At 44.4% G+C, this 65,776-nt stretch overlaps 10 non-coding genes across 10 annotated transcripts; 8 read left to right on the forward strand and 2 right to left on the reverse strand.

The window, feature by feature from the left end:
- Positions 1 to 16,634: 16,634 nt before the first annotated feature.
- Positions 16,635 to 16,720, reverse strand: trnak-uuu (transfer RNA lysine (anticodon UUU)). Its single transcript is given in 2 exon segments — positions 16,635 to 16,670; positions 16,684 to 16,720. It is a non-coding gene; the product is annotated as a tRNA-Lys (tRNA).
- Positions 16,721 to 24,291: 7,571 nt separating this feature from the next.
- On the forward strand, positions 24,292 to 24,363 carry trnaw-cca (transfer RNA tryptophan (anticodon CCA)). The gene has a single exon. It is a non-coding gene; the product is annotated as a tRNA-Trp (tRNA).
- Positions 24,364 to 28,239: 3,876 nt separating this feature from the next.
- On the reverse strand, positions 28,240 to 28,332 carry trnar-ucu (transfer RNA arginine (anticodon UCU)). Its single transcript has 2 exons — positions 28,296 to 28,332; positions 28,240 to 28,275 (listed from the first exon to the last, which is right to left on the reverse strand). It is a non-coding gene; the product is annotated as a tRNA-Arg (tRNA).
- A 16,486-nt stretch (positions 28,333 to 44,818) lies between these two features.
- Positions 44,819 to 44,891, forward strand: trnaf-gaa (transfer RNA phenylalanine (anticodon GAA)). The gene has a single exon. It is a non-coding gene; the product is annotated as a tRNA-Phe (tRNA).
- Positions 44,892 to 47,739: 2,848 nt separating this feature from the next.
- Positions 47,740 to 47,812, forward strand: trnak-cuu (transfer RNA lysine (anticodon CUU)). Its single transcript has one exon. It is a non-coding gene; the product is annotated as a tRNA-Lys (tRNA).
- A 1,017-nt stretch (positions 47,813 to 48,829) lies between these two features.
- Positions 48,830 to 48,903, forward strand: trnaf-gaa (transfer RNA phenylalanine (anticodon GAA)). The gene has a single exon. It is a non-coding gene; the product is annotated as a tRNA-Phe (tRNA).
- Positions 48,904 to 51,751: 2,848 nt separating this feature from the next.
- trnaq-cug (transfer RNA glutamine (anticodon CUG)) lies at positions 51,752 to 51,824 on the forward strand. Its single transcript has one exon. It is a non-coding gene; the product is annotated as a tRNA-Gln (tRNA).
- A 4,332-nt stretch (positions 51,825 to 56,156) lies between these two features.
- On the forward strand, positions 56,157 to 56,229 carry trnak-cuu (transfer RNA lysine (anticodon CUU)). Its single transcript has one exon. It is a non-coding gene; the product is annotated as a tRNA-Lys (tRNA).
- A 1,019-nt stretch (positions 56,230 to 57,248) lies between these two features.
- Positions 57,249 to 57,321, forward strand: trnaf-gaa (transfer RNA phenylalanine (anticodon GAA)). Its single transcript has one exon. It is a non-coding gene; the product is annotated as a tRNA-Phe (tRNA).
- Positions 57,322 to 61,818: 4,497 nt separating this feature from the next.
- On the forward strand, positions 61,819 to 61,891 carry trnaf-gaa (transfer RNA phenylalanine (anticodon GAA)). Its single transcript has one exon. It is a non-coding gene; the product is annotated as a tRNA-Phe (tRNA).
- The last annotated feature ends 3,885 nt before the right edge of the window (positions 61,892 to 65,776 follow it).

Here is a 65,776-nt window from a genome sequence, read left to right on the forward strand (position 1 = left end):
GAGAGACTGTTCACCTGCTCCGAGTGTGGGAAGGGATACACGGATTCTTCCCACCTTCTGAGACGGGTTGCACCCAATCAGAACCGGGACCGATATCCTCGCAGAGGGATGGGTACCAAAGGGCAGGTACAGATAGGACAAATTCAGACCACGAAACGGGAAGTTGAAAAGCAGTTATTTATGTCGTTAGCCACTCAGAATAGCAAAAGAAGCAAAGGCTAAATCGTGCTCAGCTCAGGACTTTGATGGGGTTAAAGGGCATATACTTCAATGGAAGGAGTATTACAAACAAAGCGGATGGGGTGATATAAATAGAGTACAAAATTATGTGGGGCCTCAATAGAGTAGACAGGAAGTACCTGTTTCCCCGAGCGGAGAGTTCAAGGACTAGAGGACAGAGATTTAAGCTGATTGGCGGAAGGATTGGAGGGGACATCAGGAAAATCTTTTTTATCCAGAGGGTGGTGGGTGTATGGAATTCGCTACCCGAATTGGTGGAGGCAGGGACCCTCAACTCATTTAAAAAGTACCTGGACCTGCACCTAAAGTGCTGTAAGCTGCAGGGCTATGGACCGGGTACTGGAAGGTGGGATTAGAATGGGCACCTGGTTGTTCTTTGAGCCGGCGTGGAGACAATGTGCCGAATGGCCCCCTTATGTTCTGTATCTTTTCTATGGTTCTATTAGCTAAGGGCACAGATAGACACATGGCAGCATGATATCATTGCTATAACGGAAACCTGGCTTAAAGAGGGGGTTAATTGACAGCTCTGTATTCCTGGATATAGAGTTTTCAGGCAGGATAGAGTGGGTGATAAAATGGAGGGGGGTAGCATTATTGGTTAAAGAATCAATTACAGTTGTGAGGAGGGATGATATGCTTAATGGATCATTAATCGAGGCCATATGGGTTGAGCTAAGAAATAAAAAAAGGGGCAGTCACACTACTAGGAATGTACTATAGACCCCCGAATAGTGAAAGAGAGATAGAAGAACAAATAAGTAGGCAAATTTCTGAGTGCAAAAATAAGAAGGCAATAATAGTAGGGGATTTCAACTACCCTAACATCAACTGGGATTCAAACAGTGTGAGGGGCACAGAGGGCGCAAAATTCTTGATCGGTGTACAGGAGAACTTATTAGCCAGTACGTGACAAGCCCAACAAGAGGGGATGCAATTCTAGATTTACTCGTGGGAAATGAAGTGGGTGAAGTGACAGTGGGTGACTATATCGGGGATAGTGATCAATTCAGTTAGTTTTAGTATTATTATGGAAAAGGACAGAGTTAAATCAGGAGTAAACGTTTTAAATTGGGGGAAGGCAAATTTTACAGCACTAAGAGGTGATTTGGCAGAAGTGGACTGGACACAACTGCTTGAGAAATCAGTGGCAAGCCAGTGGGAGGCATTAAAAAGTGAAATTCTACGGGTACAATGCAGACACGTCCCCTCAAAGAAAAAGGGTGACACTGCCAAATTTAGAGCCCCATAGTTGTCTAGAAGTATATGGGGCAAGATAAAGCAGAAAAGGAAAGCTTATGACTGTCACAGAAAACTAAATACTGCAAAAAGCCGAGGGGAGTATGGAAAGTACAGGGATGATGTAAAAAAGGAAACAAGGAAAGCAAAGGGAGGACATGAAGAAATATTAGCCAGTAAGATTAAAGAAAACCCAAAGATGTTTCATCACGACATTAAGAACAAGAGGATAGCTAAGGAAAAGTTGGGACTTATCAGGGATGATAAGGGTAACTTGTGTGTAGAAGCAGAGGATGTGGGTATGGTTTTAAATGAATATTTTCTCCCCGTATTCACAAAGGAAAGGGATGATCCGGACTTATTAGTTGAAGATGAGAGTTGTGAAATATTGGATAAGGTAAACATAACGAGAGAGGAAGTACTAGAGGGACTGGAATCCTTGGAAGTTGATAAGTCACCAGGGCCGGATGGATTGTTTCCTAGGCTATTGGAGGAAGCCAGGGAGGAAATAACGGATGCTCTGAGGATCATTTTCCAATCCTCACTAAATACAGGGGAGGCACCGGAGGACTGGAAGACTGCAAATGTAGTAACATTGTTTAAAAAGGCTACGAGGGAAAGTCTGAACAATTATAGGCCGGTCAGTCTTATCTCGGTGGTGGGCAAACTATTAGAATCAATACTGAGAGATAGGATAAACTGTCACTTGGAAAGGCATGGTTTAATAAGGGATAGTCAGCATGGATTTGTTCAGGGAAGGTCATGCCTTCCAAATCTGATAGAATTCTTTGCGGAAGTGACAAGGAGGATTGATGAGGGTAGTGCAGTGGATCTTGTCTACGTGGATTTTAGTAAGGCATTTGACAAAATCCCACATGGCAGATTGGTCAGAAAGGTAAAAGCCCATCGGATACAGGGAAATGTGGCGAATTCGATCCAAAATTGGCTCAGTAACAGGAAACAAAGGGTAAAAGTCGATGGATGTTTTTGCGAATGGAAATCCATTTCCAGTGATGTGCCACAGGGCTCAGTGTTGGGTCCCTTGCTGTTTGTGGTCTATCTTAATGATTTTGACTTGAATATAGGGGGCATGATTGGCAAATTGCAGATGACAAAAAAATTGAAAACAATTTTACAACACCAAGTTATAGTCCAGCAATTTTATTTTAAATTCACAAGCTTTCGGAGGCTTCCTCCTTCCTCAGGTGAACGATGTTGGAAAGGAGGAAGGAGGAAGCCTCCGAAAGCTCGTGAATTTAAAAGAAATTGCTGGACTATAACTTGGTGTTGTAAAATTGTTTGCAATTGTCAACCCCAGTCCATCACCAGCATCTCCACATCATGACAAAAAAATTGGCTGTGTAGTTGATAGTGAAGAGGATAGCTGTAGACTCCAAGAAGATGTCAATGGGTTGGTGAAGTGGGCGGAAAAGTAGCAAATGGAGTTCAACCTGGAGGCAATGCACTTCGGGAGGGCAAACAGTAAAAGGGAGTACGCAGTAAACTGGAATATATTGAGAGGGGAGAGGAAGTGAGAGACCATGCAGTGCATGTGCACAGGTCCCTGAAGGTGGCAGTCCAGGTGGATAAGGTTGTGAAGAAGGCATACGGAATGCTCTCCGTTATCAGCCAAGGTATAGAATACATAAGCAGGGATGTAATGATGGAATTGTATAAAACGCTGGTAAGGCCACAGCTGGAGTATTGTGTGCAGTTCTGGTCACCACATTACAGGAAGGATGTAATTGCTCTGGAGAGAGTGCAGGGAAGATTTACCAGAATGTTGCTAGGGCTTGTAAATTGCAGCTATGAGGAGAGATTGGATAGGTTGGGGTTGTTTTTCTTGGAGCAAAGGATGCTGAGAGGAGACTTGATTGAGTTTCACAAAATTATGAGGGGACGAGATTGAGTAGACAGGAAGTATCTGTTTCCCCTGGCGGAGAGGTCAAGAACTAGAGGACATAGATTTAAACTGATTGGCGGAAGGATTAGAGGGGACATGAGGAAAAACCTTTTTACCCAGAGGGTGGTGGGTGTATGGAATTCGCTGCCTGAATTGGTCGTAGAGGCAAGGACCCTGAACTCTTTTAAAAAGTACCTGGACCTGCACCGAAAATGCTGTAAACTGCAGGGCTGTGGACCGGGTGCTGGAAGGTGGGATTAGAATGGGCACCTGGTTGTTCTTCGAGCCGACGTGGACACGATCGGCCGAATGGCCCCCTTCTGTGCTGTATCTTTTCGATGGTTCTCTGGTTACCTTATATCCAGTAATACCATGTTTTGGCTGTTGTCAGAAATAGTCCCTTCGTGGGATTAGAATCTAATTATAATCTAAGAACTGGTTCCTGACAGCAAGATCACCATGGTACTGGTATTATGGTTGAAGGCAAAACAGATTTATTAAGCACATCATAATTAGTACAAAAAAGGTGATACTTAAAAAAGAGAAATAGTCACAGTCTGTTCCTTGAAACCTCGGAAGTATCCCTCCATGTGACTGCGGCACGGTCTCTCTCTCTCTCTCGCTGTGATCTGTTGACTGAAGAGTTCTCTTTTTGCTTGCCAGAATCTTGTGCCCCTTCCTCAGCTTTTGAGGTCTCTTCTTATCCCCTTTTTCAGTCTATGTGGAAGTTCACTATCACATCCACATCTCTCAGCCTCACCATTATTCATGTCTCTCAACCTTCAGAAGTTACATTCCAAGCATAACTCCCGGTACCATCCGTGCCTTGTTGTTATAGACTTAACAGTACCTTATCTTAGAGTTTACATTGCCAGCCTTCACAGAACCATTTGTATAAACAGACTTCTATTCACGAGCTTGTGGAGGCTCGAGATAGAGAGGCCGAAGCCTGCGTGACTCCTTGATTTAATTAACCTTCAGTCCCAGTTATCGACATGTCTTTTGGACATTATGCTATTCCAGCACATCCTCCCTTAGTGCCTGTGATTTCCCCATCGTCTGTTACTTCCCACTTTAATGTTGTCAGCATTCTATTAGTTTTAACTGCAAACTTGACGATAATAACCATCATGCATCCTTTTAGGCCCACCAGCACTTTCTTATTGAATACACGTTACATGGTTCATACTATATTAATACACAGTACAGTTTACATTAAAAGACACACAGATTCATGGTACATTTCATTCTACTTCTCCTATTGATTATAATTTTACTAAATTATATCTGTTAATGGGTTAATCCTTACACATTGTTCTTGTTCTTCCTGACTCTAAACACCATTGTACAGGAGCCTTCTGTTCCGTTCCGAGGAGCTCTGAACCATGGAAGAGAGCAGCTGGGACACATTTCTTACACGCCTCAAGATTAACCCGCATGGTGACTTTGCTGTCAGTGAAGAGAGACAAGAAAGACCAAAGTGCCGTTTGCCCCTCTCAGTGTGGTCCTGAAGGACTGTGTCCAGGCTGAAGTTCTGTTCCCACCGGACGATCCTCCCCCCAGATTGTCCTTTCTGAGTTCCAGCAGGTGATGCGAAACACTCAGGTGGGAAAAACCAAAAGCTACAACAAGGTGTTTGAAACTAAGCTGATTTATTCAACATGTATCCAGAAAATTAAACTCCAGCCCAGTTATAGGGGATATTAACATCTGCAGAACAAACCCCAACTGTCAGAATGAACATGGTTCAGTCCTGGATGGGATTACCAGCAGAATCCAACCCCTGCAGTCATATGTGAACTCGCTGGTGTCTCAGCACGTGTGATGACTGAGTGAATCCCTTCCCACACACGGAGCAGGTGAACAGTCTCTTCACAATTTGCATGTGTTGAGGTGTCAGCAGTTCATTTCTGCTTTTAAAGCTCTTCTCACAGTCAGTGAATTAAATAGTCACTCAATAGTGTGAACAAGTTGATATCTCAGAAGGTGGGATGAATTAGTGAATCCCTTCCCACACACGGAGCAGGTGAACAGTCTCTCCCCAGTGTGAGTGTGTTGGTGTTTCAGGAGATCATTTGTGCTTTTAAAGCCCTTCTCACAGTCAGAACATTTAAAAAGTCTCTCCCCAGGGTGAGTACGTTGGTGTGTCAGCAGATTCCTTTTGCTTTTAAACCTCAGCTCACAGTCAGAACATTTAAAAGGTCTCTTATCAGTGTGAACTCGCTGGTGTTTCAGCAGGGTGTATGACCGAGTAAATCTCTTCTTACACACAGAGCAGGAGAACGGCCTCTCCCCAGTGTGAGTGCGTTAGTGTGTCAGCAGATTAATTTTGCTTTTAAACCTCTTCTCAGACGGAACATTTTAAAGGTGTCTCATCTGAGTGAAGTCGCTGGTGTATCCGCAGGCTGGATGACTGAGTGAATCTCTTCTTACACACGGAGTAGGAGAACGGTCTCTCCCCAGTGTGAACTCGCTGGTGTATCAGCAGGTTGGATGACAGAGTGAATCTCTTCCCACACACAGAGCAAGAGAACAGCCTCTCCCCAGTGTGAACTCGCTGGTGTACCAGCAGGTTGGATGACTGAATGAATCTCTTCCCACAAACAGAGCAAGAGAACGGCCTCTCCCCAGTGTGAACTCGCTGGTGTTTCAGCAGGTGGGATGACAGAGTAAATCTCTTCTTACACACAGAGCAAGAGAACGGCCTCTCCCCAGTGTGAGTGTGTTTGTGCGTCAGCAGATTAATTTTGCTTTTAAATCTCTTCTCACTGTCAGAACAATTAAAAGGTCTCTCGTCGGAGTGAAGTCGCTGGTGCATCATCAGGTTGGGTGACTGAGTGAATCTCTTCCCACACACAGAGCAGGAGAATGGCCTCTCGCCAGTGTGAACTCGCTGGTGTGCCATCAGGTGGGATGACCTATTAAATCTCTTCTTACACAAGGAACAGGAGAACGGCCTCTCCCCAGTGTGAGCGCTTTGATGTCTCAGCAGATGAGCTTTTCTTTTAAAGCTCCTCCCACAGTCAGAACATTTAAAAGGTCTCTCATCAGTGTGAACTCGCTGATGTCTCAGCAGGTGTGATGACTGAGTGAATCTCTTCCCACACACGGAGCAGGTGAACGGCCTCTCCCCAGTGTGACTGTGTCGATGAGTTTGCAGCTGTGAAGGGGAATTGAATCCCTTCCCACAGTCCCCACATTTCCACGCTTTCTCCGTGGTCCGGGTGTCCTTGTGTCTCTCCAGGTTGGACGATCAGTTGAAGCCTCATCCACACAGAGAACACGTGTACGGTTTCTCCCCGCTGTGAATGGTGTGATGTTTTTTCAGGCTGTGTAACTGGTTAAAGCTCTTTCCACAGTCAGTGCACTGGAACACTCTCACTCGGGTGTGTGTGTCTCGGTGCTTTTCCACTCACACTGATGTTTGAAATCTTCTCCCACGGATAGAACAGACAAACATTTCTCCTTCCACATTCAAAGGCCGATGATAGTCATGTCCTGATGAATCGAATGACTCTGTCGGATTTGACGTGATCTTTGGTTTGAGTTTCCCTCTGCAAATCCTCCCGTTCTCATACCCTGTAAAAGGAGGTTATAAAAGTTATCACTGTAAGGAGAGGATAGAAATTCAGAACAGACAATTCGAGTTTCTATGGAACATTCTTTCCTCTCTTGTTCCTCCAAAGATGTAAATCCCCGTCCCGCACACACTCCCTCCTCCCTGTGCTGAAATCCAAACCCATTGCATCACCTTTCAGTGTCCCTAAACCATGAGCAAAAGGGTGAGAGAGCGTGAGCGAGTGAATGTGAAAGAGGGTGAATGTGAAAGAGGGTGAATGTGAAAGAGGGTGAATGTGAGAGAGTGAATGTGAGAGAGTGAATGAGAGCACAGCAGTGGGCTCGGTGTGTAGAATTAAGTGGGGCAGGTGGAGCATGTTTCAGTGGGGCAGCAGTGATCATAATCTCATTAGGTTTAAAATAGCTACGGAAAAGGACAAGGAACAAACAAATGTGAAAATAATTAAATAGAGGAGGGATAATTTCAGTGAGTTGAAAAGGTATCTTGTCCAGGTGGATTGGAATCAAAAATTGGCAGACAGAACAGTAATTGAATAATGGGAGACCTTCAAGGAGGAGTTGCTTTGGGTACAGCATGGACAGATTCCCACGAGGAGGAATCGAACGGCCTCCAAAGCTGGAGCTCCCTGGATGACGAAAGACATCGAGATCACCATTTCCCCTTCATTTACCGACTCCCCCTGACCGATCACCAGTTCTCCTTCATTTACAGACTCTCCCTGACCGATCACCAGTTCTCCTTCATTCACAGACTCTCCCTGACCGATCGCCATTTCTGCTTCATTTACAGACGCTCCCTGACCTATCAGCATTTCTCCTTCATTTACAGACTCTCCCTGACCGATCACCAGTTTTCCTTCATTTACAGACTCTCCCTGACCGATCACCATTTCTGATTCATTTACAGACGCTCCCTGACCTATTTCCCCATCATTAACAGACTCCCCCTGACCGATCACCAGTTCTCCTTCATTTACAGACTCTCCCTGACCGATCACCAGTTCTCCTTCATTTACAGACTCTCCCTGACCGATCAACATTTCTCCTTCATTTACAGACGCTCCCTGACCTATCACCATTTCTCCTTCATTTACAGACGCTCCCTGCCTCCCTGAGAATTCCCAGTTTACACCGCGCATGCGCGGGGCCGCGGCCTTTTGTTGAGAGTTGGTCCGGAGCGAAACGGGAGAAACCGGAAACCGGCGGGTAGTGAGGGGGGATAATGTTCGGGTCTGGGGCCGCACTCGGGGTTTGTAAAGCCTGAGCCTGGGCCTGAGCCCGGACCCGGGCCCCGGGGTTTATTGATCCTCTTGCTCCGATCCTCTCACCTGCACCGAACGCGCTCCTCCCGCAGCCTCGACTGGCCGCGCATGCTCAGAACACACTGCCCGATAATGAGTCAGACTGCACCTGCGCAATGAGATCCACTGATTCAGATAGGACACAATCTGTACCGCGCTGCATGCTGGGCCGTGCAGTCGCCATTGATGATCTTAATATCTGGCCGAAAAGCAAATCGATTGGAAGCAGAGAGAGCGCGTTTGGACCAAGGATTCGAAAATGAACTGAAACCCCAGCCCTTCGTGCCATTCCAACCGGCACAAACACACAGCGTTGACGCGCCCACCCACCCCCCACTTTGGTGAACTCCAGAAATTATTTTTTTCGGTAACTTTTATTAATTTTGTTTTATTAAATGTTGCAACTGACGCGTTCAATTAAGATTTATTTTCCAACTGCACCTCAGTTTGCCAGTCTCACCATTAACCCCGTCCTGGTGATTAAGGAGAGTTCCGGACCAATAGGAGGAGCGTAAATTAAGAGGAATTTCCGAAACTTGTGGGGTGCCGCAGGGATCAGTGCTGGGGCCTCAACTATTTCCAATATATATCAATGACTTGGATGAAGGAACAGAGTGTCTTGTGGCCAAATTTGCTGATGATACAACGATCGGTGGAAAAGCAAGTTGCGATGAGGACACAAAGTGTCTGCGAAGGGATGCTGACAGGTGAAGCGAATGGGCAAAAATTTGGCAGATGGAATATAACGTGGGAAAATGTGAATTCATCCACTTTGGGAGGAAAACATATAAAAAGCAAAATATTATTTGAATGGAGAAATACTACAAAATGCTGCGGTACAGAGGGATCTGGCAGTCCTCTTGCATGAAACACAAAAAATCAACATACAGATGCAGCGGGTAATCCGGAAGGCAAACAGAATATTGGCGTTTATTTCGAGGGGGTTTCATTGTTAAAGCAGGGAAGTCATGCTACAACTGTACAGGGTGCTGCTGAGACAACATCTGGAGTACTGAATACAGTTCTGGTGCCCTAATTTAAGGAAGGGCATACTTGCATTGGAGACTGTTGAGATAAGGTTCACTAGGTTGATTCCGGGAATCAACATAGAGGAAAGATTGAACAGGCTGGGTCTATTCTCATTGGAGTTTAGAAGAATGAGAGGAGATCTTATTGAAACATACAAGATTCTGAGGGGACTCGACAGGGTAGATGCTGAGAGAATGTTACCCCTCATGGGGGAATCAGAAACTAGGGGGCATAGTCTCAGAATAAAGGGTCGCCCTTTAAAGACGGAAATGAGGAGTAATTTCTTCACCCAGAGGGTCGTGAATCTTTGGAATTCTTGACCACAAAAAGCTGTGGACGCTGAGTCATTGAATACATTCAAGGCTGAGTTGCACAAATTTTTTAGCAGCAAGGGAGTTAAAGGATTTTGGGAAAGGGCGGGAAAATGGAGTTGAGGCAAACATCAGATCAGCCATGATCTCGTTAAATGGCAGAGCAGGCTCGAGGGGCCGAATGGCCTACTCCTGCTCCGATCTTGTGTGGACATTTGGTCTTATGGTAAATTGACAGGAGAGATGATCGGACAGTTGGTCCTCCAGCCAATCGGAGTGTTTGAGGGTCGGGAGTTGTGGCACCGAATGGGCGGGTCTAAGCCCAGATGTCCGTCATTGTCTGAAGCATCATTTTTAAAAATTAATTAATCTTAACCTCTCGGAGAAAATCGACCTTTCTGTTGTGTCTTGAAATAGATGAAACCAGATAAGGTGGAGCAAACATTTAATCATTTGTTAGAAAAACACATTAATTAAAAAACAGCCAACATTGATTATTTGAGATAATTCAATGCTACTGATGAAGGGAATGTCATGGATGTTGTGTAGATGGATTGTGAAAGATGTTTGATAACATGCCAGACAGGAGGCTTGTTGATAAAATGAATATTCGCTGTATTTGAATGAGTGGGGCAGTGTGGATAGGAAGTTGTTCAAAGGGCAGAAAACAGAGAGTAGTGTTTAAAGGATGTTCATCAGACTGGAGGGATGTAAACAGTGGTGTCCCCCAGGGTCAGTGTTGGGACCATTGCTCTTCTCAATATAGAGAATGATCTGAGCTTGGGTATGTGGGACACAAGGTGAAAATCTCTAGAAGACGCCAAAATTGGCAGCGTGGGGAACTGTGGAGAGGAGTCAGTGACGTCATTGTGACGTTCACAGGTTCGGAAACAGGCAGGTGAAGTTTAATGGAGAGAAATGTGACGTGATACATTTTGAGAGGAACAAAAATTAGATGAAATGTAAACTAAATGGTCAAAGTTTAAAAGTTGAGGAGCAGGGAGCCTTAGGGGTGGAAGTTTCTAACCAATGCATTGTCTTATTAATTAACAAGTCTGAGAGTCAGCAACTTTAATGCCTTATTAACAAATATATGAGAAAATTCTCTTTCCTCTACCGTACCAGAGTAAACATGCAAGTTCCCCGTGTACATTAGATGATCCCGCTGGATAGAACCTCAGGCACCCTCAGTTTGATTTCCGGTGTTTCCAGTTCCGACTTCCCTTTACATCATGTTCCCCTCACTTTTATACACTGTATTGATCTAAGTCTCTCACTGGAGCTGGAACTTCCTTAGCCTGTGGTTTGCTAGGACACATTGCTTGGTTCCCAGCAGTTATTTTTCTTCAGTAGCGTTCTCATGACCCCTAAACTATATGTGACTCCAGACCCACAGCAATGTGGTTGATTCTTAATTGCCCTCTGAAATGGCCTAGCAAGCCAATCAGTTCTACAATCTCGCTAAAAAAAGTCATAATTAGAATAAAACCGGACGGACGCCCTTGCATCGGACTACTTAGCACTGGACACAACAAAGGCAAACCAAGCCCAGTCTACCCTGCAAAGTTCTCCTCACTAACATCTGGGGACGTGTGCCAAAATTGGGAGAGCTGTCCCACAGACTTGTCAAGCAACAGCCTGACACAGCCATATTCACAGAATCATACCTTTCAGCCAAAGTCCCAGTCTCTTCCACCACCATCCCTGGGTATGTCCAGTCCCACCGGCAGGACAGACCCACCAGAGGTGGCGGTGCAGTGATATTGAGACAAGAGGGAGTGGCCCTGGGTGGTCCTCAACATTGACTCCGCACCCCATGAAATCTCATGGCATCAGGTCAAACATGGGCAAGGAAACCTCCTGCTGATTACCACAGAGAGACTGGGACTTGCACATTCCCCTCAAAGTCACACACCATCCCGACTTGGAAATATATCGCCGTTCCGTCATCGTCGCTGGGTCAAATCCTGGAACTCCCAACCTAACAGCACTGTGGGAGAACCTTCACCACACGCACTGCAGCGGTTCATGAAGGCGGCTCACCCAACACTTCCGCAAGGGCAATTAGGGATGGGCAATAAATGCTGGCCTCGTCAGCGACGCCCACATCCCATGAACGAACATAAAAAACTACGCTGCTTATTGTAAATTAGAATCCTGGAATCAAAGAAATTTACGGCACAGAAAGAGGCCATTCGGCCCATCGTGTCTGTGCTGCTCGACAAACAACTATCCTGCTTAATCCCTCTTTCCAGCTCTTGGTCTGTAGCCTTGTTGATTACGGCACTTCAAGTACATACCCACGTACTCATTAAATGCGATGAAGGTGTCCGCCTCTACCATCCTTTCAGACAGTGAGTTCCAGACCTCACAAACCTTGGGTGAAGGAATTTCTCCTCAGCTCCCCACTAATCCTCCTACCAATCACTTTAAATCTATGCCCCTGGTTACTATCCTCTCTGCTAAGGGAAATGTGTCCTTCCAATCCACACTAGGCCCCTCATAATTTTGTTCACCTCCATTAAATCTGCCCTCAGCCTCCCCTGTTCCAAAGAAAATAACCCCAGCCTATCCAATCGTTTCCCTGAGCTAAACTTTTACAGTCCAGGCAACATCCTTGTAAATCTTTCTTGCCTTGTATAAAATGTCTGCTATTTGAAAGTCGTGATATTGATCAAAGTCTGCGTTAAGTTTTCTTGCCATTTGTGATCTATTACCTGACACTTTAAATGTTGCCGACCTTTAACTGTAGCTCACAGTGTCTGAACAGTCACTGCTATCATTCGCCTTTTATATATCTTCTTGTGCTCCATCTCCTCAACAACACGAGCTGATCACAGCAATGTTTCCTTCAAATGGAATCTCATTGTGAAAAATGCACAATTTCAAAGCGAAGCATCATATGCAAGATTGGTAGGAGATGCGACTGGAGGGAATGGGTCTGGGGCAGTGAGAACTTCTCTTGAGCATTAAGATATTCAGTATCCGAAGAAGCTGGGAGATGAGGTCGTTGTGTCTATTTATCCAGGTATCTGCAAAATCCATCGTCTCTCAATGCGCAGCATCATTCTTCCCCTCTCCTGCTTTCCAGTTAAGGTTTTTTTCTCTTTAAGTCGCAGTATTTGCTTTGAACATCTATTTCACCGGCATCTGGAGGAGCAGAGGAAGCTGGAGATAAAGTAGTGACAGAAACAGAAGGAGATGGCAGGTGATGGCAGAATCTTGTGTGTGTCAGTTGCGACAAGTGAGACATGACAGCCCTGCGTTGCCTTGCACCTTTCCAAGGAGCTGCACTGATTCGGTGCGTGCGTTTTGGAAATGGAAACAGTTCCACCAGCAGCTTGTGGTAATATTTCCCCTCACTGTCCATTTCATGTCCCTGCCGACCCGCACTTGGTGCTGTCGTTGTCTGAATAAGTCTTTCATGTTCTAACAGTAAATTCCATTTTGTGCGAGCAACTTGTCTAGGGCGAAAGTGACGTGAGTTTCAAAGGGACAAGTCGGAAAGGCAGCGTTGGTCTGCTTGCTTGAATGAAAATTGCAGCAGATTCGCTGGTGGTCCAGTGCTGAGGACTCGGTGCTCTCACCGCCGCGCCACCATGTTTGATTCCCGATCAGGGAACTTGACTTTCCTGGTGTTGTGCAGAATAGCACCAACCAAATTCCCCCGACTGAGCGCAAAGCTCGCTCCTGATCAACATTAGCAATTTCACCGCTCCTGCCTGAACAGCCAGCAGCCCATCATTCTTCAATTTTACAACCCATAAGAGCGATACACAATGCACCTTCTTGCCTTCTGTAAAATACCTCCTGTTCGAAAGTCGTGCTGTTGATCAAAGTCTACATGAAATGTTCTTGCCATTTCTGTCATGATTTCGAAAAGATCTGCTGCCTGAGACTTTAAATGTTGAAGAACTTTTAACTGTAGATCACAGTGTCCGAACAGTCACTGTTATCATTAGCCTTTTGTGTATCTTCTTTTACTCCATTTCCTGAACAACACCAGCTGATCACAGCATCGTTTTCTTCAAATTGAATCCCAGTGTGAAAAAATGCATAATTTCAAAGCTAAGCAACGTGTGCAAGATTGGAAGGAGAGTGCCAGTGGAGATAATTGGCTTGGATCAGTGATCTCTTGAGCATTAAGACATTCATTATCTGAAAGAAGCACGGAGATGATATTTTTGTCTCTATTTATCAGTGTGGAAAATAAGCAGGGAGTTGAGATCCTTTTGTCCATTCATCCTGCTATCTACAAAATCCTTCGCCTCTCAATGCCCAGCATCTTTCTTTCCAACTCCTTGCTCTGCAGGGAAGTCTTGGTTTCATTAATTCTCCGTGTTTGCAGCAAACATCTAATTCACCTGGCAGATCTGGCCTTGTCTTCCAGTTATCATACGTGCCATCGTGCTGACATCATGTTAGCAACTCAAGGTAAGCTGACTTATGTTCATGGAATGCATTCGAGCCTGTTTTCTAGATCAATATGTCGAGGAACTAACAAGGGAACAGGCTATTTTAGATCTAGTATTGTGTAATGAGACAGGGTTAATCAGTAATCTTATCGTAAATGATCCCATGGGGAAGAGTGATCATAATATGATAGAATTTCAGATTGAGTTTGAGAATGATGTCGTCAAGTCCGAAACTAGGGTCTTAAATTTAAACAACACCAATAACGGAGTTATGAGGGGTGAGTTGGCTGAGACGGTTTGTGAAATTAGATTAAAAATATGATGGTAGATAATCAATGGCGAACATTTAAATAAATAATTCATAATTTCTCAACAAAATTACATTCGCTTGAGGATTAAAAACACCACCGGAAAAGTGGAGAAATTAATAATGGAATTCGGGTAAAAGAGGCTGATATTTTTCCCCAAAAGAGTCGTAAGCCTGAGGATTAGGAGGGTTTTGGAAATCAGCAAAGGATGACCAAGAAATTGCTAAAATGGGAGAATATAGATAGAGGATAAACCAGCAGGAAATGTAAAAATGAATTGTAAGAGCTTCTACAAGGGAATTAGGGGTTACGGGACCGGGCAGGAAATTGGACATGAATTTAGATTTGAGGTTAGGATCAGATCAGCCATGATCTTATTGAATGGCGGAGCAGGCTCGAGGGGCCGATTGGCCTACTCCTGCTCCTATTTCTTATGTTATTATGTTCTTAAGAATGTTTAAAGGAAGAGATTAGCGTATGTAAACATGGGTCCTTGGAGACAGAGACAGGAGAATTTATATTGGAGAATAAGGAAATGGCAGAGACGTTAAACAAGTATTTTGTATCTGTCGTCATAGTAGAAGACACAAAAATCATACCAGAACTATTGGGGAACCAAAGTTCTAATGAGAGTGAGGAACCTAAAGCAATTAAGATTAGTAATGAAAAAGTACTGGAGGAATTAATGGGACTAAAAGCTGCCAAATTCATTGGCCCTGGTGGCCGACATCCTAGGGTTTTAAAAGAGGTGGCTGCAGAGATAATGGATGCATTGGTTTTATCTTCCAGAGTTCCCATGATTCTCGAAAGGTCCCCATGGATTGGAAGGTACCAAAAGTAACCCCGCTATTCAAGAAAGGAGGGAGAGAGGAAACAGGGAACGACAAGCCATTTAGCCTGACAATAGTAGGAGGGAAAATGTTCGAATCTATTGCTGGGGACTTGATAACAGGACACTTAGATAATCATAACATGATTAGGCACATGCAACACGGTTTTGTGAAAGGGAAATCGTGTTTGACAACTCTGTTAGAGGTTATGAGGGTGCAGATAGCAGGGTAGATAAGGGAGAACCAGTGGATATAGAATATTTGGATTTTCAAAAGGCATTCGATAAGGTGCCACACAAAAGTTTGTGAGACAAGATTAGGGCTCATGGGATAGTGGGTAATATATTAACATGGATTGAGGATTTGTTGATGTACATAAAATAGAAAGTCGGAATAAACAGGTCATTTTCGGGTTGGCAGGTTGTAACTAGTGGGGTGCCGTGAATATCAGTGCTTGGGCCTCAGATATTTACAATCGATATTAATGACTGAGATGAGGGGACCGAGTGTAATGTATCCAAGTTTGCTGACGATACAAAACTAGGTGGGAAAGTAAGCTGTGAGGAGGACGCAAAGAGGATGCAAAGTGATACAGACAGGTTAAGTGAGTGGGCCAGAAGTTGGCAGATGAATTATAATGTGGGGAAATGTGAGGTTATTCACTTTGGTAGGAAGAATATAAAAGCAGAATATCTTTTTAAAGGTGAGAGACTGCGAAATGTTGGTATTCAGAGGGATTTGTGTGCTCTTGCACACGGATCACAGAAAGTTAACATGCAGATGCAGCAAGCAATTAGAAAAGCAAATGGTATGTTGCCCTTTATTACGAGGTGGTTGGAGTACAAAGATAAGGAAGCCTTGCTGTAATTATATAGGGTTTGGTAAGACCACATCTGGAGTACTCTGTACAGTTTTGATCTCCTTACCTGCGGAACGATACACTTGCCTTAGAGTGGATGCAACAAAGGTTCACTCGATTGATTCCTGGGATGAGAGGGTTGTCTTGTGAGGAGAGATTGAGTAGAATGGGTCCATATTCTCTGGAGTTTTCAATGATCATTTGATCTCATTGAAACATATAAAATCCTTCGAGGGCTTGACGGGGTAGATGCTGGGATGCTGTTTCCCCTTGCTGGAGAGTCTAGAGCTAATGGTGATCATCTCAAGATAAGGGCCCGGCCATTCAGTACAGAGATGAGGAATAATTTCTTCACTGAGAAGGTTGTGAACTATTGGAATTCTCTACCCCAGAGGGCTGTGGATGCTGAGCCATTGAATAGATTCAAAACTGAGATAGATAGAATGCTGGACACGAAGGAACTCAAGGGATATGGGGACAGGTCGGGAAAGTGGAGTTGAGGTCGAAAATCAGCGATGACCTGATCAAATTGGCGAAGCAGGCTCGAGGGACTGGATGGCCAACTCTTGCTCCTTTCGCTGATTTTGGTCCGCTGGAAAAGCAGAACTTTTAAAAGTTTTTGCCTGAACAGGGACTTGAACCCTGGGCCCTCAGATCACTACCTGCTCTTAAAAGTCTGATGCTCTCCCGACTGAGCTATCCAGGCTCGCTGTTGGATTGGTTTCCATCATACAGATTCATGGTCGGACTCTGAATTACCCCTGTCGATGTCGAATTCGGGGGAGTATCCCTTTTATCGAATTTTCAGCAACGTATTGAGGAGAATCCTTGTTTCTGTTGAATATGATGTAAGAAACATGGACAGTGAACTCGTGATTTTGCAATTCTTCTTGTTTGTACAAAATGTCTTGTCATTCGTTAGCAGCAATTTAAAAAAATACTTTACCCAATGGCTCCAAAGCTAAACTTGTTCCACACGGGAGCTGGAAAACGCCTCTCGATCTTTCAGCCGATCAACAATTGAAAGCGGAATAATTTCACCCGTTGCACCGTGACACCAGGCAGCAGATTTGCCTCCCGAATTTTCCCTGCACGACACTTCAAACCGATCAATACCTGCTTCACTGAAAGAAGAATTGTGTGTTTGGTTCTTTCGATTTAAAGATGTCGTGCCGGCCGCTTTACCATTTCAGCTGTCGCCAATTGCCCCCTGTCCCTCCTTTTAACAAATAAACTCTCACCTGCTATTGCAAGACGGGAGGCCAGAGGAGCCTCAGTGCCCACATGGGGACATGAACCGGTTGTACCTTGAACTCCATTCAAAATGTTGAGCAGTTTCATCTACTTCAGATCGCGCTGGAGCTCACAACCCCAGCATTTCTCGAGCGTATAATTATTGTAGAAATAACGCGCGCTGACCGATTGCGCCACTGGAACCGCGCACGGTCTGTGTCACCAGTGCTCCCATCAAACAGCTTCATCCTCGGTCTCTCAATTATCGCTTCGTGATCTTTCCCACACAGAAGCCTCCAACCAAGAGGCGCTTCGTTAAACATCCGCAGTGACCGTTAAAAGCCGTGGCATCGGGAAAAAAAACCCAGACCATCAGAACTTTTAATTATATTGTTATTATTATTAACTTAAGGACAATTATTTTCATGCTAATTTGAGGAATTGGAGAAATTGGGAGCTGAAACTAAGAAACTCTCTCTGGGCTGTCGTTGATTGAAGAGACGGGCGTTATTTCATTTGAAAACCGAGGCTCGGAACTTTCTGATGGAGAAGTGTGACAGAAGATTGTGGTCAGTGGCAGTTGTCGGGGAGATCGAGAGGAGAGGGAGAAAAGTCAAAGTCACAGCTGTGACAGCTCAAGTGCTCCGCTTATCTGTAATATTTAAAAAGTAATGTACAGTACAGGACAAAGCGATTTAGTATCGGTTATCAAAAATATTAAAGTCCAGGGTTCAAAGGCGGATTCGTAAAAAGGGAACGGATTTAACCGCCAGACCGAAATCATTCCACATGAATCTGAAGCGTCTTGGGGAAAACGGCAGTGCGAACTGTTATGTTCGTGTCATGACTTGAAAGACCCTCCAATTACCGACAGTATCTTTGAACGAGTTGTGCAGCAAAACCGCGAGAGAAGCCGCTTTGCATTCGTCAAACGTGTTGGTGACGATATTGGGTTTGATCAGGGTCGATTTCAATTATTTGAAATCTCACCACGTGACCCGAAGATTGACCGCAGAATCGAGTTTTCCCTGTAAGTCCTGAATTGAAGGGAAAGGCGCAACAAGCAGGTCGGAGAAATGAAGAGCAGAAAATGTGGATGAAACTTGCACGAGTGAAAATCCCTGCATGTTGGAAGACTCAGTCCCCAGTGGTGGAGCCGATTGGGATTTCAAGCTGTTTCACAGCTCACACACACACCATTGGTACATGAAATCACCTTCAACAACTCGAATACATCATCACTTAATCTTCTGTACACAAGGAAATACAAACATTTTCTATTCAACTTGTCCGCATAATTTAAACATTTTAGCCCCGGTATAATTCTGGTGAATCCGCGCTGCAGCTCCTCCAAGGCCAATATATCCTCCCTGAGGTGTGGTGCCCAGAACTGAATGCAGGACTCGAACTGTGGTCTCATCAGAGTTTATATAACTGTAACATAACTTCCACCCCTTTGAATTCCAGCTCCCTTAAGACAAAGGCCAAATTTCCATTCGCCTTTTTAATTATTTTTTTGTGACTGTCCACTGACTTTTCATGATTTCTACACTTGGACCTGTAAACATCTTTCCTCCTCTACAGTTCCTAGTTTCTCACCAGTTGGAAAATATTCTCATCTATCTTGCTTAGGTCCAAAGTGGATGACCTCACACTTCCCAATATTGAAAGATTGAAGAGCCTACGGCTCTTTCCATAGAAAATAGAAGGCTGAGGGTGACATGAAATAGGACTTTAAGATTATGCAAGGGTTTGAGAAGTCAGAGGTGTTTGCAATTTTGTGGGGTGGAGTCCAAAATTGGGGCCATAAATATAAGATCGTCACATTAATCCAATATGGCATTCAAGAGAAACATATTTACAATGAGGCTCGCTACAATGTGCAACTCACTACCACAAGGAATAATTAAGGCGAAAAGCATGGATGCATTTGCAGGGAAGCGAGATAAACACAGGGAGGAGAAAGGAATATTCGAGTTTGCTCATTGGGTTAGATGAAGAGGGGTTGAAGGAGGCGCGTCTGCAGCATTAAAACCGGCATCGTCTAGTTGGGCCGAATTGTCTGTTTCTGTGATGTACATTCTATGTAATTCTATATAAGCTCCATCTGCCACAGTTTCACCAACTCACTTCATCTATCAATTTCGCTTTGCAACTTTATGCTCCCATCAACATTACTCACTGTGTCACCGAACTTGGTGTAGTCGACAAACTTGGATATATGGCTCTCGATTTCTTCATTTGCCTCATTTATACATATAGTAAAAAGCTGATGCCCCGGTACAGATCCCTGTGGGACATCATTAATCACATCCTGTCAATTTGAGCACAGATCCATTATCCCTACTCTCTGTCTCCTACCTCCAAACCAACTCATGTCAATAGGTTGCTTTAATTTCCATGTGATCTCATTTCTGTTAACAGTCTCTTATGTGGTCCCTTATCGATTGCCTCTGGAAGTCAATATACATATAACACCCATAGACACTGCATTATCTACCACATTATTACATCTTCAAGAAGTTCAACTTGTTTTGTTACACTTGACTTACCCTTTACAAATCCACGCCGGCTTCTCTGATCAATTCATATTCATCCAAGTGCTCAGTCACTCTTCCCTAATAACAGATACTGGTAACTGCCCGACAATAGGCGTCAGACTAATAGGTCTATAATTTCCTACTTTATCTCTCCTCCCATTCCTAAATAATGGAATGACATTGGCAAGTTTTCAATCCATGGAACAATTCCTGAAACAAGAGAGTTTAAACGATCATGACTGAAGCATGTACAATTTCCTCACCTACTCCATTTAATCCCCTGGGATGGTAAACATCAGGTCCTGGTGATTTGTCTATCTTTAATCCAATTATTTTCTCCAATACCATTATTTTACTTGGACTGAATCTCCTTGATTTATTTCTGGGCTCGATGAGGTCGGGATATAATTCTAGATTCGAGGTTCATACCCCGGAGAAATCCAAATTTCGCCCTCGAATTTTGATCTTGACTTGCGGTTCAAACTTTTGTAAAGAGGGAAAAGAAGTCCCCAAATCACTCCACCTGAAACTCAAGCGCTTTCAGATGAAGTTCAGTTCAAACAATCTGGACTTTAAAGGCACCTCAATGATCTGCACTTTCATTGAACGAGCTTTCATCTCACTGAAGCAGAGTTTGGCCGCTTTGTATCTGTGAGCATGTCGGTGACGAGGTTCGCTCTGATATGGGTCGCTTTCAATTTTGAAGATCTCGTCAAGTTCAGGGAAAAGAAACCGAGAATCGAATTGTCCCTGTAAGTGATGAATTGAAGGGATTGGTGCTCCAAGCAGATCTGGAAAATGCGCAGTGCGGTCGATCAGAAATTCCAAATCCACCCTCTCGCCACTCGGCGATCATATTAACTGAGCTTTACACTGGCCTTGTGTCACCGCGCTGAAATCGAGTATTTCTCCGGCACGTTTCTCTTAACTTCACAGTTGCTGGTTTAAGAGTGAAGACCGGCTCGTTGGATTTTCACTCCCGCAAGCTTCAACCATTCATTGTGGAAAAGTAAACTGACAGTGGACAGCTTTTATATTGGTCACTGCAGCCTCAAGGTTTCGCTCAGTGAATTACTGGTTTAGCAGGTGGACTCTTCACTTGTCTCGATGGTGCTATTGGTTGGATTGATTCGAGCCCTTATTTTATTTCTCCTGAGGATTCATCGCCTCAAAGTTCCAGGGTTTAATGTGTGTTTTGTCTGCAAGAAAATGTACCGTGATCATTGGCGGCTGAGCAGAGCTAATATTCCACCATTTACCATGTGGACTAAAAAAAAACCTTGTGATCGCAAAGCAGGCACATGAAACCTATAAAGGAATGGAACATTGGCTTCACGGAAATCACAATTCATCTTGACAGACAAGGTCCCGAAAGGCTAATTCTCTGTGACATGGAGATGAAAAGCAAAATGGTGGGGATTTTTGTCACAGCCCGATGCCTTTCGTGTTGTATCAATTGTCCATCTTTGCGTTATTTTCATCTTGATCGCATAACCAGTTAGGGCGTTCTTGTGATAAACGGCGACAATTGCCTGCTTTGATAAATTTAACAACGGCTGCACCAGATTCCTGGCATCGTAAACACTGAGCTTTTAATCCCACTCTTAAGATACAGTCTGTAAAATGATGAAATTTCATCACATGCAAAGCACAAAAATCAAAGATTCCAACCACTCGCTGTGTAAAGAAGTTTTTCCTCATATCACCTTTGGTTCTTTTGCCAATCACCTTAAATCTATGCCCTTTGGTTCATGTCCCTTCCGCCAATGGGAACAGTTTCACTCTATCTACTCTGTCTAGGCCCTTCATGATTTTGAATATCTCGATCAAATGTCCTCTCAGCCTTCTCAGTTCCAAGGTGAACAATCCCAGGTTCTCCAGTCTATCCATGTAATTTAAGTCCCTCATTGCTGGAATCATTCTAGTAAATCTCCTCTGCGCCCTCTCAAGGCCTTCACATCCTTCCAAAAGTGCACTGCCCAGAACTGGACCCAATACTCCATTTGTGGCCGAAATAGTATTTTATAAAGGTTCATCATGACTTCCTCTTTATAAAGCCCAGGACCCCGACTGCTTTTTAAACCGCTTTCTCAACCTGCCCTGCCACTTTCAACGATTTGCGCACATATACCCCCAGGTCCCTGTGTTCCTCTCACCCTTTTAGAATTCTGCTCTCTAGTTTATATTGCCTTTCCTCTTTTTTCACACCGAAATGCATCATCTCGCATTTTTCCGCGTTAAACTTCATCTGCCACGTGTCCGTCCATGTCACCAGCGTGTCCATATCCTATTCATGTCTATCCACCTCACTGTTCTCTACCCGTCCACGTTTTGTGTCATCTGCAAATATTGATATTGTACCATTTACTCCCAAGCCCAAGTAAATAATATATATCAAGAAAAGACGTTATCGCAGCACCGACCCCTATGGAACACCATTGCCCACCTCCCTCCAGTCCGAAAAACAACCGTTCACCACAACTCTCTGTTTCCTGTCATTTAGCCAGTTCTGTAACCATATTGTTTTTGCCCCCTGTGTTCCATGGGCTGCAATCTTGATCAATAGCCTACCACGTGACACTTGATCAAACGCTTTTTGAAAGTCCATATACACCACGTCAACTGCATTGACCTCATCTACCCTCTCTGTTACCTCATCAAACAACTTTATCAAGTTGGTAAAACACGATTTGCTTTTAACAAATCCGTGCTGGCATTCCCTAATCAATCCACACTCGTCCAAGTGACTGTTCATTCTGTCCCGGATTATCATTTCCAAAACTTTCCCCATCACCGAGGTTAAACTGACTGACCTATAGTCGCTCGGTTTATCTTTACACCCTTTTTTTTGAACAAGGTTGTAACCTTTGCAATTCTCCAGTCCTCTGGCACCATCCTCATATATAAGGATGTCTGGAAGATTATGGCCAGTACCTCTGCAATTTTCCCCTTTACTTCCCTCAGCATCCTAGGTTGCATCACATCCGGACCAGTTGACTTATCTATTTTAAGTACAGCAAGCCTTTCTAGTACCTCTTCTTTCTCATTTTTTAGCCCATCCAGAATCTTAACTATATCTTACTTTACCTAGAATCTGGCAGCATCTTCTTCCTTGGTAAAGACCAATGCACAGTACTCATTTTGTACCTCTGCCATGCCCACTGCCTCCATGAGTAGATCTCCTTGATGGTCCCGAATCGTCCCCAACCCTCCTCTTACTACCCGTTTACTGTTAACTTGTCTGTAGAATACTTTTTGATTCCCTTTTATGTTTTCCGCTTTCTTATGCTCTCTCTTTGCCCCTCTTATTTCCTTTTTCACTTCCCCTCTGATCTTTCTCTATTGTCTCTGGTTGGCACTTGTATTATCAACCTGACACCTGTCATACGCCACTTTTCCCCCCTTCATCTTACTCTCTATCTCTCTTATTATCCATGGAGCTCTGGCTTTAGTTCCCCTACCTTTCTACCTCGTTGGAATGTACCTTCTCTCTACCCGAATCATCTTTTTAAAAGCCGCCCACTGTCCAATTATAGTTTTGTCAGACAATGTTGGATTCCAATTTACCGGGGCCAGATCTGTTCTCATCCCACTGAAATTGGCCCTCCTCCAATTGAGTATTTTTACTTTAGAGTTGACAGAGTCCATTTCCATAGCTATTCTAATCCTTATGAAACTGATCGCTGCTCCCTAAATGCTCCCCCACTGACACTTGCTCCACTTGGCCCGCCTCATTCCTTTGAACCAAGTCCAGCAATGCCTCCTTCCTCAGTGGGCCAGAAACGTACTGGTCGAGAATGTTATCCTGAACACATTTCAAAAATTCTTCCCCTTCTTTGTGCCTTGTATTATTGTTATCTCAGTCCACATGAGGATATTGGAAATCCCCGGTTATTAATACTCTATGGCTTTTGCACCTCTCTGTAATTTCCCTGCAAATTTGTTCCTCGATATCCGTCCCACCAGCTGTTGGCCAATAGAATACACCAAGTAGTGTAATCGCACCTCTATTGTTCCTTAACTCGAACTCAGTACCCAGGAGAAATTCCCTCGTTCCTGAGCACTTTGTATTAAGCAGAAGTTAGCAGCAATCAGTGTTTGTAGTGGGACTGAGAAATGCATGAACAGGCGGCACCCTGTAAAACAGAGCTCCAAGTATCGGTTTAAATAAAGTCCTGAACTGACAGGGCGGAGGGCAGATGAGGATTGAATTAAATCCCAATTTACAGAATCTAAACAAGGTTTAAATAAGTGAACCTGTCAGGAGTGGGATTCCTGAGCTTGTGTGTGAGCAGAAACTGGATTGGTCCCGTTCTGTGAAGAAAGAATGGCAGGCGGCTCCCAGTGAGGGCTCAGGCCGGGACTGGCAGCTCTCCGCTGGGAACGGCTGGATTCGAGAGCGGGGCTCCTGCGCTGTTGCTGTTGCTGCTTCCGCCTCTTCGAGTCCCTGTGGCGGTCGGTACCGATCTCCCTCCTATGGATCCGGATCCAGCTGCTTGCTGTAGACCTCGTGGCGCAACGGTAGCGCGTTTGACTCCAGATCAGAAGGATGCGTGTTCGAATCATGTCGGGGTCATTGCATTTTCGCAACGTTTCAGCGTCACTCTGTTTTATCGCGGGGCAGTCTTTCAGGGATGGTCTGTTCACTGCATGGAAAATAATATTTATCACAGAATGAACACACCACAGAAGGAGGCCATTCGACCCATCAATTCCTTACCTGCCTTTTGTAAGAACAATCCCATTGGCCCCATTCCCCGTCCCTTTCCCCGTGGCCCTGCATTTTCCCCTTCAAGTATTTATCAAATTCTTTTTGAAAGCCACGATTGAATCTGCTTCCACCAGCCTTTCAGGCAGCGCATTCCAGATCATAACTATTCGCTGGGTAAAAAAGAATTTCCTCATGTCTCCTTTGGTTCTTTTGCCAATCACCACAAATCTGTGTCCTCTTGTTCCCGACACTTCCGTCAATAGGAACAGCTTCTCTTTATTAACATTATCTGAACCCTTTATGACTTTGAACACTTCCATCAAATCTCCTCTGAACCTTCTCTGTTCTTAGCAGAACAACCCCAGCCCGGCGTAAATGCGGTCAATTAGCTCCAATGTATTTATTTAGGCATTAAACAAAACGTGAAAGACTGGCAAGGCGATTTGCGAACGAAGCTCACTGCTTTAAGACAATAAATCTAATCGCTGTGTGGGCGCTGGGTTCAATTCCAACCACTGATAGAATTTCCGGCAATGTTCATTTTGACCTGTTCGCAGAAAACCCGCTTGTCGTGCGATGGGGCAGAGGATGTGAAAGAAGCTGAAAGTGAAAGTGCAGATATTAGTTTGATCACAGTGACTGGATACGTTTCCACAGGTAAGGGCCTCTTACAATTAAGATTCTTTCCAGCAGAGTGGGACAGGTGATCAAAGTGACCGGACTCTCGCGGCGCAATCAGTCAGTGCGCGGTCCTTACATGACAGTACTTGATCGGGAAAGGCAAGATTGTTAATTCGAGTCTCTGCTAAGTCAAACAATCATTTTGATTGTGAACATTTCGACCAGAGTTGAAGGTATAATTGGTGTGTTCCAAAATGCATCTACTTATTTGAATTGCCATGTGGTTCCCCCGGACTACTCTGTTGCAAAGTTTAGTATTTTTTTTTATTCGTTCATGGGATGTGGGCGTCGCTGCCGAGGCCAGCATTTATTGCCCATCCCTAATTGCCCTCGAGAAGGTGGTGATGAGCCGCCTTGTTGAACCGCTGCAGTCCGTGTGGTGACGGTTCTCCCACAGTGCTGTTAGGAAGGGAGTTCCAGGATATTGACCCAGCGACGATGAAGGAACGGCGTTAGATTTCCAAGTCGCGATGGTGTGTGACTTGGAGGGGAACGTACAGGTGGTGTTGATCCCATGTGCCTGCTGCTCTTGTCCTTCCAGGTGGTAGAGGTCGCGGGTTTGGGAGGTGCTGTCGAAGAAGCCTTGGCGAGTTGCTGCAGTGCATCATGTGGATGGTACACACTGCAGCCATTGTGCGCCGGTGGTGAAGGGAGTGAATGTTAAGGCTGGTAGATGGGGTGCCAATCAAGCGGGCTGCTTTGTCCTGGATGGTGTCGAGCTTCTTGAGTGTTGTTGGAGCTGCACTCATCCAATCAAGTGGAGACTATTCATTCACACTCCTGACTTGTGCCTTGTAGATGGTGGAAGGACTTTGGGGAGTCAGGAGGTGAGTCACTCGCCGCAGAATACCCAGCCTCTGACCTGCTGTTTTAGCCACAGTATTTAATTGGCTGGTCCAGTTTATTTTCTGGTAAATGGTGACCCCCAGGATGTTGATGGTGGGGGATTCGGCGATGGTAATGTCATTGAATGTCAAGGAGAGGTGCTTAGACTCTCTCTTGTTGGAGATGGTCATTGCCTGGCACTTGTCTGGCGCGGATGTTAGTTGCCACTTATGAGCCCAAGCCTGGATGTTGCCCAGGTCTTGCTGCATGCGGGCTCGGACTGCTTCATTATTTGAGGGGTTGCAAATGAAACTGAACACTGTGCAATCATCAGCGAACATCCCTATTTCTGACCTTATGATGGAGGGAAGGTCATTGATGAAGCAGTTGAAGATGGTTGGGCCTAGGACACTGCCTTGAGGAACTCCTGCAGCAATGTCCTGGGGCTGAGATGATTGGCCTCCAACAACCACTACCATCTTCCTTTGCGCTAGGTATGACTCCAGCCACTGGAGATTTTTCCCCCTGATTCCCATTGACTTCAATTTTACTAGGGCTCCTTGGTGCCAGACTCGTTCAAATGCTGCCTTGATGTCAAGGGCAGTCACTCTCACCTCACCTCTGGAATCCAGCTCTTTTGTCCATGTTTGGACCAAGGCTGCAATGATGTCTGGAGTCGAGTGGTCCTGGCGGAACCCAAACTGAGCATCGGTGAGCAGGTTATTGGTGAGTAAGTGCCGCTTGATAGCACTGTCGACGACACCTTCCATCACTTTGCTGATGATTGAGAGTAGACTGATGGGGCGGTAATTGGCCGGATTGGATTTGTCCTGTGTTTTGTGGACAGGACATATCTGGGCAATTTTCCACAATGTCGGGTAGATGCCAGTGTTGTAGCTGTACCGGAACAGCTTGGCTAGAGGCGCAGCTAGTTCTGGAGCACAAATCTTCAGCACTACAGCTGGGATGTTGTCGAGGCCCATAGCCTTTGCTGTATCCAGTGCACTCAGCCGTTTTTTGATATCACGTGGAGTGAATCGAATTGGCTGAAGACTGGCTTCTGTGATGGTGGGGATATCGGGAGGAGGCCGAGATGGATCATCCACTCGGCACTTCTGGTTGAAGATGGTTGCTAACGCTTCAGCCTTGTCTTTTGCACTCACGTGCTGGACTCCGCCATCATTGAGGATGGGGATGTTGGCAGAGCCTCCTCCTCCCGTTAGTTGTTTAATTGTCCACCACCATTCACGACTGGATGTGGCAGGACTGCAGAGCTTTGATCTGATCCGCTGGTTGTGGAATCGCTTAGCTCTGTCGAGCATGTTGCTTCCGCTGTTTAGCACGTATGTAGTCCTGAGTTGTAGCTTAACAGGTTGGCACCTCATTTTTAGGTACGCCTGGTGCTGCTCTTGGCATGCTCTTCTACACTCCTCATTGAACCAGGGTTGATCTCCTGGCTTGTTGGTAATGATAGAGTGAGGAATATGCCGGGCCATGAGGTTACAGATTGTGCTGGAATACAAATCTGCTGCTGCTGATGCCCAGTTTTGAGCTGCCAGATCTGTTCTGAATCTATCCCATTTCGCACGGTGGTCGTGCCACACAACACGTTGGATGGTCTCCTCAGTTCGAAGGCGGGACTTGATCTCCACAAGGACTGTGCAGTGGTCACTCCTACCAATACTGTCATGGACAGATGCATTTGCGACAGGCAGATTGGTGAGGACGAAGTCAAGTAAGTTGTTTACAGGAGGGAGGTTGCGGTTTTGGAGACGCAAACTATGATTTTGATCCATCTATAAATCGTGGGATTTAACTGGAGCTTCAAACCAGCACCTTGGACCGCTCAGCCAGGATGCTTTCCATCCTGCACTGCAGGAGTAGTTCTACAGGAATAGAATTGCAGCAAACAAGAATTCTACCCCTCAAGAACCAATGCTCGCACGGCAGCAGGATGCATGTGTCCAGTTAGAAACCTGTCTGAAGGAACATGCAGTCTGATAGAGCCGGAAGTCCAGCAGATTGACTTTCGGTCTGAGCAGAGGATGAGTCTCCTCCTTGAGAGTGTTTCGCCAATCCAGCTCAGAGTGGATTTAGAATCATAAATTCGGGTGTGACTGGAGCCACTTGTGTGAGATGAAGTGTCGGGGGCAGTTTCTCATCCTTGACGGACATTAATGATCCTGTTGCGGTTTTGCTGCAAAATTTCACTTCCCAGCTCCCGAAGCTAAAGTTCAACTCTGGTGGGACTCGAACCCACAACCTTTGAATATCTCTTCCAAATTATTAGGTAGAAGTCCAACACGCTATCCATTGCGCCACAGAGTCAGTTATGCAATGGGCGGGAGAGCGGGGATCCTGTGCTGTGGTTGAGGCGGTAATGCTGCTCCTGCTTCCGCCTCTCACATTCCGAGAGCCGCGGCGGCAGTCTGCACCGATCGCCCTCCAATGGATCCGGCTCCAGCCGCTTGTTGTGGTCCTGGTCCAAGAACAGTCGCGTCTGACTCCAAATCAGAAGGCTGCGTGTTTTGAACCAGGTTGAAATCACAGCATTTTCAGTGTGGCTCAGGTTCCTGCCGAATAATTTTAGATCGGGACAGTGTTTTAGGCATGGTCTGTTCAGTGTTTGTGCAACAATATCAAAATTAAATTTGAGACATTAATGAGCTTTTTTTCTGTTACTTTCTTTTTACACCCTCACCAGTTTTATGTCGAAACAGTTCACAATGTTTAAAGGATGTGGTGTACAGTGTTTGTGGAATCAGTGTTATTAAATTTGATACTTTCATTTGTTCCATCTCTAACCCAGACTCTTATCATTCGATTTGTACCTTCACCCTCTTTAAAATAGGTTACTCAGTGATAGAAATAAATCAGTAACAGCCCCGAAGCCTCAGCGGGTATATTTGCTCCAATGCTTTGTGATGGTCGCGATTTCCATGCAAATGTTCAATCAGCAAATCCCAAAGGGTGCTTTGGGTTTAACAAACTAATTTAAGTACTTGACTGATTCCTGGAGATTATCCAATGGGGATTTCCTTACCCGTACAGATATAGAAATAAATACATTCCATCATTTCACAAATGACAGTTGTGTATATAAATATATATTCAACATGGAAAATCAGCTCTTCATATTTTTAAACAGATTTCCTCATTTTATTTTATTAATCCACTTACGTTTCAATGTAGAACATATATTCAGAGCATCTCTCTAAACTTGAAGAATGGTAAAACAATTGCAGATTTTACAAACACATAACACGCTATCGTATAAGTAAGATTAAGGCCGACTTTGTGAAATGTTTATTCTAATTGTCTTTATGATGTTACGAAAAATATTTCTCGATGTACGTCCCCAACTTAACGGAGAAACTAAAATGTAAACCGAAAGTATTTTTCAAAAACGATTTGATCGGTTCCCCTTCTCCTTTCTTTAATTGTTACCTTTTGCTAATTGTTCATCTTGATCCGTTTGCTTCATTTTTTCTCAGTCATTTATGGTGAATTTTCTATCTGTTAACGTTCTTAAATATTTGATTTGTTTACCCTTTCCATCTTGACTTGTGAATTGTTGATCTCCATGTAAAAGTCTGAAGAAGAAATGTGTTTATATTTAGGCGTGACTTTGAAGTGTGAGACCGAGAGGTGATGCCGGATGTGTGACCGAGAGGCCAACTGCTGGAGGCAGAACTGTCCCTAACCTAACATACCCCCTGTGGCATTGCTCATGGTCGGTCGGATGACAATGTTTTATATTGACTGAACTGCTCTGTATATAACACACAACGGATTTACTGCTGCTTTAACTCCACAAAGTATAATCACCAATAATGTCCAAAGTCTCAGATCAGTTAGAATTGAATTACTGTTGGTGAGGGGAGTTTGTACATTGGAAGGAGTTTATACATTTACAGCTCCAGGTAAACCTGCAAACCTCTCTCGCCTGTAGGTTACGTCACCATGAAATGTCCACCTTTCTTTGTGCTTCTGGACTTCTGAAGTGTGATTGAACCTTACCAAAAGTTTCCAATAATTAGTGAGGAAGTAAGGTTTCAGTGCAAATGTGAGATATAAACGTGGATGTTTCACTGGGTAACCATGGGAACCTGATACACTGCTCATTCCAGTTATATGTCCAGCAGGAAACAGAAACCATTCTCTTCAACTGTACTCGCCCGAAGGAAAAGGAAACAAACAAAACTGCTCAGTTCTTTGTTTTAGCTTCTTCTGCTGGTTTACGTTCACTCACCGAGAAAGTGACAGAGAGAGAGACTGAGAGATTGGATTCGCTTTTTCTCTTTGTAATCTATTACACTTTGTAATTATTATAAGTGACGGTTCCATCCCAACTGTTTTGTGCGTGACATTCTCATTGATTTTAAGATGTGCTCTAAATGCGTTTCTACACATTGTGGAGAAAAGCTGAACGCCGAAAACTGCTCTCAAACCAGCTTCGCTTCGCAACCTTTAATGGAGATTGGTTGCCGGTTGTAGGTGAAGAAGTTTGTAAAATAAGCCCTGTAGAACAGTATTCGCAGGTCAAACATCTTACATTAAATGCAACGAACATTCAAATACGTCACAAGTGTTAATATTAACGAGGAAGGATCTGGTTCTGGGGAATGAGGTGGGTCAAGTGGAGCAAGTGTCACTTGGGGAATATTTAGGGAACGGTGATCATAGTATCATAAGGTTTAGATTAGTTATGCAAAAGGAGAAGGAGCTATTTTGAGTAAAATACTTGATAGGAGGAGGGCCAATTCAAGTGGGTTGAGAACGTTCCTGGCCCGTGTAAATTGGAATCAAAGATTGGCAGGCTAAAATGTAATCGAACAATGGGTGGCATTTTAAGAGAAGATGTTTCGGGTGCACTCTAAGTAGATTCCCAGTAGGGGGAAGGCAGGGCAACTAAAGCCAGAGCCCGCTGGATGAGGAAAGAGATAGGGGGTTAAATGAAGCAGATAAAGGGGGTTAATGACAGATGTCAGTTTGACAATACAAGTGAGAACCAGGCTGAATATAAGAAGTACCGTGAAAAAGTAAATAAGAGGGGTAAAGAGAGAATACGAACATAGATTGGCGGTTAACAGAAGAGGTAATCCAAAAGTCTTCTGTAGGCATATAATTAGCGAAATGGGAATAAGAGGAAGGGTGGAGCCGATTAGTGACCAAAAAAGAGATCGACGCATGGAGGCAGATGGCATGACTGAGGCACTAAATGAGTACTTTGCGTCTGTCTCTACCAAGGAAGAAGATGCTGCCAAAGTCACAGTAAAAAGGGAGGTTGTTGAGATACTGGATGGGGTGAAAATTGATACAGAGGAGGCATTTGAAAGGCTGGCTATGCTTAAAGTTGATAAGTCACCCGGTCCAGATGGGATGCTTTCAAGGTTTCTGAGGGAAGTAAGGGTGGAAATTTCAGAGGTGCTGGTCATAATCTTCCAATCCGCCGTGGAAGCGGGGGTGATGCCAGAGGACTGGATAATTACCAATGGAACATCCTTGTTCAAATAGGGTGTAAGGATAAACCCGGCAACTAAAGACCAGTCAATTTAAACTCGGAGGTGTGATGCGTTTAGAAACGATGATCTGGGCCAAAATGAATAGTCACTTGGGCAAGTGTGGATTAATAAAGGAAAGCCAGCATGGATTTGTTAAAGGCAAATCATGTTTGACTAACTTGAATGAGGTAACGGAGAGGGTTGATGACGGCAATGCGGTTGATAAAATGCCACACAACAAGAAGAACAACTTGCATTTATCATAGAATCATAGAATCATAGAAGTTACAACATGGAAACAGGCCCTTCGGCCCAACATGTCCATGTCGCCCAGTTTATACCACTAAGCTAGTCCCAATTGCCTGCACTTGGCCCATATCCCTCTATACCCATCTTACCCATGTAACTGTCCAAGTGCTTTTTAAAAGACAAAATTGTACCCGCCTCTACTACTGCCTCTGGCAGCTCGTTCCAGACACTCACCACCCTTTGAGTGAAAAAATTGCCCCTCTGGACCCTTTTGTATCTCTCCCCTCTCACCTTAAATCTGTGCCCCCTCGTTATAGACTCCCCAACTCACAGGAGCGTAATCAAACAAAATTTCACACTAAGCCACGTAAGGAGGTTTTAAGATAGGTGAATAAAATCTTGGTCAAAGATGGAGGTTTTAAGGAGCATCTTAAATGAGGAGAGAGAGGTAGAGAGGCGGAGAGATTCAGGGCAGGAATTCCAGAGCTTAGGGCCGAGGCAGCTGAAAGCACGGCCGTCAATGGTGGAGCGATTAAAATCGGGGATGCACAAGAAGCAAGAATTGGAGGAGCACAGAGATCTCGGAGGGTTGTAGGGCTGGAGGAGGTGATAGAGATAGGGAGGGGCGAGGCCATGGAAACATTTGAAAACAAGAAGGAGAAATGTACGGCTGGTGGAAGTTACAGAGATAGGGAGGGGGAGGCCATGGAGGGATTTGAAAACAAGGACTGGAATTGGTGGGCTGTAGGAGGTTTCAGAGATAGGGAGTGGCGAGGCCATGGAGGGATTTGAAAACAAGGAGGAGAAATGTACGGCTGGTGGAAGTTAGAGAGATCGGGAGGGGTGAAGCTGTGGAGGGATTTGAAAACGAGGATGAGAACTGTAGGGCTGTCGGAGGTGACAGAGATAGGGAGGGGCGAAGCCATGGAGGGATTGGAAAACAAGGATGAGAATTTTAAAATCGAGGCTTTCCCGTACTGGGAATCAATGTAGGTCAGTGATCACAGGGGAGATAGGAGAACGGGGTTAGGTTACGGTCAGCGGAGTATTGGATGTAAGGGGGGGAGATGGGAGGCCAGCCAGGAGACCATTGGAATAGTCCAGTCTTGAGGTAATATAATACGCTTGTCAGCAAAATTGAAGCTATTGGAATAAGTAGGGGCAGTGGCAGCATGGATGCGAATTGGCTAAATGACAGGAAACAGAGTGTAGTGTTGAACGGTTGTTTCTTGAAGATATACAGTGGTGTTCTCCAGTGGTCGGTACGAGGACCGCTGATTTCTTGATATATAATGATGACTTGGACTTGGGTGCACAGGGCACAATTTCAAAAATTGCAGATAACTCAAAAGTTAGAAGTGTAGTAAACAGTGATGAGGATAGTAATAGACTTCAAGAGGACATAGACAGGCTGGTGGAATGGGTGGGCACGTGGCAAATGAAATTTAATGCAGAGAAGTGCGAACTGATATATTTTGAAAGGAAGAACGAGGAGAGGCAAAATAAACGAAATGTTACAATACTGAAGGGGGTGCAGAAACAGAGACCTGGTGGGATCTGGGCACAAATCTTTGAAGGTGGCAGGACAGATTGAGAATGAAGTTAAAAAGGAGACTGGATCCTGGGCTTTATAAATAGAGGCGTAGCGCACAAAAACAAGGAAGTTATGTTAAACCTTTATAAAACACTGGTTCGGCCACAACTGGAGCATCTGGACACCACAGTTTAGGAAGGATTTGAAGGAATTAGAGACGGTGCAGAAGCGCTGCAGAAAAGAAGGTGCAGAAATGGTTCCAGGGATGAGGGACTTCATTTCCACGAATCGACTGGAGAAGCTGGGGTTGTTCTCCTTCGAACAGAGAAGGTTGAGAGGAGATTTGATGGAAGTGTTCAAAATCATGACGGCTTTAGATAAAGTAAGTATGGAGAAAGTGTTCCCATTGGCGGAAGGCTCAAGAACCAGCGGACACAGATTTAAGGTGATTGGCAAAAGAACCAAAGGCGACATGAGGAAAAAAGAAAAAGCAGCGAGAAGTTCTGATCTGGAATGCACTGCCTGAAAGGGTGTTGCAAACAAATTCAATCGTGGCTTTCAAAAGGGAATTGGATAAATAGTGTAAGGGAAAATATTGCAGGGCTACGGGGAAAGAGCATGGGAATGGGAGGAATTGGAATACTCTTACAAAGAGCCGGTACAGACTCGACGGGCCGAATGACCTCCTTCTATGCTCCAACAATTCAATAATTTGTGAAGCTCAAAGTGCTTGCTACTTCAATGAGAGGTCCGTCTGTGCAAAGAACAAGCACTTCCGCATTGCAGTTCTGCAGTCCTTTCCTTGTTGGCTCCGGAATTAATACAAATTCCACCCTGTGTTATTTTGTCGTTTAATCCACAAATGAGGTAAATATCAGGGAGAATAAAACGGCTCCACTGTGAATCGAACCGATGACCACTTGTTACGAAAGAGGCAATTTGCCCAGCTTCGCCAAGGAGACAAATTAAGCTGCAAACGTCCCAGCTCCTCTGACTGACACCGAGCATCGACCTGTCATTGTCTGTTAGCGTTTGAGACAGTTTGTATTTTTCCATTTCTCTTGTCTATTTCGCTGTGTTTACCGATACTCTGTATCTCTCGCTCTGTTTAGGGATGCTCTGTATCTCTCGCTGTGTTTACCGATACTCTGTATCTCTCGCTCTGTTCAGGGATACTCTGTATTTCTCGCTGTGTTTACCGATACTCTGTATCTCCCGCTGTGTTTACCGATACTCTGTATCTCCCGCTGTGTTTACCGATACTCTGTATCTCTTGCTGTGTTTACCGATACTCTGAATCTCTCGCTGTGTTTAACGATACTCTGTATCTCTCGTTGTGTTTCCCGATATTCTGTATCTCTCGTTTTTTTTACCGATACTCTGTACCTCCCACTTTGTTTACCGATACTCTGTATCTCTCACTGTGTTTACAGATACTCTGTATCTCTCGCTGTGTTTACCGATACTCTGTATCTCTCGCTGTGTTTACCGATACTCTGTGTCTCTCGCTGTGTTTACCGATACTCTGTATCTCTCGCTGTGTTTACCGATACTCTGTATTTCTCGCTGTGTTTACCGATACTCTGTATCTCCCGCTGTGTTTACCGATACTCTGTATCTCTTGCTGTGTTTACCGATACTCTGAATCTCTCGCTGTGTTTAACGATACTCTGTATCTCTCGTTGTGTTTCCCGATATTCTGTATCTCTCGTTTTTTTTTACCGATACTCTGTACCTCCCACTTTGTTTACCGATACTCTGTATCTCTCACTGTGTTTACCGATACTCTGTATCTCTCGCTGTGTTTAGCGATACTCTGTATCTCTCGCTGTGTTTATTTCTCTGTATCTCTCGCTGTGTTTACCGATACTCTGTATCTCTCGCTGTGTTTACCGATACTCTGTATCTCTCGCTCTGTTTATGCATACTCTGTATCTATCGCTGTGTTTACCGATACTCTGTATCTCTCGCTGTGTTTACCGATACTCTGTATCTCTCGTTTTTTTTTACCGATACTCTGTACCTCCCACTTTGTTTACCGATACTCTGTATCTCTCACTGTGTTTACCGATACTCTGTATCTCTCGCTGTGTTTAGCGATACTCTGTATCTCTCGCTGTGTTTATTTCTCTGTATCTCTCGCTGTGTTTACCGATACTCTGTATCTCTCGCTGTGTTTACCGATACTCTGTATCTCTCGCTCTGTTTATGCATACTCTGTATCTATCGCTGTGTTTACCGATACTCTGTATCTCTCGCTGTGTTTAGCGATACTCTGTATCTCTCGCTGTGTTTATTTCTCTGTATCTCTCGCTGTGTTTACCGATACTCTGTATCTCTCGCTGTGTTTACCTATACTCTGTATCTCTCGCTGTGTTTACCGTTACTCTGTATCTCTCGCTGTGTTTACCGATACTCTGTATCTCTCGCTCTGTTTATGCATACTCTGTATCTATCGCTGTGTTTACCGATACTCTGTATCTCTCGCTGTGTTTATCTCTCTGTGTCAATCCGTCGGCTGATTCTGAATGAACAATGAAATAAATGAAGGGTTTTAGACAATTCTCCCTCTGACACTGAGGAAACAATGAGCGAAACTTTATAATAAGATATTGTTTATTGTGATGCAGCGAAGAAAACATTGCATTTTGGATGTTTTAGGTTCAGTTATGTACAAAAAGAAACCGTGTTTGCAACAAGCCGCCTTTTAAGTTGATGTCAGGCTCGCTAACTTTGCAGCACGAGGTGTAGACACCGCGCTGATGACCTTCATGTGTATACCGGCCTTTTAAATACTTCGTGTGACACAAGAACTTTCCAATCCCCGATCTCCTGGACACCGACAGATTCGTCGAAACAGCATTCACCGGCAGGACCGATATCACTCTCCCTTTGCCGGACTTCAGCAAATTTAACGTTGAAAATACAAAGCAGGGCGGACAGTATCTGGAAAACAGTTAAACTTTCAGTGTTCAGACTTTAGTGAGAACTATAAACAGGACATTGGGTAGATATTAAGTGGGTGTGCAGTAGGAGTGCGCTGTTGTTTTATAAAGTGTGGGAGTGTAGATATGAGTGTGATGTTCACATATGAACTGTGGATGGGTATATATGAGTTTCTTGTTAATTATGATTGCGGTGTTTATATATGAACAGTGGGAGTGTATCTATGAGTGCGATGTTTATATATGAACTGTGGGTGTCTGTACATGAGTGCGATGTTTACATTTGAACTGTGGGTGTCTATTCTTGAGTGCGATGTTTATATTTGAACTGTGGGTGTCTATACATGAGTGCGATGTTTATATTTGAACTGTGGGTGTGTATAGATGAGTGTGATGTTTATATATGAACTGTGGGTGTGTATATATGAGTGCGATGTTTGCATTTCAACTGTGGGTGTCTATATATGAGTGCGATGTTTATATATGAACTGTGGGTGTGTATATATGAGTGCGATGTTTGTATTTGAACTGTGGGTGTGTATATATGAGTGTGATGTTTATATTTGAACTGTGGGTGTGTATATATGAGTGCGATGTTTATATTTGAACTGTGGGTGTGTATATATGAGTGCGATGTTTATATATGAACTGTGGGTGTGTATATATGAGTGCGATGTTTATATATGAACTGTGGGTGTGTATATATGAGTGCGATGTTTATATATGAACTGTGGGTGTCTATACATGAGTGCGATGTTTATATTTGAACTGTGGGTGTGTATATATGAGTGCGATGTTTATATTTGAACTGTGGGTGTGTATATATGAGTGCGATGTTTATATATGAACTGTGGGTGTGTATATATGAGTGCGATGTTTATATATGAACTGTGGGTGTGTCTATATGAGTGCGATGTTTATATATGAACTGTGGTTATGTACATCTGAATGCGATCTGTTTATTTGAATTGCGGAATCAACAGGAGGGGCAATTCCTCCTGGGGTTATTTTTTTTTAAGACAATGACATAAAGTGAAACGTATACATGGGGCCGAAATAGCTCAGTTGGGAGAGCGTTAAACTGATGGATCTCAAGGTCCTTATTTCAATCCCGAGTTTCGGCAGTTTTTGGTTATTGAGTTTCTTCTTCGATTCTCGCATTTATTTACAGTGAAATTTGATACCCGCCACTGAAGGATTAGGGATGGAATAGAAAGGCATCAAGGATGGGACATATATATATCGTCTGCAGTTGATTTTTAATTCTCTGTTACCTTCTGCCTTTTTCTCTTGCTTTTTTTCTCTCTCGGTGCCAGGTGACTATTTGATTTGATGCATTTGTCCGAAACTGATCCCTTTTCCACATCTCGGGGCGGTCAGACCCGCTCTGCCTGTCTGTTGCTGCTGATGATCATTAATGGGAACAGGCCGCGAGTTAAACGTTTATCTGCAAACCGCAGAAAAACAAATAAAAAGAAAGACTTGTTTCTCCGGCCCAGAGGTAAAGTTACAATGGATGTGATTCAAAAAGCTGGCCCGTGAATTTGCCTGTGGATATTTTTACAAAGCTTCGATTTTAAAAGTTGCAAAAACATGAAATAAATTAAGGTAAATTAAAAGAATCGAATCCATGATCACGACATTACCGGAAACTCGATGCAAATGAGTTAACCGGCCCGACTAACGGCACATTCGGCTGTTCAATTAATTTTTGTACCTGCAGCGATTTCTGTACTTGGACCCCGAAATCTCTTTGCTACTCCACAGCACCGAGTTTCTCACCATTTATAAAATACTCTGATTTATCTTTCTTAGATTTAAAGTGTTTGACCTCCGTCTCCCCCACATTGAACTCTATTTCCCACAGTTTTGTCCACACACTTAATCTATCAATTCCCACTTTTCAATTTCCTGCTACCATCTGCATTACTTCCTGCGTCACCAGAAGGCTGCGTGTTCTGGTTCTCTGGTTCTCAAATTTCAGCAAATCGTTTCATATTGCCCTCGACCTTTGATCTTGTGCTGCGGATGAAACTTTTGCAAAGAGGGAGAAGAAGCCCTCAAATCGCCCCACGTGTATCTCAAACGCGTTGGGAAGAAGTTCTGTGGAAACAATCAGGAATTTAAAGGCACCTCAATGACCTGCACTTTCATTGAATGAGTTTTTTTCGCCATTGGAATCGACGTGAGATCGCTGTCGGCTTTCATAGAATCATAGAATCATAGAAGTTACAACATGGAAACAGGCCCTTCGGCCCAACATGTCCATGTCGCCCAGTTTATACCACTAAGCTAGTCCCAATTGCCTGCACTTGGCCCATATCCCTCCATACCCATCTTACCCATGTAACTGTCCAAATGCTTTTTAAAAGACAAAATTGTACCCGCCTCTACTACTGCCTCTGGCAGCTCGTTCCAGACACTCACCACCCTTTGAGTGACAAAATTGCCCCTCTGGACCCTTTTGTATCTCTCCCCTCTCACCTTAAATCTATGCCCCCTCGTTATAGACTCCCCTACCTTTGGGAAAAGATTTTGACTATCGACCTTATCTATGCCCCTCATTATTTTATAGACTTCGATAAGATCAGCCCTTAACCTTCTGCTCTCCAGGGAAAAAAGTCCCAGTCTCTCTAACCTCTCCCTGTAAGTCAAACCATCAAGTCCCGGTAGCACCCTAGTAAATCTTTTCTGCACTCTTTCTAGTTTAATAATATCCTTTCGATAATAGGGTGACCAGAACTGTACACAGTACTCCAAGTGTGGCCTCACCAATGCCCTGTACAACTTCAACAAGACATCCCAACTCCTGCATTCAATGTTCTGACCAATGAAACCAAGCATGCTGAATGCCTTCTTCACTACCCTATCCACCTGTGACTCCACTTTCAAGGAGCTATGAATCTGTACTCCCAGATCTCTTTGTTCTATAACTCTCCCCAACGCCCTACCATTAACAGAGTAGGTCCTGGCCCGATTCGATCTACCAAAATGCATCACCTCACATTTATCTAAATTAAACTCCATCTGCCATTCATCGGCCCACTGGCCCAATTTATCAAGATCCCGTTGCAATCCTAGATAACCTTCTTCACTGTCCACAATGCCACCAATCTTGGTGTCATCTGCAAACTTACTAACCATGCCTCCTAAATTCTCATCCAAATCATTAATATAAATAACAAATAACAGCGGACCCAGCACCGATCCCTGAGGCACACCACTGGACACAGGCATCCAGTTTGAAAAACAACCCTCTACAACCACCCTCTGTCTTCTGTCGTCAAGCCAATTTTGTATCCAATTGGCTACCTCACCTTGGATCCCATGAGATTTAACCTTATGTAACAACCTACCATGCGGTACCTTGTCAAATGCTTTGCTGAAGTCCATGTAGACCACGTCTACTGCACAGCCCTCATCTATCTTCTTGGTTACCCCTTCAAAAAACTCAATCAAATTCGTGAGACATGATTTTCCTCTCACAAAACCATGCTGACTGTTCCTAATTAGTCCCTGCCTCTCCAAATGCCTGTAGATCCTGTCCCTCAGAATACCCTCTAACAACTTACCCACTACAGATGTCAGGCTCACTGGTCTGTAATTCCCAGGCTTTTCCTTGCCGCCCTTCTTAAACAAAGGCACAACATTTGCTACCCTCCAATCTTCAGGCACCTCACCTGTAGCGGTGGATGATTCAAATATCTCTGCTAGGGGACTCGCAATTTCCTCCCTAACCTCCCATAACGTCCTGGGATACATTTCATCAGGTCCCGGAGATTTATCTACCTTGATGCGCGTTAAGACTTCCAGCACCTCCCTCTCTGTAATATGTACACTCCTCAAGACATCACTATTTATTTCCCCAAGTTCCCTAACATCCATGCCTTTCTCAACCGTAAATACCGATGTGAAATATTCATTCAGGATCTCACCCATCTCTTGTGGTTCCGCACATAGATGACCTTGTTGATCCTTAAGAGGCCCTACTCTCTCCCTAGTTACCCTTTTGCCCTTTATGTATTTGTAGAAGCTCTTTGGATTCACCTTTGCCTGATCTGCCAAAGCAATCAAATATCCCCTTTTTGCCCTCCTGATTTCTCTCTTAACTCTACTCCGGCAATCTCTATACTCTTCAAGGGATCCACTTGATCCCAGCTGCCTATGCATGTCATATGCCTCCTTCTTCTTTTTGACTAGTGCCTCAATCTCCCGAGTCATCCAAGGTTCCCTACTTCTACCAGCCTTGGCCTTCACTTTATAAGGAATGTGCTTACCCTGAACCCTGGTTAACACACTTTTGAAAGCCTCCCACTTACCAGACGTCCCTTTGCCTGCCAACAGACTCTCCCAATCAACTTCTGAAAGTTCCTGTCTAATACCATGAAAATTGGCCTTTCCCCAATTTAGAATTTTAACTTTTGGGCCAGACCTATCCTTCTCCATAGCTATCTTAAAACTAATGGAATTATGATCACTGGTCCCAAAGTGATCCCTCACTAACACTTCTGTCACCTGCCCTTCCTTATTTCCCAAGAGGAGGTCAAGTTTTGCCCCCTCTCTAGTCGGGCCATCCACATACTGAATGAGAAATTCCTCCTGAATACACTCAACAAATTTCTCTCCATCCAAGCCCCTAATGCTATGGCTGTCCCAGTCAATGTTGGGAAAGTTAAAGTCCCCTACTATTACCACCCTATTTTTCTTGCAGCTGTCTGTAATCTCCTTACATATTTGCTCCTCAATTTCCCGTTGACTATTTGGGGGTCTGTAGTACAATCCTATCAAAGTGATCTCTCCCTTCTTATTTTTCAGTTCTACCCATATAGACTCAGTGGGCGAACCCTCGGATATATCCCCTCTCACTACTGCCGTGATGTTCTCCCTAATCAAGAACGCAACTCCCCCTCCTCTCTTACCTCCTGCTCTATCTTTCCTATAGCATCTATACCCTGGAACATTGAGCTGCCAGTCCTGCCCCTCCCTTAGCCATGTTTCAGTAATAGCTATAACATCCCAGTCCCATGTACCCATCCATGCCCTGAGTTCATCTGCCTTGCCCATCAGACTTCTTGCATTGAAATAAATGCAGTTTAATCTAGACTTCCCTTGGTCTTTGCCCTGCTTTCTCAGACCATCTGTCCGGTCATGTTCTGTACACTCTCCCTTACTGCCTTTTGTTTCTGTCACCACTTTATTTCCCACTGACTTCCTGCATCGGTTCCCATCCCCCTGCCACATTAGTTTAAACCCTCCCCAACAGCACTGGCAAACACTCCCCCTAGGACATTGGTTCCAGTCCTGCCCAGATGCAGACCGTCCAATTTGTACTGGTCCCACCTCCCCCAGAACCGGTTCCAATGGCCCAGGAATTTGAATCCCTCCCTCTTGCACCATCTCTCAAGCCACGTATTCATCTTAGCTATCCTGTCATTCCTACTCTGACTAGCCCGTGGCACTGGTAGCAATCCTGAGATTACTACCTTTGAGGTCCTACTCTTTAGTTTAACTCCTAACTCCCTAAATTCAGCTTGTAGGACCTCATCCTGTTTTTTACCTATATCGTTGGTGTCTATATGCACCACGACAACTGGCTGTTCACCCTCCCCCTCCAGAATGTCCTGCAGCCGCTCCGAGACATCCTTGACCCTTGCACCAGGGAGGCAACATACCATCCTGGAGTCTCGGTTGCGTCCGCAGAAACGCCTGTCTATTCCCCTTACAATCGAGTCCCCTATCACTATAGCTCTGCCACTCTTTTTCCTGCCCTCCTGTGCAGCAGAGCCAGCCACGGTGCCATGAACCTGGCCACTGCCACCTTCCCCTGAAGTGGAGAGTGTGGCCGCCTTGTATCGGTCAACGTGTTCGTGACGAGTTTGGGTTAAGCACGGGTCGCGTTTATTTCTGAAATCTCACCAAGCACCGGGGAAAAGAAACTTAGAATCAAACTGTCCCTGTAAGTGATGAATTGAAGGGAATATCGCTCCAAGCAGATCTGGACAATGCGCAGCGCAGCCGCACAGGAGTTCCAAATCCAACCTCTCACCACTCGGCAATCGCATTAACTGAACTTTACTCTGGCCCGTGTCACCGCGCTGAAATCGAGTCTTTCTCGGCCACATTTTTTGTTAACATAATAATTACTGGTTCAAGAGTGAAGATTGTCGGCTGCTTAACTGTAAGGGCAAGAGACAACTTTGTAGACACCGTGTCGTGTCACAGATCTGCTGGTTTGTCCTGCTCATTTCATCTCATCTCATTTTCCGCAAACCTGAATATTACTGGAACAGAGAATGGCGAATCACAGCTCAAAAATCAATCCTCTCTTCCACGAGCGGACTGAGTGTTTCAACATGCAGGTGTTTAATGGCAAGGTGAGTTTAATTTTCAGAAATAATACAGCACAGATTTTGACTCGTGCAAGCTGCACACATTTTATTTTGGAAAAGTAAACTGATTGGAAGAAAGCTGTTCCATTGAGTGCGGCAACCTGAAGGGTCAGCTCGATGAATTAGTCCTTGAACATTTACAAGCTCTGTTTCTGTGTGGCAATTTGTTTGCGCGTTCGGCTGCGAACTGAAAAGTTGGTGGTTCGAACCCACGAGAGAACGCAAAAGAAACCTTTTACCATAACATTCATTATCTCGCATTTCTTGGGTTCGAATGTGTGTCTTGTCTGCCAGAAAATGTACCGCAAACATTGCCAGCTGAGTGCGTCTGATTTTCCACCATTTATTCTGCGGTTGGATAAAAGGCATCTGAAAAAATCCAAAAAAACCGAGATTGGCTTGAACGAAGTCGGAATACTTCTTGACAGAGAAGGTTCGAAGGTTGCAAGCGAGCTCCTTCACACTGACATGGATATTTCTGCAGTGAGCGACATCAGACTGTTTCCACAATGAATGTCACTCCCTTTATTTTGGAAAAGTGAAATGGTATTCACATTCCGACTGGTTTCAGTTGATTTGTGAGAGATCGTTAAAGGACAATTTCCGGTTAAGACGGCCTTTTTCTCTCTCTCTGTTGGCCGAATCCAAATTGAAATTGGAGCTGGACTAATCATGCAAGAAATCAGGAATCACTTTTGCAAACAAAATACGGCCGAAAGCTGGAACTCTCTCATCCCAAAGGATGATGATTGTGGCTCAATTCATAATTTGAAATCTGATATTGATACATCGTTTTTCGATTCGGGTACCAAGGAATATGAGTCCAAGGCGGAGAAACAGAGATGAATTGCAGATCAACTCATGATCTAATTGAATGGGGCAGCAGGTTCGAGGGGCTGAATGGCCTTCTCTTGTCCCGATGTTCCGATACTGCAAAGCGCGGGGCTGGACGAATGGTAAAAGACATCAGACTAACTCCAGAATGAAAAAAAACGGGTGTTCAGAAGCAGATACCCTGAGATTGTGGAACGAACTGAACTCCTGCAGCAAAGCCAACAGCTGTCTCTCTGCAATAATAGGATGGGAAGAATTTCAGCAGTCGGCACGGCAAGCGCAGTCGGTTGAGCATGAGACTCTTAATCTCAGGGTCGTGGGTTCGAGCCCAACGTTGGGCGATTTGTGTTCTACTTTTCACACTGTGTGATAAAAGTTTCAAAGTGCAACCTCTTGTCTCCAGATTCGAACCAGACACAACCCTGAGCTGTGTGAAAGGAAACCGTGAGCGTTGCCAAATATCCACTCCCTCCCGATTCGACCTCCTCGTTCCCTCCACATGGGACACAGATAGGTTATCGGTTCAATCGGATTCATTTTTTGCTGTTATTAAAAATGTTGAAGGTCTGAAAATGTAATATTTAGGAGATGCCAACTCTGGAACAATTCGCCTCTCTGAGACCTCCTGATCTCCCCTTACCCTATTTGATTCTCCCTGCGCTCCTTATCATCGCTGATACGCTCTGTCTCTTACATTCTCCGATACCCTCAGAGAGTCCATGATCCACTTTGAACCTTGTCAGCGCCATTCACCTGCTCTGATACCTATTGATTGCCCCTTACACAGATGCGCCCTGAGCCGCCTTACACTCTCCCATACTCGGCAGTCCTTCCCCTCTCTCAGATCTTAAAACACACTCTGATGACATCTGACTGCCCGCTCTCCTCTTTGAGCCCCCTTACACTCTCTGATGCCCTCTGATAGTACCTTCCCCTCTCTGAGATGCCCTTGCCACAATGGATCGCCACTAAGAAGCGATTAGACGCCCTGAGGCCTTCTCAGAAGCAATTACCGTTCCTGCTATCAAAGTGCGGTGTAACTTCACAGGTGGATCTACCGGTCTGTGTTATGGATGAGATCAAGAGTTTGATCGGTCGCTGCTGCTTCCGCCTCTGAGAGCTCTATCGGCGGTCGGTACCGATCTTCCTCCCACAAACTGGGTGTGGATGTATGAGTGCGCTGTTGATTTATAAACTTTGGTAGTTTACGTATGACAACGATGTTTATATATGAACTGTGGGTGTATCTCTATGAGTGTGATGTTTATATATGAATTGTGGAATGAACAGGAGGGGCAATTCCTCCTGGGGTTATATTTTCTTCCACGACAATAACACAAAGGAATCGCTGGGTACAGAGCCGAAATAGCTCAGTTGGGAGAGCGTTAGACTGAAGATCTGAAGGTCCTTGGTTCAATCCCGAGTTTCGGCAGTATTTGTTTGTTTACTTTCTTCTTCCTTGCTTCGATTCTCGGATTGATTTGCAGTGAAATTTAATTCCCGCCACTGAAGGATTGGGGATTGAATAGAGAGACATCAAGGATGGGAATTAATTCTATCGTTTGTATTTGGCTGTTATTTCACTGTTACCTTCTGCCTTTTTCTCCTGCTTTTGTCTCTCTCGGTGCCAGGTGAATGTTTGATTTGTCCGAAACTGATCCATTTTCCACATCTCGGGGCGGTCAGACCCGCTCTGTCTGTCTGTTGCTGCTGCTGATCATTAATGGGAACAGGCCGCGAGTTAAACGTTTATCTGCAAATTGGAGAAAGATAAATAAAAAGAAAGACGTGTTTATCCTGCCCAGGGGCAAAGTTACAACGGATGTAATTCAAAAGCGGTCCCCGTGAATTTTTCTGTTGATTTTCTTTTTAAAGCTTCGATTTCAAAAGTTACAAAAACGCTAAATAAATAAAGTAAATTACAAGAATCGAGTCCGTGATCATTATGTTACAGTATACTCTTTGCAAAGAGTTAACCGGCCCTACCAACGGCACTTTAGGCTGTTTAATTAATTTTTGTACCTGCAGCGATTTCTGTACTTGGACCCCTAAATCTCTCTGCTCCTCCACAGCACCGAGTTTCTCACCATTTAGAAAATACTCTGATTTATCTTTCTTAGATTTAAAGTGTATGACCTCGGACTCCCCCACATTGAACTCTATTTGCCACAGTTTTGTCCACACACTTAATCTATCAATTCCCACTTTTCAATTTCCTGCTACCATCTGCATTACTTCCTGAGTCACCAGAAGGCTGCGTGTTCAAAACACGGGGTAACCGTTGCCTTTAGAGCTGATAGGATTCTGTATCGTTCCGAAATGAATGTTTCATCTGCTTTTTCTCAATAAACAGAACCTTGCTCTAAATTCTGGTTCTCTGGATCTCAAATTTCAGCAACTAGTTTCATTTTGCCCTCGACTTTTGATCTTGTGCTGCGGATGAAACTTTTGCAAAGAGGGAGAAGAAGTCCCCAAATCGCCCCACGTGTATCTCAAACGCTTTGCGAAGAAGTTCTGTGTAAACAATCAGGAATTTAAAGGCACCTCAATGACCTGCACTTTCATTGAATGACTTTTTTTCACCATTGGAATCGACGTGAAATCGCTGTCGGCTTTCATCTCACTGAAGTGCAGAGTGTGGCCGCCTTGTATCGGTCAATGTGTTAGTGACGAGTTTGGGTTAAGCACGGGTCGCGTTTATTTCTGAAATCATACCAAGCACCGGGAAAAAGAAACTTACAATCAAACTGTCCCTGTAAGTGATGAATTGAAGGGAATATCGCTCCAAACAGATCTGGACAATGTGCAGCGCAGCCGCACAGGAGTTACAAATCCACCCTCTCGCCACTCGGCAATCGCATGAACTGAACTTTACTCTGGCCCGTGTCACCGCGCTGAAATCGTGTCTTTCACGGCCACATTTTTTCTTAACATAATATTTCATGGTTTAAGAGTGAAAATTGTCGTCCACTTCACTGTAAGTGCAAGAGACAACTTTGTAGACACCGTGTAGTGTCACAGACCTGCTGGTTTGTCCTGCTCATTTCATCTCATCTCATTTTCCGCAAACCTGAATATTACTGCAACAGAGAATGGCGAATCACAGCTCAAAAATCAATCCTCTCTTCCACGAGCGGACTGAGTCTTTCAACATACAGGTGTTTAATGGCAAGGTGAGTTTAATTTTTAGAAATAATACAGCACAGATTTTGACTCGTGCAAGCTGCACACATTTTATTTTGGAAAAGTAAACTGATTGGAAGAAAGCTGTTACATTGAGTGCGGCAACCTGAAGCGTCAGCTCGATGAATTAGTCCTTGAACATTTGCAAGTTCTGTTTCTGTGGCGCAATTGGTTAGCGCGTTTCGCTGCGAACTGAAAAGTTGGTCGTGAGAGGACACGAAGGCAACCTTTTACCTTAACATTCATTGTCTCGCAAATTCTTGGGTTCGAATGTGTGTCTTGTCTGCCAGAAAATGTACCGCAAGCATTGCGAGCTGAGTGCGTCTGATTTTCCACCATTTATTCTGCGGTTGGATAACAGGCATATGAAAAATATCCAAAAAAACGAGGTTGGCTTGAACGAAGTCGGAATACTTCTTGACAGAGAAGGTTCGAAGGTTGCAAGCGAGCTCCTTCACACTGACATGGATATTTCTGCAGTGAGCGACATCAGACTGTTTCCACAATGAATGTCACTCCCTTTATTTTGGAAAAGTGAAACGGTATTCACATTCCGACTGGTTTCAGTTGATTTGTGAGAGATCGCTAAAGGATCAATCTCCGGTGAAGACGGCCTTTTTCTCTCTCTCTGTTGGCCGAATCCAAAATGAAATTGGAGCTGGACTAATCATGCAAGAAATCAGGAATCACGTTAGCAAACAAAATACGGCCGAAAGCTGGAACTCTCTCATCCCAAAGGATGTGGATTGTGGTTCAATTCATAATTTGAAGTCTGATATTGACAGATCGTTTTTCGATTCGGGTACCAAGGAATATGAGTCCAAGACGGAGAAACAGAGATGAATTGCAGATCAACTCATGATCCAATTGAATGGGGCAGCAGGTTCGAGGGGCTGAATGGCCTTCTCTTGTCCCGATGTTCCGATACTGCTCAGCGCGGAGCTGGACGAATGGTAAAAGACATCAGACTAACTCCAGAATGAAAAAACGGGTGTTCAGAAGTAGATACCCTGAGATTGTGGAACGAACTGAACTCCTGCAGCAAAGCCAACAGCTGTCTCTCTGCAATAATAAGATGGGAAGAATTTCAGCAGTCGGCTTGGCGAGCTCAGTCGGTAAAGCATGAGACTCTTAATCTCAGGGTCGTGGGTTCGAGCCCCAAGTTGGGCGATTTGTGTTCTACTTTTCACACTGGGTGATAAAATTTTTAAAGTGCAACCTCTTGTCTCCAGATTCGAAACAGGCACAACCCTGAGCTGTGTGAAAGGAAACCGTGAGCGTTGCCAAATATCCACTCCCTCCCGATTCTACCTTCTCGTTCCCTCCACATCGGACACGGACAGGGTATCGATTCAATTTGGATTCACTTTTTGTTGTTATTAAAAATGTTGAAGGTCAGAAAATGTAATATTTAGGAGATGCCAACGCTGGAACAATTCGCCTCTCTGATACCTCCTGATCCGCCCTTACCCTATTTGATTCTCCCTGTGCTCCTTATCGTCGCTGATCCGCTCTGTCTCTTCCCTTCTCCGATACCCTCAGAGAGTCCATGATCCACTTTGAACCTTGTCAGCGCCATTCACCTGCTCTGATACCTATTGATTGCCCCTTGCACAGATGCGCCCTGAGCCGCCTTACACTCTCCCATATTCGGCAGTCCTTCCCCTCTCTCAGATCTTAATACACTCTCTGATGCCATCTGACTTCCCGCTCTCCTCTTTGAGCCCCCTTACACTCTCCGATGCCCTCTGATAGTACCTTCCCCTCTCTGAGATGCCCTTGCCACAATGGATCGCCACAAAGAAGCGATTAGACGCCCTGAGGCCTTCTCAGAAGCAATTACCGTCCCTGCTATCAAAGTGCGGTGTAACTTCACAGGTGGATCGACCGGTCTGTTAAGGATGAGATCAAGAGTTTGATCGGTCGCTGCTGCTTCCGCCTCTGAGAGCTCTATCGGCGGTCGGTACCGATCTTCCTCCCACAAACTGGGTGTGGACGTATGAGTGCGCTGTTGATTTATAAACTTTGGTAGTTTACGTATGACAACGATGTTTATATATGAACTGTGGGTGTATCTCTACGAGTACGATGTTTATATATGAATTGTGGAATGAACAGGAGGGGCAATTCCTCCTGGGGTTATATTTTCTTCCACGACAATAACACAAAGTAATCGTTGGGTACAGAGCCGAAATAGCTCAGTTGGGAGAGCGTTAGACTGAAGATCTTGAAGGTCCTTGGTTCAATCCCGAGTTTCGGCAGTTTTTGTTTGTTTACTTTCTTCTTCCTTGCTTCGATTCTCGGATTTATTTGCAGTGAAATTTAATTCCCGCCACTGAAGGATTGGGGATTGAATAGAGAGACATCAAGGATGGGAATTATTTATATCGTTTGTATTTGGCTGTTATTTCACTGTTACCTTCTGCCTTTTTCTCTTGGTTTTGTCTCTCTCGGTGCCAGGTGACTATTTGATTTGTCCGAAACTGTTCCATTTACCACATCTCGGGGCGGTCAGACCCGCTCTGTCTGTCTGTTGCTGCTGATGATCATTAATGGGAACAGGCCGCGAGTTAAACGTTTATCTGCAAATTGGAGAAAGACAAATCAAGAGAAAGACGTGTTTATCCTGCCCAGGGGAAAAGTTACAACGGATGTTATTCAAAAACGGTCCCCGTGAATTTTTCTGTTGATTTTCTTTTTAAAGCTTCGATTTCAAAAGTTACAAAAACGCGAAATAAATAAAGTAAATTACAAGAATCGAGTCCGTGATCATTATGTTACAGTATACTCTTTGCAAACGAGTTCACCGGCCGTACCAACGGCACATTAGGCTGTTTAATTAATTTTTGTACCTGCAGCGATTTCTGTACTTGGACCCCTAAATCTCTCTGCTCCTCCACAGCACCGAGTTTCTCACCATTTAGAAAATACTCTGATTTATCTTTCTTAGATTTAAAGTGTATGACCTCGGTCTCCCCCACATTGAACACTATTTGCCACAGTTTTGTCCACACACTTAATCTATCAATTCCCACTTTTCAATTTCCTGCTACCATCTGCGTTTCTTAATGCGTCACCAGAAGGCTGCGTGTTCAAAACACGGGGTAACCGTTGCCTTTGGGGCTGATATGGTTCTGTATCGTTCCGGAATGAATGTTTCATCTGCTTTTTCTCAATAAACAGAACCTTGCTCTAAATTCTGGTTCTCTGGATCTCAAATTTGAGCAAATCGTTTCATTTTGCCCTCGACTTTTGATCTTGTGCTGCGGATGAAACTTTTGCAAAGAGGGAGAATAAGTCCCCAAATCGCCCCACGTGTATCTCAAACGCGTTGGGAAGAAGTTCTGTGTAAACAATCAGGAATTTAAAGGCACCTCATAGACCTGCACTTTCATTGAATGACTTTTTTTCGCCATTGGAATCGACGAGAAATCGCTGTCGGCTTTCATCTCACTGAAGTGCAGAGTGTGGCCGCCTTGTATCGGTAAACGTGTTAGTGACGATTTTGGGTTAAGCACGGGTCGCGTTTATTTCTGAAATCTCACCAAGCACCGGGAAAAAGAAACTTAGAATCAAACTGTCCCTGTAAGTGATGAATTGAAGGGAATATCGCTCCAAACAGATCTGGACAATGTGCAGCGCAGCCGCACAGGAGTGACAAATCCACCCTCTCGCCACTCGGCAATCGCATTAACTGAACTTTACTCTGGCCCGTGTCACCGCGCTGAAATCGAGTCTTTCACGGCCACATTTTTTCTTAACATAATAATTACTGATTTAAGAGTGAAAATTGTCGTCCACTTCACTGCAAGTGCAAGAGACAACTTTGTAGACACCGTGTAGTGTCACAGACCTGCTGGTTTGTCCTGCTCATTTCATCTCATCTCATTTTCCGCAAACCTGAATATTACTGGAACAGAGAATGGCGAATCACAGCTCAAAAATCAATCCTCTCTTCCACGAGCGCACTGAGTCTTTCAACATACAGGTGCTAATGGCAAGGTGAGTTTAATTTTCAGAAATAATACAGCACAGATTTTGACTCGTGCAAGCTGCACACATTTTATTTTGGAAAAGTAAACTGATTGGAAGAAAGCTGTTACATTGAGTGCGGCAACCTGAAGTGTCAGCTCGATGAATTAGTCCTTGAACATTTGCAAGTTCTGTTTCTGTGGCGCAATTGGTTAGCGCGTTTCGCTGCGAACTGAAAAGTTGGTCGTTAGAGGACACGAAGGCAACCTTTTACCTTAACATTCATTGTCTCGCAAATTCTTGGGTTCGAATGTGTGTCTTGTCTGCCAGAAAATGTACCGCAAGCATTGCCAGCTGAGTGCGTCTGATTTTCCACCATTTATTCTGCGGTTGGATAACAGGCATATGAAAAATATCCAAAAAAACGAGGTTGGCTTGAACGAAGTCGGAATACATCTTGACAGAGAAGGTTCGAAGTTTGCAAGCGAGCTCCTTCACACTGACATAGATATTTCTGCAGTGAGCGACATCAGACTGTTTCCACAATGAATGTCACTCCCTTTATTTTGGAAAAGTGAAATGGTATTCACATTCCGACTGGTTTCAGTTGATTTGTGAGAGATCGCTAAAGGATCAATCTCCGGTGAAGACGGCCTTTTTGTCTCTCTCTGTTGGCCGAATCCAAAATGAAATTGGAGCTGGACGAATCATGCAAGAAATCAGGAATCACTTTAGCAAACAAAATACGGCCGAAAGCTGGAACTCTCTCATCCCAAAGGATGTGGATTGTGGTTCAATTCATAATTTGAAGTCTGATATTGACAGATCGTTTTTCGATTCGGGTACCAAGGAATATGAGTCCAAGACGGAGAAACAGAGATGAATTGCAGATCAACTCATGATCTAATTGAATGGGGCAGCAGGTTCGATGGGCTGAATGGCCTTCTCTTGTCCCGATGTTCCAATACTGCTCAGCGCGGAGCTGGACGAATGGTAAAAGACATCAGACGAACTCCAGAATGAAAAAACGGGTGTTCAGAAGTCGATACCCTGAGATTGTAGAACGAACTGAACTCCTGCAGCAAAGCCAACAGTTGTCTCTCTGCAATGATAAGATGGGAAGAATTTCAGCAGTCGGCCCGGCTAGCTCAGTCGGTAGAGCATGAGACTCTGAATCTCAGGGTCGTGGGTTCGAGCCCCACGTTGGGCGATTTGTGTTCTACTTTTCACACTCGGTGATAAAATTTTTAAAGTGCAACCTCTTGTCTCCAGATTCGAAACAGGCACAACCCTGAGCTGTGTGAAAGGAAACCGTGAGCGTTGCCAAATATCCACTCCCTATCGATTCTACCTTCTCGTTCCCTCCACATGGGACACGGACAGGTTATCGGTTCAATTGGATTCACTTTTTGTTGTTATTAAAAATGTTGAAGGTCAGAAAATGTAACATTTAGGAGATGCCAACGCGGGAACAATTCGCCTCTCTGATACCTCCTGATCCCCCCTTACCCCATTTGATTCTCCCTGTGCTCCTTATCATCGCTGATACGCTCTGTCTCTTACCTTCTCCGATACCCTCAGAGAGTCCATGATCCACTTTGAACCTTGTCAGCGCCATTCACCTGCTCTGATACCCATTGATTGCCCCTTACACAGATGCGCCCTGAGCCGCCTTACACTCTCCCATACTCGGCAGTCCTTCCCCTCTCTCAGATCTTAATACACTCTCTGATGCCATCTGACTGCCCGCTCTCGTCTTTGAGCCCCCTGACACTCTCCGATGCCCTCTGATAGTACCTTTCCCTCTGTGAGATGCCCTTGCCCCAATGGATCGCAACTAAGAAGCGCTGAGACGCCCTGAGGCCTTCTCAGAACCAATTACCGTGCCTGCTATCAAAGTGCGGTGTAATTTCACAGGTGGATCTACCGGTCTGTGTTGAGGATGAGATCAAGAGTTTGATCGGTCGCTGCTGCTTCCGCCTCTGAGAGCTCGATCGGCGGTCGGAACCGATCTTCCTCCCATAAACTGGGTGTGCATGTATGAGTGCGCTGTTCATTTATAAACTTTGGTAGATTACGTATAACAACGATGTTTATATATGAACTGTGGGTGTATGTCTATGAGTACGATGTCGATATATGAATTGTGGAATGAACAGGAGTGGCAATTCCTCCTGGGGTTATATTTTCTTCCACGACAATAACACAAAGTAATGGTTGGGTGTGGAGCCGAAATAGCTCAGTTGCGAGTGCGTTAGACTGAAGGTCTGAAGGTCCTTGGTTCAATCCCGAGTTTGGGCAGCTTTTGGTTGTTTGCTTTCTTCTTCCTTGCTTCGATTCTCGGATTTATTTGCAGTGAAATTTAATTCATAGAATCATAGAATCATAGAAGTTACAACATGGAAACAGGCCCTTCGGCCCAACATGTCCATGTCGCCCAGTTTATTCCACTAAGCTAGTCCCAATTGCCTGCACTTGGCCCATATCCCTCGATTCCCATCTTCCCCATGGAACTGTCCAAATGCTTTTTAAAAGACAAAATTGTACCCGCCTCTACTACTGCCTCTGGCAGCTCGTTCCAGACACTCACCACCCTTTGAGTGAAAAAATTGCCCCTCTGGATCCTTTTGTATCTCTCCCCTCTCACCTTAAATCTGTGCCCCCTCGTTATAGACTCCCCTACCTTTGGGAAAAGATTTTGACTATCGACCTTATCTATGCCCCTCATTATTTTATAGACTTCTATAAGATCACCCCTTAACCTCCTACTCTCCAGGGAATAATTCCCGCCACTGCAGGATTGGGGATTGAATGGAGAGACATCAAGGATGGGAAATATTTATATCGTTTGTATTTGGCTGTTATTTCACTGTTACCTTCTGCCTTTTTCTCTTGGTTTTGTCTCTCTCGGTGCCAGGTGACTATTTGATTTGTCCGAAACTGATCCATTTTCCACATCTCGGGGCGGTCAGACCAGCTCTGTCTGTCTGTTGCTGCTGATGATCATTAATGGGAACAAGCCGCGAGTCAAACGTTTATCTGCAAATTGGAGAAAGACAAATAAAAAGAAAGACGTGTTTATCCTGCCCAGGGTCAAAGTTACAACGGATGTAATTCAAAAACGGTCCCCGTGAATTTTTCTGTGGATTTTCATTTTCAAGCTTCTATTTCAAAAGTTACAAAAACGCGAAATAAATAAATTAAATTCCAAGAATCGAGACCATGATCATTATGTTGCAGTAAACTCTATGCAAATGAGTTAACCGGCCGTACCAACGGCACATTCGGCTGCGATTTCTGTACTTGGACCCCTAAATCTCCCTGCTCCTCCACAGCACCGAGTTTCTCACCATTTAGAAAATACTCTGATTTATCTTTCTTAGATTTAAAGTGTATGACCTCGGTCTCCCCCACATTGAACTCTATTTTCCACAGTGTTGTCCACACACTTAATCTATCAATTCCCACTTTTCAATTTCCTGCTATCATCTGCGTTATTCCTGCGTCACCAGAAGGCTGCGTGTTCAAAACACGGGGTAACCGTTGCCTTTAGAGCTGATAGGATTCTGTATCGTTCCGGAATGAATGTTTCATCTGCTTTTTCTCAATAAACAGAACCTTGCTCTCAATTCTGGTTCTCTGCTTCTCAAATTTCAGCAAATCGTTTCATTTTGCCCTCGACTTTTGATCTTGTGCTGCGGATGAAACTTTTGCAAAGAGGGAGAAGAAGTCCCCAAATCGCCCCACGTGTATCTCAAACGCTTTGGGAAGAAGTTCTGTGTAAACAATCAGGAATTTAAAGGCACCTCAATGACCTGCACTTTCATTGAATTAGTTTTTTTCGCCATTGGAATCGACGAGAAATCGCTGTCGGCTTTCATCTCACTGAAGTGGAGAGTGTGGCCGCCTTGTATCGGTCAATGTGTTAGTGACGAGTTTGGGTTAAGCACGGGTCGCGTTTATTTCTGAAATCTCACCAAGCACCGGGGAAAAGAAACTTAGAATCAAACTGTCCCTGGAAGTGATGAATTGAAGGGAATATCGCTCCAAACAGATCTGGACAATGCGCAGCGCAGCCGCACAGTAGTTCCAAATCCAACCTCTCACCACTCGGCAATCGCATGAACTGAAATTTACTCTGGCCCGTGTCACCGCGCTGAAATCGAGTCTTTCTCGGCCACATTTTTTCTTAGCATAATAATTACTGGTTTAAGAGTGAAAATTGTCGTCCACTTCACTGTAAATGCAAGAGACAACTTTGTAGACACCGTGTAGTGTCACAGACCTGCTGGTTTGTCCTGCTCATTTCATCTCATCTCATTTTCCGCAAACCTGAATATTACTGGAACAGAGAATGGCGAATCACAGCTCAAAAATCAATCCTCTCTTCCACGAGCGCACTGAGTCTTTCAACATACAGGTGTTTAATGGCAAGGTGAGTTTAATTTTCAGAAATAATACAGCACAGATTTTGACTCGTGCAAGCTGCACACATTTTATTTTGGAAAAGTAAACTGATTGGAAGAAAGCTGTTACATTGAGTGCGGCAACCTGAAGCTTCAGCTCTGTGAATTAGTCCTTGAACATTTGCAAGTTCTGTTTCTGTGGCGCAATTGGTTAGCGCGTTTCGCTGCGAACTGAAAAGTTGGTCGTTAGAGGACACGAAGGCAACCTTTTACCTTAACATTCATTGACTCGCAAATTCTTGGGTTCGAATGTGTGTCTTGTCTGCCAGAAAATGTACCGCAAGCATTGCCAGCTGAGTGCGTCTGATTTTCCACCATTTATTCTGCGGTTGGATAACAGGCATATGAAAAATATCCAAAAAAACGAGGTTGGCTTGAACGAAGTCGGAATACATCTTGACAGAGAAGGTTCGAAGGTTGCAAGCGAGCTCCTTCACACTGACATAGATATTTCTGCAGTGAGCGACATCAGACTGTTTCCACAATGAATGTCACTCCCTTTATTTTGGAAAAGTGAAATGGTATTCACATTCCGACTGGTTTCAGTTGATTTGTGAGAGATCGCTAAAGGATCAATCTCCGGTGAAGACGGCCTTTTTCTCTCTCTCTGTTGGCCGAATCCAAAATGAAATTGGAGCTGGACTAATCATGCAAGAAATCAGGAATCACTTTAGCAAACAAAATACGGCCGAAAGCTGTAACTCTCTCATCCCAAAGGATGTGGATTGTGGTTCAATTCATAATTTGAAGTCTGATATTGACAGATCGTTTTTCGATTCGGGTACCAAGGAATATGAGTCCAAGACGGAGAAACAGAGATGAATTGCAGATCAACTCATGATCCAATTGAATGGGGCAGCAGGTTCGAGGGGCTGAATGGCCTTCTCTTGTCCCGATGTTCCGATACTGCTCAGCGCGGAGCTGGACGAATGGTAAAAGACATCAGACTAACTCCAGAATGAAAAAACGGGTGTTCAGAAGTCGATACCCTGAGATTGTGGAACGAACTGAACTCCTGCAGCAAAGCCAACAGTTATCTCTCTGCAATGATAAGATGGGAAGAATTTCAGCAGTCGGCCCGGCTAGCTCAGTCGGTAGAGCATGAGACTCTTAATCTCAGGGTCGTGGGTTCGAGCCCCACGTTGGGCGATTTGTGTTCCACTTTTCACACTCGGTGATAAAATTTTTAAAGTGCAACCTCTTGTCCCCAGATTCGAAAAAGGCACAACCCTGAGCTGTGTGAAAGGAAACCGTGAGCGTTGCCAAATATCCACTCCCTATCGATTCTACCTTCTCGTTCCCTCCGCATGGGACACGGACAGGTTATCGGTTCAATTGGATTCACTTTTTGTTGTTATTAAAAATGTTGAAGGTCAGAAAATGTAATATTTAGGAGATGCCAACGCTGGAACAATTCGCCTCTCTGATACCTCCTGATCCCCCCTTACCCCATTTGATTCTCCCTGTGCTCCTTATCATCGCTGATACGCTCTGTCTCTTACCTTCTCCGATACCCTCAGAGAGTCCATGATTCACTTTGAACCTTGTCAGCGCCATTCACCTGCTCTGATACCTATTGATTGCCCTTTACACAGATGCGCCCTGAGCCGCCTTACACTCTCCCATACTGGGCAGTCCTTCCCCTCTCTCAGATCTTAAAAACACTCTCTGATGCCATCTGACTGCACGCTCTCCTCTTTGAACCCCCTTACACTCTCTGATGTCCTCTGATAGTACCTTCCCCTCTCTGAGATGCCCTTGCCACAATGGATCGCCACTAAGAAGCGATTAGACGCCCTGAGGCCTTCTCAGAAGCAATTACCGTTCCTGCTATCAAAGTGCGGTGTAACTTCACAGGTGGATCTACCGGTCTGTGTTAAGGATGAGATCAAGAGTTTGATCGGTCGCTGCTGCTTCCGCCTCTGAGAGCTCGATCGGCGGTCGGTACCGATCTTCCTCCCACAAACTGGGTGTGGATGTATGAGTGCGCTGTTGATTTATAAACTTTGGTAGTTTACGTATGACAACGATGTCTATATATGAACTGTGGGTGTATCTCTACGAGTACGATGTTTATATATGAATTGTGGAATGAACAGGAGGGGCAATTCCTCCTGGGGTTATATTTTCTTCCACGACAATAACACAAAGTAATCGTTGGATACAGAGCCGAAATAGCTCAGTTGGGAGAGCGTCAGACTGAAGATCTGAAGGTCCTTGGTTCAATCCCGAGTTTCGGCAGTTTTTGTTTGTGTCCTTGCTTCGATTCTCGGATTTATTTGCAGTGAAATTTAATTCCCGCCACTGAAGGATTGGGGATTGAATAGAGAGACATCAAGGATGGGAATTATTTATATCGTTTGTATTGGGCTGTTATTTCACTGTTACCTTCTGCCTTTTTCTCTTGGTTTTGTCTCTCTCGGTGCCAGGTGACTATTTGATTTGTCCGAAACTGTTCCATTTTCCACATCTCGGGGCGGTCAGACCCGCTCTGTCTGTCTGTTGCTGCTGATGATCATTAATGGGAACAGGCCGCGAGTTAAACGTTTATCTGCAAATTGGAGAAAGACAAATCAAAAGAAAGACGTGTTTATCCTGCCCAGGGGCAAAGTTACAACGGATGTAATTCAAAAACGGTCCCCGTGAATTTTTCTGTTGATTTTCTTTTTAAAGCTTGGATTTCAAAAGTTACAAAAACGCGAAATAAATAAAGTAAATTACAAGAATCGAGTCCGTGATCATTATGTTACAGTATACTCTTTGCAAACGAGTTAACCGGCCGTACCAACGGCACATTAGGCTGTTTAATTATTTTTTGTACCTGCAGCGATTTCTGTACTTGGACCCCTAAATCTCTCTGCTCCTCCACAGCACCGAGTTTCTCACCATTTAGAAAATACTCTGATTTATCTTTCTTAGATTTAAAGTGTATGACCTCGGTCTCCCCCACATTGAACACTATTTGCCACAGTTTTGTCCACACACTTAATCTATCAATCCCCACTTTTCAATTTCCTGCTACCATCTGCGTTTCTTCCTGCGTCACCAGAAGGCTGCGTGTTCAAAACACGGGGTAACCGTTGCCTTTCGAGCTGATAGGGTTCTGTATCGTTCCGGAATGAATGTTTCATCTGCTTTTTCTCAATAAACAGAACCTTGCTCTATATTCTGGTTCTCTGGATCTCAAATTTGAGCAAATCGTTTCATTTTGCCCTCGACTTTTGATCTTGCGCTGCGGATGAAACTTTTGCAAAGAGGGAGAAGAAGTCCCCAAATCGCCCCACGTGTATCTCAAACGCGTTGGGAAGAAGTTCCGTGCAAACAATCAGGAATTTAAAGGCACCTCAATGACCTGCACTTTCATTGAATGACTTTTTTTCGTCATTGGAACCGACGAGAAATCGCTGTCGGCTTTCATCTCACTGAAGTGGAGAGTGTGGCCGCCTTGTATCGGTCAATGTGTCAGTGACGAGTTTGGGTTAAGCACGGGTCGCGTTTATTTCTGAAATCTCACCAAGCACCAGGGAAAAGAAACTTAGAATCAAACTGTCCCTGTAAGTGATGAATTGAAGGGAATATCGCTCCAAACAGATCTGGACAATGTGCAGCGCAGCCGCACAGGAGTTCCAAATCCAACCTCTCGCCACTCGGCAATCGCATGAACTGAACTTTACTCTGGCCCGTGTCACCGCGCTGAAATCGAGTCTTTCACGGCCACATTTTTTCTTAACATAATAATTACTGGTTTAAGAGTGAAAATTGTCGTCCACTTCACTGTAAGTGCAAGAGACAACTTTGTAGACACCGTGTAGTGTCACAGACCTGCTGGTTTGTCCTGCTCATTTCATCTCATCTCATTTTCCGCAAACCTGAATATTACTGGAACAGAGAATGGCGAATCACAGCTCAAAAATCAATCCTCTCTTCCACGAGCGGACTGAGTCTTTCAACATACAGGTGTTTAATGGCAAGGTGAGTTTAATTTTCAGAAATAATACAGCACAGATTTTCACTCGTGCAAGCTGCACACATTTTATTTTGGAAAAGTAAACTGATTGGAAGAAAGCTGTTACATTGAGTGCGGCAACCTGAAACGTCAGCTCGATGAATTAGTCCTTGAACATTTGCAAGTTCTGTTTCTGTGGCGCAATTGGTTAGCGCGTTTCGCTGCGAACTGAAAAGTTGGTCGTTAGAGGACACGAAGGCAACCTTTTAACTTAACATTCATTGTCTCGCAAATTCTTGGGTTCGAATGTGTGTCTTGTCTGCCAGAAAATGTACCGCAAGCATTGCCAGCTGAGTGCGTCTGATTTTCCACCATTTATTCTGCGGTTGGATAACAGGCATATGAAAAATATCCAAAAAAACGAGGTTGGCTTGAACGAAGTCGGAATACTTCTTGACAGAGAAGGTTCGAAGGTTGCAAGCGAGCTCCTTCACACTGACATGGATATTTCTGCAGTGAGCGACATCAGACTGTTTCCACAATGAATGTCACTCCCTTTATTTTGGAAAAGTGAAATGGTATTCACATTCCGACTGGTTTCAGTTGATTTGTGAGAGATCGCTAAAGGATCAATCTCCGGTGAAGACGGCCTTTTTCTCTCTCTCTGTTGGCCGAATCCAAAATGAAATTGGAGCTGGACTAATCATGCAAGAAATCAGGAATCACTTTAGCAAACAAAATTCGGCCGAAAGCTGGAAGTCTCTCATCCCAAAGGATGTGGATTGAGGCTCAATTCAAATTTTCAAATCTGATATTGATAGATTTTTTTCCGGTTCGGTTACCAAGGGATATGAGTCCAAGGCGGGGAAACATTGATGAATTATTGGTCACTTCATGATCTAATTGAATGAGACAGCAGGTTCGAGGGGCTGAATGGTCTTCTCCTGTAATGAATTTCCTCTCCTGCTCAACGCGGGGCTGGGCGACTGGTAAAAGGCATCAGACTGACTCTAGAATGAAAAGCGGGTGTTCAGATTCAGCCACCTTGGGATTGTCGGACAAACTGAACCCCTACAGCAACGTCACCACCTGCCTCTCTGCAATAATAGTATGAGAAGGAGCCCTGCCGCTGGCCCGGCTAGCTCAGTCGGTAAAGCACGAAATTCCTAATCTCAGGGTCTGTGGGTTTAAACCACAGATTGGACGTTTTGTGTTCTATTTTTCACAATGGGTGATGAAAGGTTCAAAGTGCAATCTCTTATCTCCAGTTCATGAAATCCAGTTATTTAAAAAAAAACACTGGGCTGTGTGAAAGGAAACCGTGAGCGTTGCCAAATATCCAGTCCCGCCCGATACTATCTTCTCATTCCCTCCACATGGGACACGGCAGATACCGTTTCAATCGGCTTCATTTTTGCTGTTATTAAAAATGTTGATGCTGAGAAAGTGTAATATTTAGAAGATGCCAAATCTGGATCCATTCGCCTCTCTCATACCTCCTGAGCCCACCTTACCCTCTTTGATTCTCCCTGAGCTCCTTATCTTCTCTGATACCCTCAGAGATTCCATTGTCCTCTTTCAACCTTGTCAGCGCCCTTTACATTCTCTGATACCCGCTGGGTGCCCTTCACCCACTGATACTCCCTCAGAGTCCTTAATCTCTCTGATACCCTCTGGCAGTCCTTCCCCTCTCTGAGACCTCAATATATTCTCTGATATCTTCTGATTTTCCCCTCCCCTCTCCGAGCCCCGTTACACTCTCTGATGCCCTCTGGCTGTCCCGTCCCCTCTCTGAGATCCCCTTACACTCTAAGATGCCCTCTGAAAGTTCCTTGTTTCTCTGTGAGATCCCCTTGCCGCCAGTGCATCGCCACTAAGTAGCCATTAGAAGCTCTGAACCCTTCTCAGAACCCATTACCCTCCCTGATACCCAAGTGCGGTGTAATTTCACAGGTGGATCTACCGGTCTGTGTTAAGGATGAGATCCAGAGTTTGTTCGGTCGCTGTTGCTTCCGCCTTTCCAACTCCGAAAGCTCCACCGGCGGTCGGTACCGATCTTCCTCCTATAAACTGGGTGTGGATTTGTGAGTGCGCTGTTGTTTTATAAACTGTGTGAGTTTCTATATGACAGCGATGTTTATATATCAACTCTGGGTTTGTATGTATAATTGTGATGTTTTTATATGAAGTATGGGTTTGATTGGATTAGTGTGATGTTTATGTATTAACTGTCGGTGTGTATATATGCGTGTGATGTTTATGTATGAACTGTGGGTGTGTATATATGAGTGCGGTGTTTGTATATGAACTGTGGGTGTGTATATATGAGTGCGGTGTTTATATATGAACTGTGGGTGTGTATATATGAGTGCGGTGTTTATATATGAACTGTGGGTGTCTGTATATGAGTGTAATGTTTATATATGAACTGTGGGAGTGTATATATGAGTGTGATGTTTATATATGAACTGTGGGTGTGTCTATATGAGTGTGATGTTTGTATATGAACAATAGGAGTGCATATATGAGTGTGATATTTATATATGATCTGCGGGTGTACATATATGAGTGCGATGTTTATATATGAACTATGGGCGTGTATATATGAGCGTGATGTCTAAGTATGAAATATGGGTGTATCTATATGAGTGTGATGTTTATACATGAACTGTGGGTGTGTATATATGAGTGCGATGTTTTTATATGAATTGCGGAATGAACAGGAGGGGCAATTCCGCCTGGGGTTATGTTTTCTTCCAAGACAATGACATAAAGTGAACTTTTGATATGGCGCTGAAATAGCTCAGTTGGGAGAGCGTTAGACTGAAGATCTAAAGGTCCTTGGTTCAATCCCGAGTTTCGGCAGTTTTTGGTTTCGTTTTTTCTTCCTTGCTTTTCAGTGAAATTTCATACCCGCCACTGACGGATTGGGGATGGAATAGAGAGACATCAAGGATGAAATTTTCGCAGAGAGGGAGAAGTCCCCAAATCGCTCAACCTGAATCTCAAACGCTTTGGGAAGAAGTTTAGTGCAAACAATCAGGAATTTCAAGGCACCTCAGTGACCTGCACTTTCTTTGAATGAGTTTTGTTCGCCTTTGCATTCGACCGTGAAATCGCTCTCGGTTTTCATCTCAATTAACCAGATTGGAGCCGCGTTGTATCTGTCAGCGTGGAAGTGACGAGTTTGGGGTAAGCACCGGTCTCCTTTATTTTTGAAATCTCACCAGGCACCAGAGAAAAGGAACTTAGAATCAAACTGTCCCTGTCAGTGATGAATTGAAGGGAATATCGCTACAAGCAGATCTGGACAACTCGTAGTGCAGCCGGACACGAGTTCTAAATCCACCCTCTCGCCACTCGGCAATCGCATTAACTGAAATTTACTCTGACCCAGTGTCACCGCGCTGAAATCAAGTCTTTCTCGGTTAATTTTTTTCTTAATGTCACATTTAATGGTTTAACAGTGAAAACCGCCGTCCGCTTCACTGTAAGTGGAAGAGACCACTTTGTAGACACCCTGTAGTGTCACAGACCTGCTCGTTGGACCTGCTCATTTCAACTCCTCTCATTTTCTGCAAATTTGAATATTACGGAAATCGAGAATGGTGAATCACAGCTGGAAAAATCAATCCTCTCTACTACTGGGGGACTGAGTCTTCCAACATACAGGCATTTAGGGGCAAGGGGAGTTTGATTTTCAGAAATAAGACAGCACAAGCTGCATATCCTTTATGATGGAAAAGTAAACTGATAGTAAGACAGCTGTCATATTGATCGCTGCAAGCTGAAGCTTTAGCTCGGTGAATTACCGATTCAGGATCTACAATGTGATCTCTCTGTGGCGCAAATGGATAGTGCTTTCGGCTATTTAACTGAAAAAGTGGTGATTCAAACCCACCTGGTGACGACTGGGTAACTTTTACCTTAACATTCATTGCCTCACATTTCCAAGTTTCGAATGTGTCTCTTATCAGCAAGAAAATGTACCGTAAACATTGCCAGCTGAGCGTGGCTGGTATTCCACCATTTGATCTGCGGTCGATAACAGGCATCTGAACAATATCCAAAAAACCGAGATTGGCTTGAAGGAAATCGGTATATTTCTTTACAGACAAGGTTCAAAAGGAGGAATCACTGTTAAAGTAAAATTGTTTTCATATTCCGACAGGTTTCAGTTTATTTTTGAAAGATCATTAAAGGATCCTGCATCGCTGCCTCCGTTAATACCAGCAGCTCGAAGCCGCATTTTTTACGCAGCAACAATCTCATCAGTTTTCAGCTGTTCCCCAGCTCCCCGAGTGAGTGAGGCCGTGACAACAGCAACATTGTCCGGCCCTGCTCTCTCCAATCACCGGCTGCCGACGGAAAGCAGCGAATGCAGTCTCAGACCGAGTTTTGCTGCCTCTCCCTGGGAAAATGAATACCACTGCCCGACCAAACCTCCACATACACAGGAGCACGGGCACAGGAAAATCCGGGGAGATTGCATTCTGGTCACTTGGTCTTCCAGCAGGATTTACCAAGAACCAGAGAGAGTGAAACGGTAATCAGGCCCTCCTGAGAAAATCAGGGTCATTAAACTAAAGCTTTTGGAGTCAGGATGACTGAATGGTTTAAGGCACTGCGTTCAGGTAGTAGTTTCCCTTTGGAGGTGTGGGTTTGAATCGCACTTCTGACGTTCAGTCCTTTACAATTACAAAACTATTTTTGTGCCCTCGGCTGGAGGTGATTTTTCTGCTCAGTTGATTTGTTCCTTCCAGAAAACCAACCGGACATCCGTCCCCGGCAGGTTTGTTTTTATTTGTTGTTAGAATGTGTATTGTTGGGGGTCAGCAGAACACGGCCCGTGGAATCAATCCACTGTGGCATTGAGCAGTATTGGCCAATACCATAGACAATAGCCTCATCTGGCTAAATGGGAATCCAGAAGTAGTTAACTGCAATTACGATTATTAAATAAAAACATGAGTAATGGGCACAGACTTTGTGATCTCAACACTAAAATTCGCATGACGTATGCATGTGAACTTTAACCCTTTCTTGTGTTGTTGATAAAATTGTAAGATGGAAAGCAGAGTGTGCGAGTGTTTTGATCGTTGTGAGGAATTTACTTCCTCGGGTACTGAATGGTGGGAGATGTGTGTTATGAGATATAAACATATGAAGTACATCTCACTGTATATTGTGTGTGTGTAAAATGTTTTCTACTTAAATCCCTTCATGTGGCTCAAAGGGTATCGCCAAAGCCACACCTGCAGCTTGTCAGCAATTTCTATCGGATCACACTGGCATAGAGCATGGCCGAGTTTTATTTATATTCGTTCATGGGATGTGGGCGCCGCTGGCGAGGCCGGCATTTATTGCCCATCCCTAATTGCCCTTGAGAAGGTGGTGGTGAGCCGCCTTCTTGAACCGCTGCAGTCTGTGTGGTGACGGTTCTCCCACTGTGCTGTTCGGAAGGGAGTTCCAGGATTTTGACCCAGCGATGATGAAGGAACGGCGGTATATTTCCAAGTCCGGATGGTGTGTGACTTGGAGGGGAACGTGCAGGTGGTGTTGTTCCCATGTGCCTGCTGCTCTTGTCCTTCTAGGTGGTAGAGGTCGGTGTGCAGTCGCACCCCCAGCTTTGGAAGACAGCGAAACTTTACACTGGCTGCACGAAGCAAGTAACAGCTCTTGGTTGATCCAGATGCATGATTCTCGCTGAGGGGCTTCAGTTGATTAATATCCGAAAGTTCAACGTTCAAATGCCCGATGAGCCTTGATGTCCCACTAATTTGAGTGAAAAGACAGCAATTGGCTTCTGACATCTTTTCAGTATTGCTGTTGGTAGGATTGAATTACATGCAGAGCATGTTTGAGCACCAGAGGACAGAGTGCTGAAGTTCTCAGGGCGCAACACATGTAAAGTAAATAAAATGTCTCAAGATGATGAAGAGATTGATGCTGAATGTGAATTTCCCCCAGGTCAGGCGGTATCATTGATATTAGATGACGGGATAAAGAACGACATATCGAAGTTTGCCGATGGCCCCAAAATGGGGAGCGTTGTAAGCAGTGTAGATGAACGCATAACATTCCAGAGAAACATTAATATAATAAATGAATGGCCAAAACCGTGGCAAATGGATTTCAATTTTGGCAAGTGTGAGGTCATCCACTTTGGACTTCACAAAGATAGATCAGAATACTTTACAAAAGGTGAAAAATTCGAAACTGTGGAGTTCCAAAGGAACTTAAGTTTCCATGTACATAGATCAATAACATGTCATGGACAGGTACAGGAAATAATCAAAAAGGCTAATGGAATGGTGGCCTATATATTTAGAGGACTAGAATAAAAGGGAATAGACGTTATTCTAGAGCTACACAAAGCTCTGGTTGGACCAAACCTGGAGTACTCTGTTCAGTTCTGGACACCGCACCTTAGGAAGGATATACTGTCCTTGGACGGAGTGCAGTGTAGATTTACCAGAATGATACCTGGACTCTAAGCGTTAAATTGCTAGGAGAGATTACACAAACTATGGTTCTATTCCCTGCAATTTAGTCGATTAAAGGCTGATGTGATCGAAATTATCAAGGTATTAAGAGGAACTGATGGGGTAGTTGCAAAGAAACTATTTCCGCTGGTTGAGGTCTCTAGGACTTGGGGGCATTGCCTAAACATTAGAGTCAGGACTTTCAGGAGTGAAGTTATGACACACTTCGACAAGCAAAGGGAGGTAGAAGTCTCTTCCACAAACG

Source organism: Heptranchias perlo, chromosome 20 (genome assembly GCF_035084215.1).
Source record: "Heptranchias perlo isolate sHepPer1 chromosome 20, sHepPer1.hap1, whole genome shotgun sequence".
In the NCBI taxonomy this organism is placed as follows: domain Eukaryota; kingdom Metazoa; phylum Chordata; class Chondrichthyes; order Hexanchiformes; family Hexanchidae; genus Heptranchias; species Heptranchias perlo.